General features: G+C 33.7%; 4 protein-coding genes and 1 long non-coding RNA gene across 8 annotated transcripts; 1 reads left to right on the top strand and 4 right to left on the bottom strand.

Moving 5' to 3' along the window:
- Positions 1–13,544: 13,544 nt before the first annotated feature.
- On the bottom strand, positions 13,545–20,398 carry LOC150033010 (uncharacterized). 4 transcript variants are annotated; one of them, XR_016524745.1, is made up of 3 exons: positions 20,008–20,398; positions 19,155–19,253; positions 13,545–13,679 (listed from the first exon to the last, which is right to left on the bottom strand). It is a non-coding gene; the product is annotated as an uncharacterized LOC150033010 (long non-coding RNA). The 4 variants fall into 4 exon arrangements; XR_016524744.1 differs by lacking the exon at positions 13,545–13,679 and adding an exon at positions 16,291–17,472; XR_016524743.1 differs by lacking the exon at positions 13,545–13,679 and adding an exon at positions 18,846–19,028.
- Positions 20,399–23,374: 2,976 nt separating this feature from the next.
- Positions 23,375–25,815, bottom strand: LOC120089759 (Tetratricopeptide repeat (TPR)-like superfamily protein). Its single transcript, XM_039047146.2, has one exon. The coding sequence runs from the start codon at positions 25,590–25,592 to the stop codon at positions 23,553–23,555; it is 2,040 nt and encodes a 679-aa protein (XP_038903074.2). The 5' UTR covers positions 25,593–25,815; the 3' UTR covers positions 23,375–23,552.
- A 17,904-nt stretch (positions 25,816–43,719) lies between these two features.
- On the top strand, positions 43,720–50,445 carry LOC120090077 (uncharacterized). Its single transcript, XM_039047569.2, has 4 exons — positions 43,720–44,801; positions 48,705–49,277; positions 49,419–49,707; positions 50,054–50,445. The coding sequence occupies exons 1-4, from the start codon at positions 44,190–44,192 to the stop codon at positions 50,077–50,079; spliced, it is 1,500 nt and encodes a 499-aa protein (XP_038903497.2). The 5' UTR covers positions 43,720–44,189; the 3' UTR covers positions 50,080–50,445.
- A 4,320-nt stretch (positions 50,446–54,765) lies between these two features.
- Positions 54,766–56,245, bottom strand: TRX2 (thioredoxin 2). Its single transcript, XM_039047707.2, has 3 exons — positions 55,948–56,245; positions 55,689–55,811; positions 54,766–55,095 (listed from the first exon to the last, which is right to left on the bottom strand). The coding sequence occupies exons 1-3, from the start codon at positions 56,212–56,214 to the stop codon at positions 54,955–54,957; spliced, it is 531 nt and encodes a 176-aa protein (XP_038903635.2). The 5' UTR covers positions 56,215–56,245; the 3' UTR covers positions 54,766–54,954.
- Positions 56,246–67,939: 11,694 nt separating this feature from the next.
- On the bottom strand, positions 67,940–71,388 carry LOC120091240 (mitochondrial outer membrane protein porin of 34 kDa). Its single transcript, XM_039049180.2, has 6 exons — positions 71,149–71,388; positions 70,971–71,038; positions 70,138–70,248; positions 69,005–69,091; positions 68,620–68,828; positions 67,940–68,528 (listed from the first exon to the last, which is right to left on the bottom strand). Exons 1-6 carry the CDS (start codon positions 71,195–71,197, stop codon positions 68,222–68,224), a joined length of 831 nt encoding a protein of 276 aa, XP_038905108.1. The 5' UTR covers positions 71,198–71,388; the 3' UTR covers positions 67,940–68,221.
- Positions 71,389–72,089: the final 701 nt, after the last annotated feature.

Genomic DNA, 72,089 nt, shown 5'->3' with positions numbered 1-72,089 from the left:
GTGCGGATCCTCGCCACACCTTCCTTCGAATTGACCTACAGCCTGGATCATCTGTAGCATCACCGGTTTCATTTCAAATCTATTTCCGTCGAGGGCAGGCCTCATGATTCCCGGAGAGAAATCATATAGGTTTGGCGATGCATAGTCTCTAATGGGCCTATTGCGATCGTTTGCCAACAGAATCGGATTTGCCATGACATTATTGTTGTTTGGTGCTCCATTTCCAGGCTGCTCAGCCATCTCTTCTTTGTCGGATTGTGATTGTTTTTGGCGGTCTCTTAGTCTCCTTCGAAACGTTCTCAATCTCTAGGTCATAGTTCGCCAGAGATTGAGAGTTCTGCAAAGAAATCACAAAAATTACCATTAACAACTATTTTGTCGAAGTCCCCAGAAACGGCGCCAAAAACTTGATGCGTTATTTTATTAAGTGGAAATGCGGATGAGATGTGTTGATGGATTGCATTGTGCACTCAAGTTTCCCCAGCAGAGTTCAACTGTAAATTCCTCTGAGTTTCCCGGTAAGTCCAGGGTCGAACACAAGGACTTGTGAAAATAGTTGCGTTGGTAATGTCTATGCAAACTTTGTGGTAATCAAGTAAATAAATAAAGTGTGGGTGTGTTGTTGCGTTGATGAAAAAGAAGTAAATAAAGGTGGCGGATTTAAGAGAGATAGTTGCGTTGATAGATGCAATGAGTATGCGATGAACGGGTTGAGAAGGTCTTTAGCTAGTGTTACTCGGGAATGCGTCAAACCTTGCAATCATGTTACAACCATGCACAGAAAGTTATTTCCTAATGTAAATGCGATGCTCCTAAGTCTAGAACGCATGTGTTGAATACAAAATGTCCATAGAGCTTCCCTAAGTCAGTGCTCTTGTCCTATGTGTTGATGCAAAATACATGAAAGCAAGGTGACCACATATAATCATACCTTATTGCTAAAATGCATGTGATGCGTCAATAACAAATAGTACTCATTCCTAAGCGTGTATCTCTCGTTTATGCGTTCTAATCTGGTTCTTCCAAACCTAGATTCTGACCTGACCTTCCCAAGTCTAGATCCTGTCTTTAGACTATCCTCCCGAGTATCTCTAATAGACGAATGAAGCATACATAAACAAGATAATCGCAAAGATGAAGATTCCCTCGTTATGCTAGCTAACTACTTCTCAACCCATTCAACTAATTTAGCTACTCATGCATAAATAACAGAGAGTGAACAGATATAGAGAAAGACATTCCATTCTTATAACTGAAAATGACAATGGAAAGTAAAGGTTGAGAGTCTAGTAGCAATTCCTTGCTGACCGAGGCTTTTTACACTGAATCTCTATTCTAATCTACAAATGTTCCCGCTTTCGCAGGCGTCGGCCCTCTCTCTGTCTTGGAGCTTCTGGAGCTTTTCCAAGCTTACCGGAACGATCTACCGGCACACTTTCTTCCTCGCGTCTGTTTTAAGGTAAAAGAGAACTATGGACAGAGCTGTGAACTTGTAAAGTGGTGAATTAATCGACTGCTTAACCCCTTTTCTGAAGAATGCACTCGGTATTTATAGAGCATCCATGGTGAAAGACGGCTTCTCTCTCCTAGTTGTACAGATGGGACATCATTAATTCCTAATTGATGCGCCGGATAATTGTCACCGATAAAGCTGAATGTACTTCGTAACCGTTATCGGCTGTCAACTTAATTAGGATCCGACTGTTATCAGCTTTCTGTCCCATCGCTCTTAATTATCCTTTCACCCGGATGCGCCCACCATGTTGCGCTGACCAAGTTGCGGCGATTCTTCTTGGGCAAATGTTTGCGATCAATATCAACGAAAGCCTTACGGTGAAGTTGAGCTCGACTAATGTACTCCTATGATCGCAATCTCTGCATTGTGTTAACGCATATTCTACACAAAAATATAAAGATCAACTGCTCTAATGCATTGGACGCATGCGACCGCAATATTATAGAATTTATGCTTACTGGACGCAATTTAACATATTTCATCAACGCAATCCAACATTGTTTAATATCTTAGCACTATGATAACGTGTATTTCTACCCGTTATCTGTTACCCCAAGGAAACAAGAGGTGGATACTTCTATGATCCAAGTGGAAATAAAGTGTTTGTGTCGACAGACGCTACCTTCTTGGAAGAAGACCACACGAGGGATCATAAATCACGAAGTAAACTTGTTGTAAGTGAGATTGCTAATGAGACTACTGAGACTTCAACAAGAGTTGTTGAACAAGCTGATAGATCGATAAAGGTTGTTGATGTCAGTTCATCTAGTCAACCATCTCAAGAGTTGAGATTGCCTCGACATAGTGGGAAGGTTATGAACCCATCTGTATGCTACATGGATTTAACAAAAGCCCAAAACATCATAACTGATGATGGTGTTGAGGATGCATTGTCTTATAAGTAAGTAATGGAAGATGTTGACGAGGATGAATGGATTAAAGCTATGAATCAAGAAATAGAGTCCATGTCTTCAATTCTATCTGTGAGCTTGTTGATCAACCTGATGGTGTAAAACCTATAGGTTATAAATGGATCTACAAGAGGAAAATAGGTGTAGATGGAAAGGTACAGACTTTTAAAGCTAGACTGTGGCAAAGGGTTATATCCAGGTTGAGGGAGTGGACTGTGAAGAAACTTTCACACCTATTGTCATGTTAAAGTCTATCAGGATTTTCTTGTCCATAGCCACATATTATGACTATGAGATATGGAAAATGAACGTCAAGGCTGCCTTTTTGAATGGTAATCTTGAAGAGACATCTACATGAATCAACCAGAAGGATTCATTGAACAAGACCAAAAGAAAAAGGTTTGCAAGCTTAATTGATCCATTTATGGACTGAAACAAGCATCTCGAACTTAGAAATAAGATTTGATACTACGATTAAATATTATGGCTTTGATTAGAATGTTGATGAGCTTTGTGTTTACAAGAAAATCATCAACAGTTCAATAGCTTTCCTCATGCTGTATGTGGTGAAGGAACTCTTAATGAAGAGCATCCATGAGTGCATTCGGATCTTTCCAATTTCATCGTGACCGAAATACAACAAATACATTCTAACATACAGTTATGCAAAATTACACTAATTAAAGGCATGCTTTGAACAATAAAAATACGAAGGGAAAGAGTTCTCATACCAGTTGAAGACCCTCTTCAAGTGATGAACTCTGATACAGCAGAAGACCTCTACACGATCTCTATCGCCCAGTAAACAAGTCGTCTGCAGCAGCACGAACTATCACGAACAAGTGAACAGAAGCGGAGATGACACCACCAAAATGAAGCCCTTGTATTCTTGGATTGAGAACCCAAAGTGTGGTCTTTGGTGAGTTTGGTAGAGGTAGGAGAAAGAACTAATCGTGTAGACGATAAGCAAGTGGGAGAGATAAAGAAGCTATCGTATAGCTAAATGCTTATCGTTTAGAAGAAGCTACACAATCGTGTAGGTTTTACTAAGCGATCATTTAGTAAATGGTAGACGATCGTTTAGAAAACATGGCGCACTATGCGATCGTTTAGGAAAGCTAAGCAATCGTTTAGGAACTAGCGTGCGATCGTTTAGGCGCTGAGCAACTATCGTATAGGCTCTCGACTATACGATCGTTTATGTTTCCACACCGATGCAATTTTTTCGAACTTTTGCAAAATGAAACAAATTTTCATTTTATTCATCGGTTACCATAACCGAATGAGGTTGCTCCCATTAACGCACGTCCGAGAGAAATTTTAGGCCAATTATCATATAATTAACCAATTTAATAATTAAGGAATATAATTATATTATATTCATACCCTATAGTTTGATATCACATATCTACTATAGTAATTTCTGCTCCACATGATATAAATCATATTTATATCTAGTTTCCTCCAAAATAATGTATCTCATACATTTAGTCTATCATATATAATTAACCAATCCAATTATATCATATATAATCGAACTTCCTCTTGTCAATTTGAACATTTCAAACTGACCCAAACACTGATTCTTGACTTTATCCAAGCTACCTAGGGGACCTAATGATTGAGCAAGTGGGAGATAGATGAAACCTATCGTATAGGTCGATGCCCAATTGTTTAGCAAAAGATAAGCGATCGTCTAGCAAAAGCTAAGCGATCATTTAGCTCATCGCTTAGTTCTGTGTTTGTCGCTTACAAAATACTACATGATCATCTAGCTCACTCAAGTTGTCGTTTAATAAATCGTATTTACTTGACAACTTCTGTGAGATTCTTTTTCCGAAAGAGAAATCTCAAAATCAATTTTGACAAAAAAATTTCTCAAATTAGGAAAACAATTTTCCTTCTATCTCACGGTTATCATGAAACCACCAGTAACCTCCCGCTCAATTGGTTATTAGAGAAAAAGATTTAATTATCCATTAATTAATATTATTATAAATATAAATGATAACCAACTTATCATACTATATTTGTAACCTATAGATTTAATATTTCATCTCATGAAACATATAAACCATAGTTCTTTTTCTATTCCATGGCACTTAATGTAAATCTCATTTATATTAATCCTCCACTAGATGTATCTCATACATCATACCGATCATATCATATATAATCGAATTACCACTTGTCAATTCGAACATTTCAAATCAACACCAAGAACTGATCATCAACTGAATCCATTGAGCTACCAAGGGGACCTTATGGACCTGTAGCTCGAAGCTCCAACGGTACGTGAATAACTTACTAAACTCTTTAGTCATGGGATCCACCATCCGTTAACTGTCATGCACTCCACTAAAGACTGAAAGTTGAACTCTCCTTACAACAGATATATTATGTGTCCATCTTAACCAATCAGAAATGCGACAACCCTTCACAGAAGCTCGTAAGTACAGCTGGGCCAATAACCGTTATGCTCCTGTAGTTACATCTAACTCCTTAAGTACCACTGATTCTTCTAATGAAAATAAGTCATGGTTCTACTATGACTGAGTCCTCTCTTCCAAAGAAAAGTTGTGGCCACTATGTTCAAGCCCCGGAATTAGACCTTAAGAGAGAAACCTCTCTACTTATCCCTGCTTCGGGAAAGGAGTGAATTTCATCTTGTGGATTGACTTCCCAGCTCCTAGATCAGACAAGTCCCCAAAAAGGTAGGCATGTTGAGTTGGCAATTTGGCCACTCTCACCCATACTAATCAAAGGACCGCCCTTAAAGGCAGGAGTTCCAGAAACACTCAGGATTAAGGTCGTGTCACCTATGGTCGTTTAGGTGAGATGTAAGTCTCTAGTATCAACGACTTTATATACAGAGTTTAGTCATTTCGTGGTCCTGGTCTTATACAAACTCTTTATATAGGACACCCCCGCTCGCATATTTCCATATGAATGATCAGGATCTACTATTTGTAGTAGTTTACAACACTTTTAAACATCTACAAAGTGAGTTGTATCCATAGTGTCACCAGGATCAGGTATCCCACGTTAATCCTTATACTACAGACCTATTTAGGTTATCACTTAAGGCATGATCCACTTGTATATCACATATACATGTTTAACTTCACATAAGATAACCAAGGAGTTTTGTTTATTGGATATGAGTAAATGCTAGAATTAAATAATAATTATTTTATTCATTAAACAATGTGTATCTTTACAAACAACGAGACTCCAGGAGAATTAGGACACCAATCCCAACAATCTCCCACTTGTCCTAATGACTCGGGAGACTAATGTATAATACAATATAAAAATGTATAATATAAAATAAACTAGGACATACCCCAGTATCATCTCCCACTTGCCCTAGACAAGATGCCGCATGTCCCACAGACCCAGACTCTCCAGGTAACCCTCGAACACTTTAGCCGTGAGGGTCTTTGTAAAGGGATCAATAACGTTGAGCTCCGATGCGATCTTCGTGACTATCACATCACCATAATGCACAATCTCCCTGATCAGGTGATATTTCCGTTCGATGTGCTTACCCCGACGATGACTCTGAGGCTTCTTTGAATTTTTCACAGCCCTATTGTTATCACAATAAAGAGTGATATGCAAATCCATATTTGGAACAACTTCCAAATTTGAAAGGAACTTCCTCAGCCAAACAGCCTCTTTAGCTGGTTTATAAGCGGCTACGTATTCGGCTGCCATAGTGGAGTCTGCGATGCATCCTTGCTTGATGCTTCGTCAGACTACAACCCTTCTATTTAGAGTGAACACTAACCCCGATGTCGATTTGCGAGAATCTCTATCAGTCTGAAAGTCAGAGTCCGTGTATCCTGTAAGGATCAGATCCTTATCTCCATACACGAGCATGTAGTCCCTCGTTCTCCAAAGATACTTGGGATCATTTTGACCACCGTCCAATGATCAAATCCTGGATTGAACTGATACCGACTGACAATCTCTACTGCATAGCAGATATCGGGTCTAGTACACAACATTGCATACATCAAGCTTCCAACAGCAGAAGCATAGGGAATCCGTCTCATCTCCTCAACCTCTTGAGGTGTCTTAGGACGTTGATTCTTACACAAAATGATTCCATGCCTGAAGGGTAATAAATCCCTCTTGGAATCCTACATCCTATACCTGTTCAACATTTGATCAATGATGCCTGAGACAAGCTAACCATTTGTTCTTACGATCCCGAATGATCTGGATCCCTAGAACATACTGTGCCTCACCCATATCTTTCATTTGGAACTGGGCAGCTAGTCAATTCTTAATGTCATTCAGATACCCTACATTATTCCCAATGAGTAGGATATCATCCACATCAGTACCAGGAAAGCTACTGAGTTGTTGATGATCTTCTTGTATACACAAGGCTCATTAATGTTCTGATCAAAGCCAAATGACTTGATAGTAGTGTCAAATATGACGTTCCAAGATCTAGATACTTGTTTCAGTTCATAAATGGATCTATTAAGCTTGCAAACTCTTTGCTCTTGATCTCGAACTGTGAACCCCTCTGATTGAGTCATATAGATGGTCTCCTCAAGATTACCATTAAGAAAGATAGTCTTGACATCCATTTTCCATATTTCATAATCATAAAATGTGGCCATGGACAGGAGAATCCGGATAGACTTGAGCATGACAACAGGTGAGAAAGTTTCCTCATAGTCAACTCCCTCAACCTGGGTATAACCCTTTGCCATGAGTCTAGCCTTAAAGGTTTTCATATTTCCATCTACACCCCTCTTTCGCTTAAAGATCCACTTACACCCAATAGGTCTAACACCATCAGATGGATCAATAAGCTCCCAGATGTTATTGAAGTACATAGATTCCATTTCCTGGTTCATGGCTTTAACCCATTCATCTTTGTCAACATCCTTCATTGCTTTCTTAAAAGACAACAGATCCTCGACCTTATCATTCGTAATGATGTTTTGGACTTCATTCAAACCCATATAGCGATTCGGTGGTTTCATAACTCTCCCACTACGTTGAGGCAGTCTCAACTTTTGAGCTGGTTGACTAGACGTTCCGACCTCAACAACTCTTGTTGATCTGTCGGCTTGTTCAACAACTCTTGTTGAACCCTCAGCAGTCTCAGTCTCACTAGAGATCTCACGTAAAACGAGCTTACTTCATGGCTTATAATTTCTCATGTGGTCTTCTTCCAAGAAGATAGCATTTGTGGAAACAAACACTTTGTTCTCACTTGGATCATAGAAGTATTCACCTCTTGTTTCCTTGGGGTAGCCTACAAAGAGGCAAACCTTCGAATGTGGTTCCAACTTCTTTAGGTTAGTCACGAGCACATGTGCTGGACAACCTCAAATCCTAAAGTGGCGTAAACTACCTTCACGGCCTCTCCATAACTCAAAAGGTGTTTTAGAAACACTTTTCGAGGGAACGTTGTTTAGGATATAACATGCAGTCTACACTGCATAACCCCAAACGAGTTTGGAAGATGAGCATAACTCATCATAGACTAAACCATGTCCAACAAGATTTTGTTTCTCCTTTCTGATACACCATTTTGCTGAGGTGTACCAGGGGCCGAGAGTTAGGACGCAATCCCATGTTTTATTATATAGTTCTGGAATTGGAGGTCCATATACTCTCCACCACAATCACATCGTAGTGTTTTTATCTTCTTACCTAACAAGTTTTCAACTTCAGCCTTATATTCCTTGAACTTGTCAAGGGCTTCAGACTTACGTTGCATTAGGTAGAGATACCCGAACCTTGAATAATCATTTATGAAAGAGATGAAATATTCATACCTACCCCGAGCTCTAACATTCACGCACCACAGAGGTCTAAATGTACAAGCTCCAAGGCTTCCTTGGCTCTGTAACCTTTTCTAGTAAAAGATCGTTTGGTCATCTTTCCTTCAAGGCATGATTCACATACCGGCAAGGGGTTTTCTTCTAAACTCTTTAAAAGTCCACTTTTCACCAACTTCTCAATCCTATTGAGGTTGATGTGACCTAACCTTAGATGCCAAAGATGGCCGTTTTCCTTAGGAGAAACCTTTGGTCTTTTAGTTGTTGTTGTTGTACTGAACATTGCAATGTTAAACAAGGCTTTTATGACTAACGGCCTTGGTACATATAAGTTACTTTCCATTGAACCATTACCAATCTCCACTCCATTCTTGGAAACAAATACTTTATTCTCAGAAAAGGAGACGGTATAGCCATGTTCAATGAAACAAGAAACCGAGATTAAGTTCTTCTTAATATGAGAAACTACAAAAATATAATCCAATAACAGATAATATTTCTTGTCAACAAATAACTTCAGCCTGCCTACAGCAACAGTTGAAACAACCTCACCAGTACCGACTTGAAGAGTCATCTCTCCATGTGGCAACGTTTGCCAGGAACTAAATCCTTGGTAAGAGGAACTGACATGATTGGTAGCACTTGAATCAAGGATCCAGGCAGAATCATCATTCTCTACAAACACGTCTCCAAGACCAATAAATCAAATTTACTGTCTTGTCTCCTCTTTTGGAGAGTAGTGGGATCGAGGTCGTTTGCCACGAAATTCATTTCACACAATTCTTTCCACTATAAGTATTCGGTCATATTAAAAGCACTAAATGGAAATACTAATGAGTTGTTGAAAAGAAAAACACATTGACCTACGTTAGGTTTTAAGCAAATACCAAAACAAAACAACATCCAATAAGGGAGCAATATCTCTATTTATCCCTACTTCAGGAAACAAGTGAATTCCATCTTGTGGATTGAGTTTCCAACTCCCAGATCAGACAAGTCCCCAAAAAGGTAGAATGTTGAATTGGCAATCTGGCCACTCTCACTCATACTAATCAAAGAACCGCTCTCAAAGGTAGGAGTTCCCAACACACTCAGAATTAAGGTCGTGTCACCTATGATCGTTTAGGTGAGATGTAAGTCTTTAGTATCAACAGCGTTATATACAAAGTCTAGTCATCTCGTGGTCCTGGTCTTATACAAACTCTTTGTATAGGACACCTCCGCTCGCACGTCTCCATATGAATGGTCAGGATCTACCATCTGTAGTAGTTTACAACACTTGCAAACCTCTATAAAGCGGGTCGTATCCGTAGTGTCACCAGGACTAGGTATCCCATTTTAATCCTTATACTACATACCTATTTAGGTTATCACTTAAGGCATGATCTACTTGTATATCACATATACATGCTTAAGTTCACATAAGATAACCAAGGAGCTTTGTTTATTAGATATGGGTAAATGTCAGAATTAAATAACAATTATTTTATTCATCAAACAATGTGTATCTTTACAAACAATGAGACTCCGAGAGAATTAGGACATTAATCCCAACAGATGCCACATTATTCAAGCCCCAAAATTAGTTCTTAAGAGAGCAATCTATCTACTTACTCTAACGTTGGGGAAAAAGTGAATTCCTTCTTGTGTAGCTATGTTCTCAGCTCCCCAATCAGACAAATCCCTAAATGGTATGCTTATTGAGTCGGAAATTTGGCAATTCTCACCCATACAAATCAAAGGACTACCTTCATAGGAGTTCACAACTCACTCAGAATTCAGGTCATGTTGCCTATGGTCATCCTAGTGAAAAGTAGGTCTCTATTATGAACAACGTTATATAACGAGACTAGTCACTTCATGGTCCAATCTTATACAAACCCCATTTTATAAAATATCTTGGCTCATATGTCTCTACATGAATGATCAAGATCGAATCATTTGTAGCACTTTACAATAATTGTAGTATCGACAAAGCAGGTCGTATTCATAGTGTCACTAGGATAAGGTACCTAGCCTTATCCATCTACTACAGACTATTTGGGTTATCACTTAAACATGATCCACCTGTATGTATCTACATACATGTTTAAGCCATAGAAGATAACCTAGGATGTTAGTTTATTGGTTTATGGGTTAATGCTACTAAATGTCAAATAAAACATCATATATTTTATAAAATAAATAAATGTTTGTACAATACAATTACAAACCATAGAACCCTATGAGATTTAAGGCATCAACCCCAACAATCGCCCACTTGACCTAAAGCTAGTGACGTGTACAATATAAAAGTCAAACTAATATACAAGTACACAAAGAAATAAACTAAGGCATAACACGTGCCCAATACAAATCTCCTACTTGCCCTAGTCTAAACATGGCCTATCCTATAGACCCATACTCTGCAAGTGACCTCAAACACCTTAGCCATAAGAGCCTTTGTAAATGAATCAGCAACGTTGTGCTCCAATGCTATCTACGTGACGATCATGTTCCCTCGATGCACAATCTCTTGGATGATATGATACTTCCACTCTATGTGCTTCCCGTGCTTGTGACTCCTAGACTCTCGGGAATTAGCCACAACACCACTATTATCACAATAAAGTGTGATGGATTTTGATATGTCTAGAACGACCTTCAGATCAGTCAAGAATTTTCTGAGCCAAACAGCTTTCTTAGCAGCTTCACAAGCTGCTACATATTCAACCTCCACTATGATGTTAGCAATGCGCTCTTTCTTGGTACTCTTTTAGACTACTGCCCCTCCATTAAGAGTGAGTATAGATCCTGATGTGGATTTCCTAGAATCCTTATCAGCTTGGAAATTAGAGTTCGTGTATTCTATAAGGATCAAATCCTTAGAACCATACACGAGCATGTAGTCCCTCGTTCTTCTTATATACTTGAGGATATTCTTAACAGCGGTCTAATGATCAAATCCTGGATTAGACTGATATCTACTGACAATCCCCACCACATAGCAGATGCCACATCTAGTACATAACATTACATACAACAGGTTGCCAACAGCCGATGCATAGGGGATCCATCTCATTTCCTCAACCTCTTGAGGTGTCTTGGGACATTGTTCCTTAGACAATATAACTCCATACCTAAAAGGGAGTAAACCTATCTTAAAGTTCTGCATTGAAAATTTGACAAGCTTGTTGAGCATCTTGTCAATGTATGATGCCTGAGACAGAGCTAGCGTTTTGTTTTTTCGATCTCTAAATATCTGAATTTCTAGAACAAATGAACCTCTACCGAATATTTCATTTGGAATTAGGTCGCTAGACAATTATTAATTTCAGTCAATAGACATAAATCATTCCTAATTAGTAGGATATTGTCTACATACAACACTAAAAAAGCTATTGAACTGTTAATGATCTTCTTGTATAGACAAGGCTCATCAACATTCTAATCAAAGCCATATCAAATTTTATGTTTCAAGATCGAGAAGCTTACTTCAATCCATAAATGGACCGATTAAGCTTGAAAACCTTTTGTTCTTGACCTTGAGTTATGAATCCCTCAGGTTGCTCCATATAAATGGTCTTCTCAAGATTTCCATTCAAAAAAGCAGACTTGACGTTCATTTTCCAAATCTCATAGTCATAATATGAGGCAATGAATAGGAGGATCTGGATAGACTTTAGCATGGCAACAGGTGAGAAAGTCTTCTCATAGTCGACTCTCTCAACTTAGGTATAACTCTTTGCCACTAGTCTAGCCTTGAAGGGTTTTCACCTTCCCATCAGCACCCCGTTTTCTCTTGTAGATCCATTTACAACCTATAGGTTTAACCCCATCGGTTGATCTACAAGATCCCAAACTGAATTGAAGTATATCAACTTCATTTCAAGATCCATAGCTTTGATCCATTCATCTTTGTCAACATCTTCCATTGCCTTCTTGTAAGACAATGGATCCTCAACTTCTTCGTCAGCTACCACAACTAGGATTTCTGTCAAACCCATATAACGAACAGGGGGGTTTGCAACCCTCCCACTGCATCGAGGTTCCCTCAACACTTGAGGTGGATGTGACCTACTAGATGAACCAACTTCAACAACTCTTGTGAGGTGTTGGGTTCTTCAACAACTCTTGTTTGTTGAAGGTTCAGTAGTTTCATTGGAAAGTTCATTCAACACAATTTTACTGCAGAGCTCGTGCTCCTTTATGTGGTCCTCTTCTAGAAAAGTAGTGTTTTTCGACACAAATCAATACAAGAAAAGTAGCGTTTTTCAACACAAACAAGCTTGTGTTCCCTATTTTCCTTATGATCATAGAAGTAACCACCTCTTGTTCCTTTAGGGTAGGTTATAAATCAGCACAATTTTGAACAAGGCTCCAATTTTTTATTCTCTCAAGCACATGTGTTGGGCAACCCTAGATCCTGAAATGGTGTAAACTATCTTTATGACCATTCCACAATTTCAAAGATGTTATAGTAACACTCTTGAACGGAACATAGTTCAAAATATACGTTGCAGTCTGTACTGCAAAACCCCAAAACAAATCAGGTAAGGAAGCATAAGTCATCATAGACCGAACCATGTTCAACAGGGTTTGATTTCTCCTTTCTGATACACAATTCTACTAAGGTGTACCTGGTGCTAAGAGTTGGGATACTATTCCATGTTCCATCAAATAGTTCTGGAAGATCCAAAAACTCTCTACTTCGATCAGATCAAAATAGCTTAACTGTTATATTTAATACATTTTCAACTTCTGTCTTAAACTCTTTGAACTTTTCAAAGGATTTAGACTTATGTTGCATTAAGTAACATATCCATACCTTGAATGATCATCAGTAACGGTGATGAAATATTCAAATCCTCCTCTTGCTTTTACATTCATCAGATCATATAGGTCTGAATGTACAAGCTCTAAGGGTTCATTGGCTCTATGATCTTTTCCAGTAAAAGATAATTTAGTCATTTTGCCTTCAAGGCATGACTCACACATCGGTAAAGAGTTTTCTTCTAACTCCCTTAGAAGTCCATAATTGAGATTGATGTACTCTAATCTTAGGTGCCAAAGTTGGGTATTTTTTTTAGGATAAATTTGAAGTCTTTTTTACTTTGAGTTAGCGAAGTTTTAAATATTTCAGTGTTAAGGAGGGCTTTAATTGCTAACCGTCTTAGCATATACAAATTTACTTCAACATCAGCATAACAAATCAATACTTCATTCTTGTAAACAAACACTTTATTTACTTGAAAATTAAGAGAATATTGTTGTTCAAGAAGACATTTTACAGAAATTAGGCTCCTTTTCAAGCCATAAACTACATGTACATTATCTAATAAAATATAAGATTTCTATAAGCAGAGTCTGAGTCCTCCCACTGCCATAGTTAAGACGACTTACCCAGTTCTTACACGCACCTTATCTCCCTAGCTTCCAGTTGCTGCTAGGAACTAATCCCTGAAATGAAGAACAAACATGGTTAGTGGCACCTGAATCTATTATTCAAGTTGAATCATCATTCTCCACTAAATAAGTTTCTAAAACAAGAAAATCATATTTGCCTTGCTTGGCCTTCTTCTTCTTTGTCAAGTATTTAATACAATTCCTCTTCTAGTGTCTCTCCTGGTTGCAATGGAAACAGATTCTCTTTGCAATCTTGGCCTTCTTGCCCTTTTGTGCAACAGCTAGTGGGTTAGCTTTCCCTTTTCCACCGTTATTTTTCTTCCACTTTTTGGCATCGAAGGAAGAAGGCTTATACTTAGTTTCAATGGTCGAACCTCTGTAGAACTTCTTAGAGGATGAAGCAACATTTTTCTCATCCTTCTATTCCTTGGTTTTCATCAAGGACTGGAAGGTTTGTACTCGTTGAGCAAGGTAGTCAGGTTATAGTCAATCAATCTTGTTCATAACAGCATTGCTATGGAACTACAGGAAACTTTTAGGTAAAGTTTTCAGGATAAAGCTAACCTGACTGACTTCATCGATGACGAGCCATTCATCTCCACCATGTTGAAATGGACCATTATGTTGAGAACATGTTCTCTAACAGATGCCCCTTCTTGCGTACAGGCATTAAAGATGAATTTTAGAGCATCATGCCTGAGCTGCGCAGATGGTTCTTCGAATATTCCCCTTAAGGACTCCATCATCTCACGGGCCGTGAGCATGGGCTCATGTTTCTTGGCTAAGACTTCAGAAAGGCTTGCCAAGATATACGTGCGGGCCTTCTCGTTTTCCCATGTTCATCTCTCATATGCCTCTCGAACGTTTCGAGCAAAATTTTGAGCCGGAATAGGAGGACAGTCCTCCATAAGAACAAACCGGAGGTCGTCGATGATCAAAATAGTGTTGATTGTGTTTTTCTAGGTTGTATAATTATCGCTCGTATGTTTGTCAACAACAAGTAAATTTAGAGTGCAGAAGTCATAATTAATAAATTATTGATTCCATACAAATTATTTATATTAGTATATGTACATGAAACCATTTAGAAAACAAATCAAGATTTAGCAAAAACTAATGTTCCCTAAGTGAAATTTATTTTTCAATGATGTTTCAGTGAGGCAAGAAAAAGGCCATCATAGAGTGCTCAGATGCCCCTTCATTGAAATGAGACAATCTCAACCGATAGATAGAACAACTCCTTGTTACTATAACTATTAGTCACCATTGTTCAGTCCAAAAATTATTAAAATCGCTTAATAGTTTCTCATAAGTATAACCCCTCCTTTTAGATTCTAGAGTTCCGCCCCAATGAGCCAACAATAGGGAAAAACAGATTGGGGCAAAAACTAAAGTAACCTTATCCATCTTTGGAGTTTGAATAAAGAGTCATGCAAATGCCATCCATAGGGGGACACTCAAAGGTGCCTCGAGGTTGAGCATGAAACTTTACTTCAGACTAATGAGAGAGACCGAGGGATGGTTGACACGTCCCACTCCCACTTACTATAAACACTCTCTCTATTTACTTTGATATTGATCTATACAAACACCATCCGTAAGGGACACTTAAAGGTGCCTCGAGGCCGAGTATAGATATCAATGTGTGAACTTTTTGGGAGAAACGTGAAGAGGAAAAATGAAGTATCATATACCCCATTTTCCTCTCACTGAGCGTTTTATGGGTTATTTAACTTAGAAAAATCTGGCTACTGATTTTACTAAGTGATTGTTTAAATTTGCCAAAAAACAGCACTTGCTTTGGATAGTTAAACAACTTTGATATAGGTTTATTAAACACTTTAATAAACGTTAATTAATAATTGCATGCATATAGCAAATCTATCTAATGCACCTTTTAAGGTCAGTTCCCAGATATGGGTGTTACGTTTTCGTCAACTTATATACCCCAGCCTAGACAGAACTAGCCTTAGACAAATGGTCCCTTATAGATACATTTACTACATTTTTAATCTTTTAATTAGAACCAATTTAATCCTATTAAACTGATTAAAAGATTAAATTTAATTTCCTATCTCATTAGAAAAGAAATCTTAGGTCTATATGAATCATGTTTTAAAACTATTTAAAAAAATGAATTTAATCTAGGTTTGCATGAAATTCTAAAATATTGATTTTAATTTCTAATTTCATTTAATTATAATGTTTATTAAAAAAATGAAATAAATTGAAACCATTCATTGCAAGTAAAACATGCTTAGGTAAAATTATAAAAATTATAAATTACCCTAGAAAAGTGACATGCTTCATGCAATTCCATTTCATTACTAACATACATAACAATTATATACTAAAGTAATTAAATAATTAATAACATACTTCCAAACATACATCCATATGCTATATTATAACTCTTATAATATAAATGATGTATGTATATGTTATTAATGCATGCATGCATATATTATAACATTTTTACTATATGATGCATGAGCATGTTATAAATAATAAATCATGCAACTTTATATTATAACAATTACAATAGTAATGCATGAAATATGCATAACCTATGGTGGAAATTTTTACTACTTTGCATATTTTATGACATATAATAATAAATCAGAATCATACATCAAATGCATAATAATAATTATTGGATCGGGATTGGACACACTAACATTTAATTAAATTAATATAACATTTATATTAATCTAATTAATTAGAAAACACCTAACTATTACATATTAATAGTCAACCGGTTCGAAACAAGTGAACCGGGCTTTGAACTGCTCAAATCGAACCGTCCAATACCCGAATCACTTGAACCAAATCGAACCGTACACGAACTAGCCAACCTACAAACGAAATCAGACGAGAATTGGTTGTTTTTCCATCTTGGAGCATTGCAACACTGTGCCCAGCATTGCAATGCTACAAAAAAAAAAAAACAACATCGCATTCTTCATTGCAGCGTTGCAACGCTAGGGCACAACGTTGCAATGTTGCGATACAATCTGCACTATACAACCATGTTCTTCTTCGTTTCTCCTCTAAATTTGGCCTCGTTTTCTCCGAATCGTCATCGGAAAACTCATGAATGACTCAAGAACTCAAATATACAGACTCAATCGCAATTAAATGCCTCAAAACATAGGGCCTTACAAATTAAATTGTAAAAAGAAAGCAATAAATCTATGTGCCAATCCCGAAAACATTCAATAATCACATTCATTCATCAAAACATATCCATCACATGAATAATTGTCAAGATGAAAAAATCCACCATTGTTCTATAAAAAAAATGGAAAATAAAAAAGAATTGGAATTAAAAAAAAAAAAAAACCTCCACTCTGGTACCAATTGAAGAAACCTGCGAAGGTCCTGAGCGAAAATGTGGAGATCGTCCCAATTTTTTGTTTTCACGGGAACACAAATTACAAAAAAAAATTATGCAATTCAATTAAAATTTATAGCATGCCAATTAAAAAAGAAAAGAGAAAAAGATATCAAGGTTTCAAGAAACCCTTACCTTTGAAGAATAACTTTCTTCATAAATCCTCTTCTCCGAAATGATCACAAACAGTAAAACCAAGGGGCACCATTACAAGAATAATCTTTGTATTCTCCGTAGGGGATGAGAATTTGCAAGAGGTGTGGGCTTTGCAAAATTTTTGTGTTGAGGGAGAGAGTCTGTGAGAGACGAAGAGAGATTTCTTCTGTGTGTTTCTCTTAGGGCAAAACACAGACAGAGCATCCGATGTGTTCATATCTTCTATGAAGAAGATGAATATGTTAAAACATCCCCTTTACCACATCTTCCACAAGAGAGAAAGGGGGTAACTCCCTCCTAAAATAATTTTCAAAAAATTAAATTAAATTAAATTAAATTCTTTTAATATATATTTATATGATAACTATCTTATCATATAATATATATTAAACTATATATTATATCAAGTATAACACATAATCTATAATTTTTATATTAAAACAATATAGCTTAGAGTTTTAATTTTCTCATTAATTACATTTCATATAAATCCTGTTTATATTAAATTTAATTATATGAATCTAATTCATATGATTAATATTTAAATCATATTCAAATATTTATTTCCTTTCAAATAAATTTTATATTATAATGTATAAATACATTATAGTAATTATATCATATATAGTTAAATTAAATTAACTATATCACATATAATCAATTCCCTCATTTAATTTGAAAATTTTAAATTAATTCAAAATTGATTCTCATTTAATCTCTATTGAGCTACAGAGGGTACCTCATGGACGAGTAGATTGAGGCTTCAATGGTATTTGAATAATTAATTAAATTCTTTAATTAAATTATTCAACATCCATTAACTATTGAGCAGTCCACAAAAGACCGACAGCTGCATTCTTTGTACTACAAATATATTTCCGTGTCCATTGGATATAATCAGTCAATAGTACAATGACTCTTTACAAATTGCTTGTACGTATAGTTGGACCAAAATTACCATTTTACCCCTGTAATTACATCTAACTCCTTAAGTACCATTGATCCCTCTAATGAATAATAAGTCATAGTCAACCTATGATCAAACCACTCTCGAGCCAGGCGAGGGTGTGGCGTCACATTATTCAAGCCTCGGAATCAGTTCTTAAGGGAGAAATCTATGTACTTACCCCAACGGTTGGGAAAGAGTGAATTCCTTCTTGTGTAGTTGTGTTCCCAACTCCCCAATCAGACGAATTCCCAAAATGGTAGACTTATTGAGTCGGCGATCTGGCCACTCTCACCCATACAAATCAAAGGACCGCCTTCATAGGCAGGAGTTCACAACCCACTAAGGATTAGGTCATGTTACCTATGGTCATCCTAGTGAAAAGTAAGTCTCTATTATGAATGATGTTAATATAATGAAACTAGTCATTTCATGGTCTGATCTTATATAAACCTCTTTGTATAGAATACCCCCGCTCAGATGTCTCTACATGAATGATCAAGATCGGATCATTTGTAGCACTTTACAACAATTTTAACATCTACAAAGCGGGTCGTATTCGTAGTGTCACCAGAATAAGGTACCCACCCTTATCTATCTACTACAGACCATTTATGTTATCACTTAAACATGATCCACATGTATATCTCTACATACATGTTTAAGCTACAAAAGATAACTTAGGATGTTAGTTTATTTGTTTGTGGGTTAATACTACTAAATATCAAATAAAACATCATATATTTTATCAAATAAATAAAACGTTTGTACAATACAATTACAAACTATAAGAACCTATGAGATTTATGGCATCAACTCCAACACTGTGTACATGATTTTATTCTTATGTTCTTGAGTATTTCCTTATTAGTGGTATCCTAACAAAGTGGTATCAGAGTTGTTCATCCTGGAACATCAATTTTAGAAATGAATCGTCAATGATTGATTGAGGATTGTTAGACATACAAAGAGAAATGAAGGAAATACAACAAAGGAACAAAGAGTCTCAATAGAGAAAGAGAAGAGAGAATACCAGCAACCACTAAAGCAGAGAGAGAAAACTTTATTCGAAAATTATCCGATCGAGTTCGAAATGTAGCTGGAAGACGAAGATCTTACCAAAAGGCACCACCTGAGAGGAGGAGTAGAGTCCATCGATCAGGCAAGAAGGAAGGAAAAAAAGGGAGTCATCAGCAAAGTCCGGCACAGAAAAGCAAAAAAAAAAGGGGAGAAACAAAGATGCAGAGAACAAGGTAAAATATACTTGAATTATCAGAAGATAAATAAAATAGAGAATGAAAATTCTTTGAAAATAAAATAGTAAATCAAAGTGTTGATATTGTATGGAAGCGAACATGAAAGCGCAAAGAAGATATAGAAGGGATCAGAATGAATTATCGTTGGAATTGGAAGGATTGAGGAGGTAGATTTGTGACGAGGTGGAGTTCAACAGTGGTAATTGAAGAGGCTAAGTTTGCATCTGGCATGGCGAAGGTTGGTCGTCCAATGGGAGGTCGCTGGCTCTGGTGGAGGAAACAATGGTTCAATAGCGGCAAGTTTTAAAAGAAACGAAGAGAAAAGGATGAGAAAGACTGTTGCCGACATCACTTGCAAGGGTGGCCAAAGGAAAATCTTTAAAGAAGACGCCACCTCAAGGGACGTGCAGAGATGGTAGAGGAATCGGAAACCGATAATCAAATAAGAAAGGAAACTTAAGGAAGATGGAGATCGATTAGAGTCCCTTGTCGATGGCAAGAGAAGGTGTGAATGGAGATGAAAAAAATGTTGCAATCAACAGTAGCAAAGGAAGAATGGTTGTAATCGAGAGAAAAGAAAATGGATTATGGCAATGCATGAGAGAATAAACGACCGAGTAAAGAAAGTACGTTGGCATCCATGTGGTCAAAAGTCGTGGTAGAGGTCAGGAGAAGTCGCAGTGGAGGAATGACAAAGAGGCGGTCACTAGCGGCTGGAGGAAGAAGAAGAGGTGGTATGTCCTAAAAATTTCAGTCGAAGATTGCTGGAGATGGAAGAAGATGAAGGCTGGTAAGTGCTGTATCTTTCGTGAAGTGATGGGAAATGTCAAAAGGTAGGACCGATTGTTGGGAAAGATGCAAATCTAATTTTCGTGGGAATTATAATCGGTTGGAAGGGCATGAAGAGGTCTGTTTTAGTAGAAATTACCAGCTTTAATTTTGTCTCAAGAGGTTAGTCGATTTTCATGTTGTTCAAATGAAAAATGGGTCGTGTAAAAAGCTAAAGAAGAAGGAAAGTAGAAAGTGGGCCCATTATATTATTTATCTAATAAATGGGAAATGGGTACTAACTAATTAAAAGTGAGTTATTGCCTGATTTTGGACGGTAAGCTGATTGTGGGCCTAGCTCATTAGAGAAGAAGAACCTCAGTTTTAAACACCTTTCCGAATGGCGTTGAGATGGGCCCGGTCATGTGCCTGTTGAGAAAAATATAGGGCTAGTTGCATAAATAGAATTCAAGCCCAAAATAATAGAATATGTAGTACAAATAAAATAATTGTATATATAGATCAAAAAATAATAAAAGATTAAAAAACTCATGTCTAGCCATCATTTTGTTCGCTTCTCCCCGGTTTTCTCAAATTAAAAGTTATCACTGATCTATCAGCTGCTATCGCTGATAGCTTCCATCAATTGTTATTGATGATAGTTGCTATAAGTGATAGCTTTCAATTTGAGAAAGATTAATACAATTTTGAAATATTAGCTTTTAATTTGCTAACAATTATCAATAACTATCATTGATTCACTTTCATCAATTAGAATCAACATTGAAATATTACTACTTAAGGCTATCAGTGGCTATCAATGATAGATTTATAAATAGTGATCAACTTTGAAAGAAGACCAACAACTTTGATTACCATAGTAATTATCACTAATAATCTTTTATCATGGCTATCACTGATAGCAGCTATCAGTCGTTATCACTGATAGACTTTCGTCAGTTAGAATCAACCTTGAAATATTAACATTTAAGACTATCAATGATAGACTTCTATAACTGGTTATCACCTTTGAAAGAAATTCGATATATAGATATCAACTAAGTTTTATCACCAATATCACTAACATCACTCATATTGTGGTTATCAGTGATAGCTTCTTTCACTGATAAGATGTTATCAATGATCTCACTGATAAGATGTTATCAATGATCTCATTGATATCATGCTATCAGTGATAGTTCTCTATCACCGATAACATGCTATCAATGGTAGCTTCTATCACCGATAACGTGCTATCGGGTAGCTTCTATCATCGATAACATGCTATTAGTATTAGCTTCTATCACTGGTAACATGCTATTAGTAGTAGCTTCTATCAATCATAGCCACTGAACACCTTTTTGCCCCTTTCTTGTCCTTCCCAAACATTTATAAGTCCCTTTTCTTTTCAATAATAGCTTCTATCACTAATAAACATGCTATTAATGATAACTTCTAGGCATTCCACTTACATTTTAGTTCGAGATTCAACTTTATTAATTAAATTCACTAAGTTAGCTATCAATGATAGATTTCTATAAATGGCTATTAACTATAAAAATATAATCAAAGATTAAGCTATCAATGATAGAAAATATTAGTGGCTATCACTAATAGACTTTCATTTGCTATTTATATTTATTATTTGTTATAATAATCAAACTTGATGATTGACTTGTTGGTGTTAAGTCACTTAAGTCCTGGATACGGAACTCAGCCTCATAATTCTTGTGAAAAAAAAAAGAAGAAGAAAAAATTCAAATAAAGGAAAAAAAATTAAAAATAAGGGAAAAAGAAGAAGCAAAAACTGAAAAAAGGAAAGAAAATTAAATAGAAAAAAAGGAAGCAAAAACCAAAAAATGAAAGAAAAACTAAAAAAAAAAAAGAAAGAAAGAAAGAAAGGGAAGAAGCAAAAAATTGGAGAAAGAAAATAAAATAAAATAATAAAAAAGATAAGGGAAGAAGCAAAAATGGAAGAAACAGAAGAAAATAAAAATTTTAAAAAAAAGCAAGAATCGAAGAAAGAAAATAAAAATTAAAAAAAAAAGGAATAAGCAAAAACCGAAGAAAGAAAATTAAAAAAAAAAAAAAGAATAAACAAAAACTGAAGAAAGAGAAGAAACTTAAAAAAGAAAATAAAAGGAAATAAAAAAAAAACAAGAAAAAATTTTTTAAAAAAAAAGAAAAGAAAAAGAAAAATTGTGAAAGAAAAGAAAATGAAAAAAGAGAGGGAAGAAGCAATAATCGAAGAAGAGAAAGAAAATTAAAAAAAAAAAACTAAAAATGGATATATAACAAGATAAGACAATGAAGGGCGAAATTGAAAATTAAAAAAATCAAAGATTAACTAGTCAACTCATTCATATTGGTAAATATTTTTAAAATGTAATATATTTTAGATTTTTTAACCTATTTTATTATGTATTACAAATATCCAAAAATATAATTCTAGAAGATTTTGTGTTCGTAGGCTACTATATGGTTAAAGCCATGGGAATCATTTAGAGCCCAATTACTTTTCAAAGCTGAAGGGAAGGAATCATTTTCCAAGATTGGAGAGCAAGCTGTTGGGTTCTATTTCGTAAAAAATAATAATATAAAAAAAAAAAAAAAAAAAAAAAAAAAAAAAAAAAACTCTTTTCGTGATCAAAATTTTGTTATCACACTTTGAGGATAAGGTATCTTAAAAGGGTGGGGTAATATAAGGTACCTATGAGTATAGGTATTAGTAGTAGTAATAATAATAATAGTAATAAAAGAGAGAGAAGAGAAAGAGCCCACTTTTTTTGTGATCGTATTTTGTAAAGCACGCCTTGAGGAATAGCTTAAGACCCCTAAATAGTGGGAGCAGGTTGAGAGGACGGGTGTGAAATATTTTGTAAGGACTTTCCTTTGGGGAATTAAGGGAGAGACTAGCCCTCTCGAAAGGCTAAATTATCTTATTACCTGTTATATGATATTATAGTATATTTTAAAAATATTTTCATATATTTCCATATCTCTGTATACGTGAGTTTATTCTTGTGTTCTTGAGTATTTCCTTATTAGGTGGTATCCTAACACAAACACAATAGTTAATGGACCCAAATTGTATTTTAACTAAGAAACATTTCTATTGCTCAAACCCACTTAATAAACATTAATATTATACTCTTCTTTTTCTTCTTCCCTCACACGCCCATATCCAGTAGGTTAAAATCTTTAACAATGAAACTCTAGGAGTTTTCAATTTTCGTGACAAAAGATGAAATATCATTCACAAAAGTGTGGTTCAGCAATAGCAACTTTGCCTCATTGACCAAGTTTGTGTGGCAATATACATATTTTACAAATGATATTCAATACGTAAAGAATAATTGACTAATTTGTTAGTAGAACTTTACTGTACACGAAGGAAGAATTCAGGGTCATGTTCTTGAAATCGCCATTTCGTTCATCCTGTTCATAATCCGAGACGCATCGTTAAATCTATTAGTTCTTTCATAAGTACTAGCAACGACTAGATGCAATTCCTTCTTATTGATATTGGGATCGGAGTCGAGCCTTTCGAACAATGATTCTAATCTCTTGTAATCCTTTCTTGCGCCGTAGAGACTGAGCATTTGGAAGTGCACTTCATCTGGAAAAACACAGCCCTCTTCTTGCATCTCCATATATACAGCATCAGCCTTATCAAAATCCCTTAGCTTCCCATAAGCGTTTAGGACAAGAGCAATAACATTAGGGTTGGGGAAATGCCCCACACTTCTCATCTTCTCAAATACCTCCACAACATTTTTGTGCTTCCTGTTCCTCGAAAACAGATCAATCATACACCCAAAGACAGATATATCCTTCAACTCTCCAGCATCAAACGCCTGACGAAAAACCCAAGTGGCTTCTTCGATACGACCAGCTTTAGCGAGGATGGTAATCGCTGTCTTCCTTGGAATATTGTCTGGTTGCTTTAGCTCATGAAGCAAACGCTTGGCATGAGCAACCAAGCCTGCCTTCTCATAGGCCACAATCATAGTCTGGTAAAGGACCTGATCAATCTCAGTGCCAGAGCTTCTCAGCTTCTGAAATAGCATTGCAGCTCTCTCCAACTTTCCTGCTTTTCCCCATATCGAAATGATTGTCGAGTATGTAATAGCATTTGGTTCAATCCTTCTATTTTGCATCTCTTGTACGAGATTTGTTGCTTTTTCATGCTCCAAAGACAACCCATATATCTTGATCATGGTGTTATATGTCACAACGTTTTGCTCGATCTCCTTCCTCTGCATCAACCGGAAAAGATGTATCGCTTCTCCGAAGAGCTCGGCCTCTCCATAAACCCTCAAAATGGTGTTGTAACTCACAACATTGGGTTCAATTCCCATCTTCCTCATGCTCCAAAACAGCCGGTCAGCTTCTTTCACCATATCCAACTGACCATAAACATCAATCATAATATTACAAGTTGTAAGATCAAGCGGGCAGTTGACCTCTGTCATCTCAGAAAACACAGAGAGTGCCTCCAAAAACTTTTCATTCTCAACAAACATACTCAGCAAAGTCGAGTAGCTAACAGTATCAGGCACAACACCCATAGCCCTCATCTCTTTCAACAAAAAGCGAGCCTCTCTAAAAAGCTTAGCTTTTCCAAACACGTTTATCATAGAGTTATAGGCTACAATATCTGGGGTAATCCCAGATCTCTTCAATCTCGAAAAAATTGAAATAGCCTTCGAATAATCACAGAGTTTACGAGAAAGCTCAATCAAATTACTATACAAAACAAGGTCCCCAGACACACGATCTTGCTCCATTTTTTGTAGCCATGAAAGGGCAGCATCAAACAAACCCTCTTTGCCAAAATAAGTGATAAGGGTCGAATAAGTATACCTATCAGCTGCAAGAGCTCTTTGGCGCATTTCGTCGAACAGCCCATGTGCAAGCTCCCACTGTTTAGCGCGCAACACATTTCGTAGAACAACATTGTAAGCGAACACCGAAGGAGTGTAAAGAGCTTCTTCGTTGATCCAATCAAGAATCGCAAGCGACCTTTGCCAATCTGATTCTCGCGACAGAATCGACACCATGAACCGCATTGAAAGCTGCCGCCCCTTGTATGGTGACAGAACCGAGTACAGCTCTTGCTCGTTCTTCGTTTCCCCAATTGACGCTAGAAGCTCGTCCATGTCGACGCTGTGGTCTAAATGTGAGGACTCTCTTTGCCTTCTCACACTGCGTTGGTACTTTAGGGGAAATGGGGTTGTGGTTGATTTTTCAGATGGGATTTTTCTTCTCCATATATCTTTGAATGTTGAAGAAGATGAGGCTCTGAGGATTGGAATCCGAGTTCTGGGCTTTGGTTTGATATTGTTGAAGCGAATTTTGGGGTAATTTCCGGTTTCGATTAGGAACGAGAGGATGGGGGAAGAGAAGGATGAAGTTGATTGTAATTGAATTGAAGAGAAGCCCATTTTGATAAAACGGCATTAGTTCATAATTTTGAAAATTGGAGGGAAGAGGAAGAAGAATCGCCGGCGATGGAGATGTTTAATCCAGTAGAAATTCCGGTTGCTGGCTTCTACCTCATATTTTGAGCCCGGGGAACGTAGGGGAAAAGACCGCTCTAGCAAGCCAATACCCTGCAGAATTACTAAAACCAGAGGAAAAATGGTCCAAAATAGCCCGCTTTACTTTTTACATTTAAAAAATACCACGCTTCTAAAATCTAGTTGAATTAATTTTTTTTGGCGAGATCAGACTACAAATTTTATTAATTATTTTAACTTTTGAATATCAAATTCGATTTATAAAAAATAAATTTTATAAATATGCCCTCAGTAATATAAAAATAACATAATTATTATAATACCCCATTTTTAGAAAAAATTGACTTGCTCAACAAGTTTCGTAAATATTATCCAAATTTTTCCCTAGTGTTTAAAAGCCTTTAAAACCCTCTAGTCTCATCTTTTTGTATACATGCAAAAATAAATAAATAAGGTAAATATAGTGGTATTGTATTTTGTAAATGTGTTGTATTTGATGTATTTGTTATTTGCATGATGTTGAGGCCAATAATTTATGTTTTCATGGTTATTTACGTATTCTCAATGGAAATTCAATAATCTTAGTCACGATTGAGTATAATTCCCCCAAGATTTAGTATAGGGTTTGAAAACTTGGGCGAGATATTTATATAGTTGCACCAAGTTTATGCAATATCCCCAAGATTTTGAGTAAATTTATTACGTTTTCTAAACTTGTATATGAAATTTTTGAGGGATGTCTCGTATATTTGTTTGTTTTGGGGGTGAATTGAAGGAAGATGGAAAAGATTAAGGGGGTCAGCTGAAAGGGTTGATTTTCAACATCAAAATAAAGTATGAGGAGTTTTTACGGGAAATATATAGAACCAGTGGGATAAATTCTGTTGAGTTTAAATTTGTTATAAGGTGTTTGTACAATGTTACACCAAATGTATCTGCCTTTATAATCAGTATTCAAGAAGATCCCATTTTTTCTTAACTGGTGATGATGTGTCTCAAGTGGCCCTTTTAGTGTCAAAATTACTAGTAATAGTCCATAAACCCAGGAGTACAGTACCATCATATCCAATTCAAATGGCCCAAAATGCTCCAAAATTTGCATCTAAACTTGAGTTTATTTCTGGATACAACACGGGTTTCAATGAGGTGCAATCATTAAGTTCATTGAATAATAATGTATGTTCGTTAGATTTAGGAAACAATACGGATGGGTTGTTGAATAGGAAATATGTGGACCTATCTGAAGTTGCTGTTAACAATGAGTCTGTGTTTGAAGTAGACATGTCAGTGGATTATGATGTCGACATTAATGTAGTGATTATAGATATGTTCAAAGCAGTTAATGTTGATCATGTGGTAGAGTCAATGATGAATGTAGAATCAAGGGTTGATAGAGGACCTTTTGTTAATGATGATCAGCGTTGAATTTCTCTGATTTTGCTTTGATTTGGGCCTTGTTTTCTCCAGAACGTTACCAAAAAATTCACGAACGTGACACGGACAATAAAATTACAAACTCAATTACAAATTATTGCCCAAAACAATAGGCCCTTACAAACCAAAATTGTAAATTAAAGCAGAAAATTCTAAAGACCAATCCCGAAAACATCCATAATTTCAAAATACATTCATTCATCAACATGAACAACAATACATAATACAAAACTCATCATAAACTAAATTTTAATTCCGAAAAAATAAAATTGGAACCAAAACCCACCGCTCTTATATCAATTGAAGGACTGTGAGGTCCATTGCGAAAGCATGGATCGTGTCCCCAATTTTAAAATTTCACATAATTAAAATACATAGAACTCATTATGCATTATACAGAGGATTTACAACATGCTTTAAAAAATAAACAGAGAAGAAATAGGGTTTGGAATTACACTAACCCTTGAAGCCACTTATCTTCACGAATTCCTCTTAAACAGCCACGAAATCTCCTCTTCATTATGAACAAAAATAGTAACCCAAAATGGCCACCACCAAGATGGCCACCACCAAGAGGTAATCCTCAATATTCTCCTTAGGGGTTGAGAATTAGCAAGAGGTGTGGGTTTTGCTAATTTTTGGGAGAGGAAAAGAAGATTTTCTGAGAGGAGAATTCTTGTCTCTTTTTCTTTCTATATGTTCTTGGGAGAAAAGCTAGAGAGAGCTATCCTGCATAAGAAGCAAGAGGAAGAAAATGATCTGGTAACTCCCATAACCACATCTGTCATTAGAGAGAAGTTAGGGGAAGGATTTATTAAAGTGATTGAAATTCCCTGTAGTAGAAGAAATTGTGTCCCAATTTTAATTTTACAAAATGATAATTAGAGGATAGAAACGCAGGATAAACAAAACTAATTAAACATGCTTTCTACTATACAAGAAGAAGAAGAAGGGTTGAATTAATTAAACATGCTTTCTTTACGTAAAAAATTGAGAGATGTGAGGGTTGAACTCCCTCCCCTTTTTTATTAATTCAAACTTCAAATTCAAAATTTGAATTTTAATATATATATATATATATATATATATCACTTAATATGTATACAAATATTAAACTATATGTTATATCACATATAACATATAACCTATAGTTTTTATATAAATCACGTTCATATAATTTAGTATTTGAATTACATTCAAATAAAAATACCTCTCAATAAAATAAATAAATTTAATATGAATCATATTCATATTAATTTTAACATATAATTCCTAAATAAATCATATTCATATAATTAATATTTGAATCATATTCATATATTCATTTCTCTCATAGAACTATATATAAATTTAATATGAATTGCATTCACATTGAATTATAACATATAGTTTTTATATGAATTATATTCATATAATTGATATTTGAATCATATTCATATATTCATTTCTCTCATAGAACTATATATAAATTTAATATGAATCGTATTCACATTGAATTATAACATATAGTTTTTATATGAATTATATTCATATAATTGATATTTGAATCATATTCAATTATTCATTTCTCTCATAAAACTATATATAAATTTAATATGAATTGCATTCACATTGAATTATAATATATAGTTTTTATATGAATTATATTCATATAATTGATATTTGAATCGCATTCAAATATTTATTTCTCTCAAAATTTTAATATGAATCATATTCACATTAAATTTTAACATATAGCTTTTATGTAAACCATATTCATATAATTAATATTTGAGTCATATTCAAATATTTATTTCTCTCATAAAAATGTATCAACATACATTATATATAATGTATCAATATACATTATTTAATTACATCTTATACAATTAATTTTCTTTAATAAATTTGAACAATTCAAATCACACCAAAATTAATTTGATTCCCATCAGTCCTCATTGAGCTAATAACGAGACCTTATGGACCTGTAGATTGAAGTTTCAATGATACAAGATTAATTGATTAAACTTTAATCAATTAATCAACATTCATTAACTGTCAATTACTCCACTAAAGACCGACAATTGAGCTCTTCACACTATAGATATATTTATGTGTCTATTGGATATAACCAATCAACGGTACGTTGACCCTTCATAAATTGCTCGTAAGTACAGTTGGGTCTAATTACTGTTTTACCCTTGTAGTTACATCTAACTCCTTAAGTACTATAGATACTTCTAATGAACAATTAGTCATAGTCCAACTATGACCGAAACCCTCTTGAACCAGGAGAGGGTGAGGTACCTCATTGTTCAAGTCCTAGAATCAGCCTTTAAAAGAGCAATTTATCTTCTTACCCTAACTAAAAGGGAAGGAATGGATTCCTTCTTGTGTAGTTGTGTTCCCAGCTCCTCAATCAGATGAATCCCCAAAATGATAAGACTTATTGAGTTGGTGAATCTAGCTATTTTAACTCATACAAATCAAATGATCGCTCTCATAGGCCAGAGTTCACTACTCACTCAGGATTAAGGGCAAGTCACCTATGGTCATCCTGGTGAAATGTAAGTCTCTATTAGTAACAGTGTTATAAAGAGGCTCTTAACATTTCGTGGTTCAATCTTTATACAAACTCTTTTATATGAGATACCCTCGCTCACATGTCTCCACAAGAATAATCAGGATCAGATCATTTATAGAACTTTACAACAATTGTAACAACTATAAAGCGGGTCGTATTAATAGTGTTACCAAGATAAGGCACCCAACCTTATCCATATACTACAGACCATTTAAGTTATCATTTAAACATGATCCACCTGTATGTCTCCACATACATGTTTAAGTTATATCAGATAACCTTGGATCTTAAGTTAATGGATTATTCCACAAGTAATATAAAATCAATCAACCATTTATTCAACAAATATAAAACTACGAGGCTTTAGAGCATACACCCCAACAATCTCCTACTCGCACTAAAGTTAGGGAAATATGAGCCAGTGAGACATGTATTCTAGGGCATACACTATACCTTACATGTTTTCCCACTTACCTAGCACACTAGAGACGTGTCTCGTAGTCCTAGACAATCTAGAAGATCCTCTCACACTTTAGCCTAGAGAATCCTTTTATATAATACAAACAATTATGTCAAAAAGAACCATTTGTTCACCAACGAGATGTACCCGCATTCCATGTTATTCCTTTCACTAGGTGTTTACATATGGTCTCCATCCTAATCCTTGTATCACATTATTGCATAAAGTGAATAGATTAAGTTATATCTGAAACATTTTTCAAATATCTCAAGACACCTTGAACATAGGCAAATTATTGCTTCACAAGCAAAATACTATCTCTCAGTCCAATAGAGACCATCTAGGATAAAACATGGATTTCTCTAAATCTAATATGAAATAGTGTAACTCGCAAAGAAAACAAATATGAAACTATATACACTCAATTTTCATTATTCATAAGTTTTAGTTTTCAACATTTAGTGGTCATACCATCGAATTCCTCGATTAAACCAATTATATATTAAATGTTAATGAAGTCTCACGTAAAATTGATATCCCCTCAACGTTTGAGGTTCTTAGGAAACATTTTCCTTAGACATATCAATTTCATTCTAGATTGGTACATTCCCATTCGATCTCTAGCAATTACATTGTACATTAAACAACTACTTTGTAAACGTAAGATACATGTGACAAATTAAACAACATGTCCTAACCATCTGTATGTGGACTTTTAATATACAAAATCACTTTAAATCAACTATTTAAAATTGGTTATACAGTCAAAACTTGTATATTGATTTTCACTTCATTCATAATGAGAAAATGTCAATAAAGAACAGATAAATATTCATGTTTCATTTTCTTGTCTGTACAAGATTACTGTCATCGTTTAAAGTCATTGAATATGATACTATATCAAAATTTTACTTGAAACTATACAAATGCTTTGAACTCCTTTTCATAAAAGAAAGTATTCATTTTTACACATATCATATGCAATAATGAATGCACTAAGACTATGCTATAAAATTAGGTATAAAATTGACTCAAGTCTATTTTCATCCAACAGCTCTAGCGTGGGTTTTCACCTGACGCCAAGAGTCTTATTTTGAAGATCTATATCTCCAAATACTATATTTTCAAACTTTCTTTTCGTAAAACCCTACATATCCTATGAGGTAACCCCATCAATGAAAGTCTACAAAAAGCTAATTGAAATTAATTACAGTACTTTATCTCATAACTATGACCGTAATAAAATTTATCAACTTCTTTCAATACTTGTCATCTAGTATGACAGCTATGACTTCCAATAAGTTGAGTCATCGCATGGCTCTCCCACTATGGAAAGATTCATAAGTGCTCTCCCACTACTGAAAGATTCATAAGTTAACATTTTGTCATCTTATATGACAATAAAGACTTCAAGTAAGCCTTGGCGTAAAGGTTAAGTTATCTCATTACTCTCCTACTACCATGAAAACTTATCTGTTTGACAATTAGAAATTGACGTTCAAATGAAACAAATGGTCAACAACACTTGTCAACATTACGTTGTTGTACTTGAAATAAATTCATCAACATAGTCTACACCCTTCAACTTTCCAAATAAACTAGTATTTGTCACGCAAACACATCATTTTACTTTGTAATGTCCAAAGGACTACTTAGGTATCTTTTGAACATACTTTCAATAAAGGTTTTTTTTTATAACACAAGTGTCTCAACTTACCCACAATCCGAAATGTTATAAACAAGTTTTATAATACTTCTATGATACAACAATATTTCGCAAACATGTTGGCATAAATAATATTCAAAATAATGCAATCTATATCGCATTACCTTAGGAGTCAGACATCAGTATAATTTGAAAACATTAGGACTCAGTTCAATAGATAACTTAAAATGTACTAAGTTGAACAAGGTCATATTTCTCCTGCAGCAAAATGTCACACAAATTATATTGAATGCTCCAAGTGAGATTTCATCTCATTTTTGTCAATTAGGCTTAGTACATCAAATATATGGTACTAATTATGATTAGATCATAATGTCATAATACATTTGCCTACATGATTTAAAATTTAGTCTAATTTCTTTTGAACATTTCAAAAAAATAAGATACAAGTAGAATTGGAACAAGATACATTTACTCAAATACTCATCAATCATATTAATAGATTATCTATGAAATCGGACTTGTGCTTTCTAACATAGGACCATTTGGGTCAAAGAAAGAAAATCGAACATTAGCTAGATAGATAAGCTTATCTAATAAGGTTTAATGATACACATGCATGAGAAGCAAAGTTTTTTTTACATGTAAAAATAATTTAAATCTAACTCTTAGAGGATTGCCCATAACTGTCATTTCTAAAAACCAAAGTCATGTATCCTTCAGGAGAATAAAATTTGTCTTTATTTTTTAATTCATTAATCCTTACACTCTTACAGTTGAGTAGTAAATGTGCTAACCTTCAACGCCAAAAATGTGTATATTTAATGTTGAACATAATTTCGAAACAACTTTTGAAAACATGTCTAACTACTAAAACCATCCATACGTTATGAAATATTTTAGTAATTTTCTTTGGAGAAATGAAATGTCTCTCATGGTGATAAAAATACCATACTCAGCATAAATAAACATCATTACATCTTAAAGCACAAAAATGCATTTAATTAAAGTTGAACATGTTTCCAAAAATGACTTTTGAAAAAATGTCTTTTCACTAACTATTCATACACTATGAAATTTTTAGTAATAAAGCTTGGAGAAATGGAAATTCTCTTATGGTAATAAAAGCACCATACTCAACAAAATTAAATAACATTTAATGCTCCCACTAGTTTAATTGAGTTGAGCATCTCGCTGCTAATTAATGGAACTATTTCACTTAAATAAGTATTGGTCAAGATTTACATTCTAATTATAATGAAAAAAGTTTTTGATAGTGAATCATTATTCAGCTATCAAGGTGTGAATCTATATTCTCCACCATGAACTTAGTAAATTAGATTTACTTGTTCTCATTTTTCTTCTTTTTGAGACATTTCCAAAATTCCTCAACAACTGACATCCCAAACTAATTAGGAAACTTTTTTCTCATTAGCTCTAGTCATTATTATTTTCTTGGAACCCCGATGATACTTAACTTTATAGATCATTTAGCTTGTCATGACTCCAACATACAATATGTTTTGTCATGTTTTTAACTAGACACATCATATGTAATGTAGACAATTACAGTAAGTTATCGTTGCAAAGTTTATTCATGAACACTTCATGAAATGGAAACAATTCTTGAGAACATTTTCCAAATTAAAAGACTAAATTACACTGCTATTATGTATTGATGAAATTTTCAATATAATATATTCATCAAAACTTTTGACTTATATCGGTAATTAAAACTTTTAGAGCAATAGACATAACTTTGAATCATATAAAATATGTTAATCGATTACATGCAATCTATTATACATTCTAATTCAACAAATAAATTTAAAGATGAACTCATGAAATTGAATATGCATCCCATTCATATAAAGGCAAAATTTCTATTGCTATGATAATCCAGTGAGTCAGAACAAAAACCACCGTAGGGCAGTCAATCATTTCTTCACTAAATTGAAACATTCTCAACCAAATGTTACACTAGAATAACTCTTTATACCTATAACGTCTAGTTACCATATTTTGGTTAAGAAACCATCAACTTACTTAATAATTTCTTGTAAGTGTAATCCTTCATTTTAAATTCTAGAGTTATGCCCCAATAAGTCAATCGTAGGGAATAACCGATTAGGGCAAAACCTAAAGCAATCCTATCCATTCCTGGAGTTTGGGTAAAATTTCATGCAAACACCATCCGTAGGGGGACACAAGCAAAGGTATCTTGAGGTCGAGCATAAAAGTTTACTGCAAACCAATGAAGGAGACCGTAGGATATGTTGATGCACTTCCCTCTCCCACTTACTATAAACACTCTCTTCATTTACCTGGACATTGACCTATGGAAACACCATCTGTAAGGGGATACAAGCAAAGGTGTCTCGAGGCCGAGCATAGATCTCATAGTGTGAACTATTTAAGGAGAAATGTGAAAAGGAAATTGAAGTATCATGTACATCATTTTTCCTCCCACTGAGTGTTTTACAAAAGAAGGTTCATAATTTAGGTAAATTAGGCTAATAAATATATCTAAGTGATTTGTTAACTTGGCCCAATATAATAATTTTATTGGATAGATTAACAATGTTGATTCTTGTTTATTATACACTTTAATAAACGCAGATCATTCATTGCATGCTTATAACATTATTGTCTAATTCACCTTCCAGGTCGTTTCCTAAGTAGAAGTGTTTCGTTTCCGTTAGCTTAAATACCTCAGTCTTAGACAGAACTTTCCTTAGACAAAGGTCCTTTATAGACAATTATGTTATAAATTTAATCTTTTATTTACTCCAATTTAATCCTATTAAAAGGAAATTAAAAGATTAATCTTATTTCTAATCATATTAAAAATATATTAACATAGGTCTAAGTGAAACTAACTTTAAAACATTTAAAATAATATTAACCTATGTTTACATGCAACTCTTGATTATAGATTTTAATTTTAGTTTCATTTAACTTATAAATATTATAAAATTTAATGGAAAAATTAAAACCTAAGCCATGCATCTAATGACATACATAAAAATATAACAATTATATTTCTAAGATATGTCATGCTTCATGCATTTCCATTTTCATTAAATGAGCAAAATATAACTCTTATATTAAGACATTAATAAAAATCATATAGTAAACATACATTAATTTAAGATAACTCTTATATTAAAATTAATGCATCCATACTATATTATCATGCCATCATATATTATAACTATTATAAACATGATGCATGAACATGCTTTTCATTAATAAAATATAACTCTTACATTAATTAATGAAACTATATTAAACCTACATTCAAATATAACCCTTATATTAAAATTCATGAGCATGCTTAACTTAATCATGCAACTAAATAGTAGAACTTTTATATTAAAATGATGCATGCTTTATGTTTATCCTATGGTGGGAGTTATACTATATGACATACAATATGACATAAATAATGAAAATCATACAACATTACCTATAATTAAATAAAACAACAATATTAAACCGAAATTGGCATCTTAAACATTAATTAAATTAATATAACATTTATACTAATTTAATTAATGAATATAATAATAATTAATTATTACAAATTAATAATTAAAAAAATGGAAAAACTGCAAAGAAACCGTTGAGGAGGCTCAAACCCACAATCTGGAGGTTTCCTAATGCACGTGTTGACCATCCAAAGCATTGCAACACTTCAACGCTAGCTCTTATGTTGTACAACATTGCGACAGGAGTGTCATTTTGAGATCGTCTCCTCCTATCTGCTCTTGCGTCGTAAGTGTCATCTACCCATTCCATATTATGCTTGGCTATGCGGTCCGGTATTTCCTTAGCTTCATTTTAAGATTTGTCCATGATACCGCCAGCTGCAGCTACGTCGGCTGCCATGCTCTATTTAATCTGCCATAAAAGGTCTCCATCTGGATGGTTAACGGTAATCCGTGATTGGGGCAATTCTTGACTAGTCCTTTAAAGCGCTCCCATGCGGCACTCAAGGTTTCGAATTCTTCTTGCTCGAAGTTCATATTTCTCTCTGCCTCCTTGCGTTCGTGGTAAGTGGAAAATATTTCTGCATGAATTTATCCACCAACTTTTCCCAGGTTGTGATCTCCCAGGCTCCAAAGAACTTACCCATTGCTTTGCGTCATCACGCAAAGAATATGGGAATAAAGATGGCCTGATAGCTTCTGGAGTGATCTCAGGAATCACAAACAAGTTGCACGTTTCCAGGAAACGTTTCATGTAGGCGTGAGGTCTTCTCCCTGACCACCCCCTAAATTGTCCAGCTGTTTGAAGCATTTGTAACATCACAGATTTTATCTCAAATCTTGTACCATCTGGCATTGGATATATGATCCCTGGTGAGAAATCATACAACACAGGACGCATATTCCCGCATGGGACGCATACTACTGTTTGCCATTATGATAGGATTTTGCAAAGTGTGGGCTAGCTGTTGACCTAAGTTATGATTCGCTTGCTCGTCCGCCATTTGTTGTTGCCTGGTTTGCTATCTGAGTAGTTGTTGCCTTAACCTACAGCGACGATTAGATCAATTTCTTTGTCAGAAGGTCCTTTCAACTTCAGGGTCGTATACGAGTTCAGGATTGTTTTCCCTTCTCATAAATGTTTACAAGCTTCGACTTAGCTTGTAATACTCCCTCAGCTGAAGTTTTCCTACAAAAGATACAAGCAAAATTTCTGGTTAGTTTTGTTGATGAATCCCCGGCAACGGCACCAAAAACTTGTTCGATGAATTCGTGATGCAAGCTTAGGAGTGTATTGTATAAGGTAATTGGAAAAATAAGTGCAAATTTGAATGATGCGTTGATGCGTTGGTGATGCGTTAGTGACGTGTGAAGGGATGCATGACACTCTACTATATGCGTTCAAGTTTTCCTGAATCAGATCCAAGTATAAATCCAACTCAGGCTCCTGGTAAGTCCAGGGTCGAACTCAGAGATTCAGATTAAAGCTAATGTAGAGCTTGCATTGCAGCTAATGTAGAAGTATCCTAAGTGATTGTGAAATGAGTTATTTACACTAAGTTTGTTGTGTGCGTGCAAAAAGATACAAAAGGGTCAAGTAGAAAACAGGGGATCATGTGAAAATGGAGTTTGGTGCAGGGGATATGCGTCGATCTAAGTGAAATGTACATGTACAAGAATGCGGATGAAATGACTTGCTTATCTTCATTTATGCGTTAGATTTTTGCTTACTTTTTATTCAGCACTTCTCAATGCGAATGTCATACAATTCCCTCTCTAGGATCTATGCGTTAGCCACAGAATGCAATAAAACACTAATGTGTCTATCTCTAGATATACCAAGGGTTTCTAACTTAATACTTGCTTGTTTATTCTCTCGAATAATTCAAGTTAAAGTGGCTTTTACCAAGTGATTCAGTTTGCTTAAGCATTTAGAAATGGATTTTTCACGAAGTTATAGATGTATCTAGCGTAAAGCAAGAAATAAACAGTGGCGAAGTGAAGTAGATCAAATATGTGAATTTATAAAGAAATTGATTGTCTTTACAAGATCAATACTCAATCAAATGAGATGAAGAGAATTATAATTCAGTTGAAAAGAAAGGAGTCAAGCTGTAGAGTACAATCTCTTGTCCTCTTAGGCTCAATTCAAATTCGTGTACAACCAACTTGTAAAAGAAATGGAAGAAAATTCTCTCTCGAGCAAAGCTTTCTCCACTTCTTAATCGACGATGGGGGTGGTTCTCTTCCCTCTTGTGTTCTTCTTGTCACAGCAGCACAGCTCCAAGTTTCTAAATTTCAAATTATACAATTTGAGCTAAGATCTCTTCATCTAGTGGGATTTTTTCTATTTATAGGCGTCGTTCTTCACCAACTTGATGATGGAACAACATTAAATTCCATACCCTGGTCAGCCGCCTGACACTCAGGTACTTTTTAGATGCCGCCAACTGCAAATGCCCATGCTTGCAAGTGGTGATTTGACACAAACAGCCTGAATCAATGAATCTTTCTTGCGTTGAAATCCCTCCGACGCATGTCAATGCATTGACGTTGCCTGCGGTACTTGGAATCTTTGTTGAAATCCGGAAATATTATGCGTTAGTGCCGCAGTATTTTAGTAATAAACACTCTTTTGCATGAGTTTGATAGTGTTTGAGTAATTCCATCCGTTTCCTCTAAGAATGATGAGATTTTATCATTAAAGACCCTAATTGTTCCAACTTTTGAGTCACAATAACTTGTATTTCTACAAGTTATCAGCAACACACTGGGAACATTCCAAAGGTGCATGATGGCTATTTTCTCTGACTTCCTAGAACAATCTTTTAGGTTTCTATAGACGATTTTTCAGTTTTTGGAGACTTCTATAAATATTCTGCCTAAGCAACTTAGAGGTTGTTCTAGCTAGATGCAAGGAAACAAACTTAATGCTGACTTGGGGAAAATGTCACTTCATGGTGACAAAAGGTATTGTTCTAGAATAAAAGGTGTCCAAGGCTAGATTGGAAGTAGACAAAGCAAAAATTAATGTCATAGCAAAATTTCCCCTGTCTGCTAATGTTAAGGCCTTAAGGAGCTTTCTAAACTATGAAGGTTTCTATAGAAGGTTTGTGAAAGGATTTTCCCAAATTGCACGACCACTGAGTGTGTTGCTAAAGTTGAAAAGACCTTACATATTTGATGAAGACTGCCTCAACACATTTGAAACCTTGAGGTATTCGTTAACCACAACTCTGGTATTAATTGCGTTGGACTGGACACAACCTTTCATTCTGATGTGCAATGTGAGTGATGTAGCAGTCGCATCCATGTTGGGTTAGAAGAAGGAAAACCTAATACAGCCAATTTCTTACGTGTCAAAAATACTAAACGAAGCCCATAAATAGTATAAAACCACTGAAAAATATATGCCAGCAGTAGTGTTTGCCATCGAAAAATTCAGAGCTTATTTGGTTGGTGCATTAGCAACAATCTATACGGATCACTCTGCTATAAAATTCCTAATGGACAAAAAGGATGGGAAGCACAGACTGATTTGTTGGGTGCTGCTACTACAAGAATTTGATGTGAAAATGAAGGATAGAAAAGGTACTAAGAACCAAGTGGTTGACCACCTATCAAGACTGGAGAACAAGAAGATGCAGCTGGGACAAGCTGAGATAGGAGATACGTTCCCTGATGAATGCCTACTTAAAGTTGAAGACAATGAACCATGGTATGCCAATATAGTCAATTATTTGACCATAAAATAATTCCTTGAAGACTTCAACACCTAGCAAAAGAAACAGCTCGTACATGATGGAAAATTCTACTTTTGAGACGAACCGTTTCTATACAAGCAAGACCCAGATTCCATCATGCATCACAGTGCCCCCGAGGTTGATGTGTAACACATCCTATCAAAATGTCATGACTCTCCCTACGGAGGGCACTTCAAAGGACAAAGAACTACTACTAAAGTCCTTCCATGTGGGTATTTCTGGCCCACTCTTTTCAAAGGTGCAAGGGACTCTGTTCTGAAAAGCGACCCCTACCAACCCATGGGTAATATCTCATAAGGGACGCAATGCCACTAGACAATATACTTGAAGTTGAATTGTTTGATGTTTGGGGTATTGATTTTGTGGGGCCTTTCCCTTCTTCTTGCGGCCAACAGTACGTATTAGTAGCAGTGGATTACATATCCAAATGGGTTGAAGAAAAAATTTGCTAAGAATGACATAGCGATCGTTTCAAAATTTTTTACCAGAAACATTTTCACGCGCTTTGGAATACCAAGGGCGTTGATAAGTGATAAAGGTATGCATTTTATAAACCGCATCATTTCTAAGTTACTTGCCAAAAAACAATGTTATGCACAAAATAGTTATCGCATATCACCCACAAAACAATGGGCAAGCAAAAATATCCAGCAAAGAGATTAAATTGATCACAAACGCTCAATGAAGCTCTTTGGGCGTACAGGATTACCTAAAATGCCTATAGGTGCGTCTTCTTACTATTTGGTATTTAGAAAAGCCTACTATTTACCTTTAGAGTTGAAGCACGGGGCGTTCTGGGCAATAAAGAAGTTGAACCTAAATTTGGAAGTCATGGGAGAAAACCGTAACTTATAGCTCAACGAACTTGATGAGTGGTGGCTCAACGCCTATGAAAACACAAAAATCTACAAGGAAAATATCGAGTATTGGCATGACTAATGCATCAGTAAGAAAGAATTCTTTATTGGTCCAAAGTTTTACTGTTTAGCTCGTGTTTGTGACCTTTCCCAGAAAAGCTCAAGTCCAGATGGTCAGAACCATTCATCATTAAGACAATCTTTCCTCATAGAACCGTGGAGCTCGCTCAGGAGGATAGCACAAACACATTCAAGGTAAATGGGCAGCAAGTAAAGCCTTACTTTGAAAGAAACTTGGAACGCCAGAAAACATTCCTCGAGTTACGTAAAGCTACCTAGGGCTCACATTGAAGTGTCCCTGTGTGTAACTCAGACATATACCCCAGGGACGCTTTCTCTTTACTGCTTTACTGTTTTCCTTTATGTATATCATGTGTTTGTTTTCTCTATTTCTTGCTTTGATCTTTGTTTGGCTTTGAGTTCTTCAAGTGTGTTATTTATTATTAGCTCTCAAAAAGAGCTAAGTTTATGATCTTAACTTTATTATTTTTAGGTAATCCTTGAGTCTATTTGTCTTATTTTGTAGGAGAATTGATCCCATAGAGCAAGTATGTTGTAAAGATGAAGAATCAAGCAAAAAGGACAAAAAATAAGGAGTCGAGTGCACCCAAACGGAGTTAAGATGAAAAAAAAGACCAAATTGCCCTAGTTCAACGTCGCAACGCTCATCAATAGCCTAAGTCCAATGCTCGACCGACGCTTGAAGGCAATAGCCTCAGGTGTAGGGCAGCGTCCCAACGCAACTTCGAGCGTTGCAACGCTTTGAAGATTGACAATGCCACTGTCACAACGCCAGCCCAATGCCCCTACTCAACACTATAAGGCAGAATAGGTAGTGTTGCAATGCTCCCCCAAAGCGTCACGACGCCACGGACTTTGGCCGACTTCTCCCTCCAAAGTTGCTTGTTTGGTTTAAAATAGGTGTCGTTAGTTCTATCTTACCTAAAAAAAATGAAATTTATAATATTCTAACTACAACTAGAACTAGAACGTAGCAATAGTGGAGTAAGAGGTCGATCCCAAGAGAACCTCTATTAATTGATCTAAAATAGACTAATTGAATTTTAGAATGCAAAAAATTAAATGGAGGGAGGTTGTTTGTTTCAAAGAACTAGAAACTAACTAAGTGAAAAAGCAAGAATTGATTAGGAAATTTAGTAATGAAAGAAGTAAGAGAGATTATGAGATAAGATTTAATTAAAAATGAAATCTAGGAGATTTTATGTAAACTAGGCAATTCTAACATTGACTTAACAAAGAATCATGCAATTAGATTATTCAATAGTTCATTAAGAATAAATTCATAATGTCCTAATTAGCTAATTTGACAATTAACCCTGGTCTTAATTGCTTCCTAAAGACATTTCACAATTAATCTCTAAATTGCATTAAACTCATGGGTTTTCTTAACTACTCCAAATCTTGAAATCAAAAGACTAAAAATTCAAGATTGATTGCATTAATGTTCTAAATTAATAGGTTCTTTAAAGGAGAGGAAAAGAAGTTCACATGTTCTATCAAGGCTACTAATTCTTGCGACCCCAATTGATTAATCTTGAGTTGTCAATTCATTCTTAATCAATTTTATTATAAATCTCAGCAAAAACATTCAAAAGAAAGTAATTACATGAAAGAAATTTAAAGAAAAAGTCTCAAGAAAGTGTCAATCTACATAATTCCCGAAGAAAAAGGATTATCTATTCATGGATGATGAAATTATTCAAGAAATCCATTGATAGTTATATAATTGGTACAATGATTGAATACAAATTGATTGAATCTCTCCAAAATTTACAAGAATAACTCTGTAAATTCGAAGACTCTCTCTAAAAGTTTTCGTTTTTTCTTTCCTTTTTCGTTGAAAATGAAACAACGAAATTTATATCAGCAGGCGTAGCATTGGAACGTCAAGGCCAGCGTTGCAATGCTAAATCGTAGAAAAGCCAAGAAGCGTTGGGCTAACGTTGCAATGTTGCGCTGACGCTTGGTTGCGCAAGGCGCCGTGCGCGCAGACTATTCCATGAATATTCAGAGCGTTGCGACCCTGAATCAAGCGTCGCGACGCTGCCCTGTTTGGCAGCAAATTGATGCATTCTGTCTTCAAGCATCGAGCTAGCGTCAGGCTCAATGTTTAAGGAGTGTCGCAATGCTACAAGCATTATTGAAGAGTTTGAATTGTTCTTCTTGAGGGACAAAGTAGTAGTTCATCATGGATCTTCTTGTTAAGTGATCTTTTGGTGTCATTTGGCTCGAATTAGCTCCAAATTTTTCAAAATAGCTTTGTTGAGTCCAGATTGGAGTTTACCTACAAAAAAAACATTTTAAGCAAACAATTATGATAGAATTTAGGCTTTTATCATAGAAAAGATAGTTTTCAACAAGACCTATCATTGCTTCAAGAATTAACAAAGGAAGAAGAGAACTCATTTTTAAACAAGGTGATTGGGTTTGGATACATTTTTGCAAAGAGAGGTTTCTATCTCAAAGAAAGACAAAGTTGCATCCAAGAGGGGATGGTCCTTTTCAAGTTCTTGAAAGAATTAACAACAATGCATACAAGATTGACCTACCAGGAGAATTTTCAGTAAGTTCTACACTTAATGTTGCTTACTTGAGTCCTTTTGATGCAGGTGATGAATTTCCTTATCCGAAGACGAATCATTTTAAAGAGGGGGGAGATGATAAGAATCAAGGTATTTTGCACGTTTAAGTTAGACCAATTTCAAGCTCCAAGACAGTAAAGATTCAACAATCATTTATTCTTCATGTACAAGATTGGATAGGGTCGGTTCATCCTCTATTTCATGTGGATAATGTTGATCCAATAGACGAAAGATCATTTGGAGTATTGAAGGTCAATGTTTGTTGGGTTGAAGTGAAACATGGAGTAGACATTGAGTTTCCATAAGTTCAAGCACTTTGAAGAATTTTTATATTAAGTTCACAAATATTTTATTGTAATTTCAGCTTTAATTTTATTTCTATGACTAGTAAAAAATTGAGGGTGCCATTAATGATGGTAGTTGGAAGATGGAGAACTGTCTTAATGTTTTATTTTGACTTTTTTTACTTTACATTGAATAGGTTTAGAATCTCTACAAGGCTATATAAATGAAATTTGAAAAATTTGAGATCTCATATTTGAGACTTTTCCCTTAGAATTTTGTAATTCTTGAGATAAAATGCATATAAGTCATTCAATCTAACTTTGATCAAGTTGATTGTGCAATGACTCGATCTAGAACAAGATTTTCCAATCTTGCTTCTAGATCTTCAATCAAGAGGTAATCTAATTCTAGAATTTTCTCCGTGTTGAACTAAATAGTATAGGAGGTGTTAATTTCTTAGATTCAAAAGATTTTGCTACATAATATAGCTTGGGTTTTTAGGTTGAGGTTAGGATTGCCTCAACTATACCTCAAGTTTATATGTAGTTGAAGAATCTTACTTAAAATTAGCAATTAAATTTAACTGTTAAAACTTAAAAGGAGTCGCTGAAGATTGAAAAAAAAATGTAATAACAGACAAAGTCATCATCAAATTGAATCCAAGTTGACTTAAATCAAGTATATTGTGTGTGTACGTAACTATTCTAATACATGATGTAAACCTAGTTTTGAGTATGACGACAACTCAACAAGACAAAAGCATAATCCACATTAATTATCCAACTAGAAATTGAAACTTTCAACATTTCCCATTTGACATTGGACATAAATCCAACACAAACTACATGTTTATTTTTCCTTTTTTAATTAGAGATGCCGTATTTTGAAAAGTCCAAATGAAATATGAATTAGATTTTTAAAATGGTATTTACATCATATAAGTGAGCAATTATCAGCATGAATTTAGGTTCTTTTTCTCATGCTCTCGTTATTTTTACTTTATGGCCCCAATATTGAGATTAGTAGTACAATGATCTCTAAAATCTTATATGGTTCAGTAGTTGTCAACTTTTATAATTGAATTAATTTAAATGACTCATTAGTGATTTATTACTATAATGCTAAAGTGTCTAGAAAAATAATTTTTACTTTATTCCATTTTCTTATTATTATAATTCCATAAATCTCATGTTTTAAAACTTTCAAATATTTTTGTTTAAATCTAAAAACACAAAAAGACGACGACTTTTTGGTCAACCCTTTCATTGCCTACAATTGAAGCCCTTCTCGCTTCTCTTTTCATAATTAAAATTCATCAAGCTCCGTTTCTCCATCATCCATGGAGTTTTTCATCAGCGCCAAAGTTGTTCGCCTCCAAAGCCATCTGGGCAAGTACCTCCAAGCCGCCGACGACCAAGATTCCGTCCGTCAGACCCGCAACGGCGCCACCCCTCACGTCCGCTGGACGGTGGACCTCGTCGCCGGGAAACCCCATGTCATCCGCCTCAAGAGCTGCTTCGGCAAGTACCTCACCGCCTCCGACGACCCATTCATTCTCGGAACCGCCGGGAAAAAGGTCGTCCAGACGGATCTAGCCTCCGCCACGCACGACGGCTCAGTCGAGTGGGAACCGAGGAAAGATGGGTTTTTCGTGAAGTTGAAGACGAGGGCCGGGATGTTCCTCCGAGCAAACGGCGGAGCGCCGCCGTGGAGAAACTCCGTCACCCACGATATCCCCCGCCGGAAGTCGACCCAGGAGTGGGTGCTTTGGAGTGTGGACGTTGTTGATATCACAACGGTTGATGATTCGGCGGCCGGCTGTATCTCGCCGGCGGCAAGCTTTTCTAGCGTTTCGTCATTATCGAGTGTTGGCGATTACGAGTTGGAAACAAGGTCGCCATCAATGTCCATCTCCGGTTCCGGCTCCGGCTACTTCACCGGTAGAGATCTGGTACGTTCGTCTTCCTACCACTGTTTAATCCATTTTGTCATATTAGGCTTTTTTTTAAATAATAATAATAATAATAATTTTGTGTTTATTGTGTTTATGCTCCCTTTTATTCTGCCTATATTTTAATATTTTTATCTCTAATGTAAATAATGCAAATGTTACATATTTATTGATATTTTGTAGTATAGTTGAGAAATTTAAATTCGATTTATAGACGTTTTCGTCTTTAACAATATCATTTGCTAATTGAGTTGCTTTTAAAACATATTGAATGATAACTAATTAATATAATATAATAGTTACGTTTTATTTAATAATATTTCTTTTTCCGTTTTGAAAAGTTATATTCTGTCATTTTTAATAATAAGTATTTGAATTATAATCCAATTTCAAAAATTAAAACATTTTTTTCCAAGAGAGAATGCAATAAACACAACCTAACATGATTAAAAAAAATAGAGTGGTCCTCATTTATGGCAAAGGACAATCATTCTGAAAAGTGAGACCTAAAATTTATGTCAACTTCTAAGGAGTTATTAGTTTTGAAATTTTGGCTATCAAAAAAACCATAGGCAAATTAGGTTAATTTTTAGAAATTAAATAAATTAAATGTTATTAAATAGGTATAAACTAAATTTAGTATATGTACAAATTTAACCTTTAAACTTTTTGGTCTATTTCTATTATTGATTCCTTACTTTTATTTTTTATTTTTTTGAGATCAATTAATTCCTTATTTTTAAAATATCGTACAACTTTTAAATTTTTAGGTCTCGCTTGGTAAGTATTTAACTTTAAAAAAAATAAATAAATAAGTCAATTTACCTAATTGAATTCTTAGTCAAATTCTAAAATCAAAAACAATTTTTTTAAAATACATTTTTTTAGTTTTGAAAATTGGTTTAGTTTTTTAAAATATTGATAAAAGGTAGATAATAAAGAAAAAAATTTGAAGATAGAAATAATGTTCATAAATTAAAAATAGAAGGGTTAACAAGTATGAACTTAATTTTTTTAAATAAATTTTTGTATCTGATTTCTTGCTTCAAATCTGTCAACTTTGACCAACTCCAAGACGTTGACCCCTTGTTTTTTTTTTTTTTATTAGTATTATTATTTTTATTTTTTTTCCTTTTCAATGTCGCTCTCACTTATTTAAGGACAGACAGAGGACACACATCCAATGTGTACTGACCAACAAATTTCAATTATATAAAATAGATATTTAATTGGGGTCTTTTGAAATATAAAAATTATTTAAAAATATTTAGATTTTATAACAAAAAAAAAAAATTCAAAAGTATAAAGCACTTTTAGAATTTTTTTGCTATAAAGTGTAAATATTTTTTGAATTTTTCTATTTATAAGAATGTATCTATTTATAATATGTTTCTTTGTTTTTCTTTTTTCGTTATTTTTAAAATCAACCTTACTTTAAAAATACAACTATTATTATATATCTTATTCTTATCACACATGTAAAACGAGTTAACATATTCTTAATTTTCATTGAATAATTCAAAAAGATGCACAAAAATAGGTGTATATATTAGATATATTTAAATAAGAATATGTTTAATTAAAGTATAGGCTATGTATGTGGGTTAATAATTTATCACATTGGGTTATTTTATTAGATTGAGTCATATTATATAATCTAATTAATTAAAGTCCTAGATTCTTAATTGAGTATCAACTTAATGGGAAGAAGTCCACTCCTAGTTAATTATGGTTTAGTGGAAACCCTAATTGAACTGATATAGAGAGAGACCTTAAGTCACCAATATATCAAAACAATAAATACTCGGTCTTTCTTGAATTCAATATCCCATTAAGGATATTATGAATTTTGGTTGAGAAAAATAATAGTCACTTTAGAGTCATCATCAATCTTTCAATAGAATTTGATACGTATATATTCTTAACAATTTGAGTTGAATAATCTTAGGTTAATCTATTTGATATAGATTTAAAGTATTTTTGTTAACAGTATATTGCATCAAAGTATTTTTATTTCAAAATAGATATTTAATAAGGTTAGCTGGTCTACTTTTGTTCTTATTCAATCCAATATTTCTAAATTTTCTTTTATATTTTTATTTTTCTAGAAACATTTCTAAATTTCTTTTTTAATTCTCTCTTTTTTTTTTTAATACATTTTTTAAATCATGTTTGAGAGTCGTATATGGCTCAATTATGTATGAACGTGGACACTTGCTCATTAAATAAACAAAGAAATATACATGCCTGCCTGCCTTTAAAAAACACACGAAATACACATCTCAATATCAAGTTTCAATTTAAAAAATCTAGTCAATTAAAGAAACTAAAAAAATTATTATTGGCGAAATGTCTAAATAATTTTAAAGGGAAAGTGACCTTTTCGAGATTAAAATAAGATTTAAATCTATAAACCTAAAGATTAAAAATTTCTTGAAATGTAAAAGAAAATTCTATTTTTATCCCTAGAAAAAATAACTTTAATATAATAAACTAATTTAATTCTTTTAAATCAAAAGTAAAAGTGTAAATCTTCTGACTTAAAAGACCAACTTGAAACAAAACTCAATATTCAAATTCAAAAATGTAACTTTTTTAAACATATAGACCAAATTAAAATTAAGAGCAAATTGTAAAAACTACCCCTAAAATATGGTGATAGTAGCAACTATACCCTCAAACTTTCAATTATAAAAAATGGACCCTCAAACTTAAAATAGTGGTAAAAATGGACCCCCAAATGATAAAAATTAAACCCTAAAACTTAAACAAATTAAAATGTCTATAATTATGAGAGTTTGAGGGTTTAATTATTTTAACACTTTTATAAGTTTGAGAGCTCAATTTTTACCATTCGAAGTTTGAGAGTATAATTATAATTACCATTATACTTTAATGGTAATTTTTGCAATTTGTCATAAAAATAAATTCAAAATTTATGAGATGATAGTGGAACATTTTCAAATTAACAACAAAGAAAAACTATACTCAAAATCTAGGGAAGAATTCGTTTGTCTCTTCATTTTTTTAAAATTAAAAATGTATATAAAGAAAAGAATAATGCATTAAGGAAAAAAAAACTAGAAATTATTAAGAAAAGTGTATGAACCACAAATAATTAGAAAATAATTAGTACTAGAATTAGCAGAATCCGAGGCAAAGCCGTGGGGTCCTCCTTTTTCGGGTTTACATTTGTTTTATTTTTGTTGTTTTGGTTGTCATTTTCCCCTTCATTCATTTACTTCTGTTTTTTCTTGTTTCTTTCACCTAAAAAAGCTTCTCCATATATATTTTCTTTTTGTTCTAATTCCTTTTTCTAAGCCTCCAATAATAATGGAGCTCCAAGACAATCGCCATTATCCATATTCTTGCCTCTGAAAAATTAATCCCAACCATTGTTCCTTTCAATTGTGTTGTTCTTGCCTTTCTTCCTCCTTTTCTCTATTTTTCTTCTGGTAATTTTCTTTCTTTAATTCTCTCTCTAATTTCCTTCATTTTTTACTGCAATCAAGCTCATGCCTTTCAAATCATTTGGGTTACCTTTTTATTATTATTAACTTGTTGGGTTGTTTGTTTCGACCCCACGATGTCAATGATTTGTTTGTTGCTTTGGTTGTTTGTTATATTACATGAAAATGGTTGATCTCAAGATTAATTGACTGTTCTTGTAGTAGATTATGAGGTCTATTGATTTTTTAAAATATGGGGTTCTTCAATGGACAACGTCTCATCAAGATGGCGTCCTTTGTTAGTGGAGGATTGACTCAGAAATAGTGAACTCATGAAAAGATTATGTCGATGATTTCCATTAAAAAAAAAAAAAGATTTCTTAATCTTTCTTAAGATACATGAACCTCGTACTTATCTAATATGAAATGGGATCTAAATTATGAAATTTGACAGAGTGCAATGGAGCTATTCCATAAGGCAAAAGTAGTTCGTTTAAGGAGCCATCATGACAAGTACCTTCTAGCAGAAGAAGACGAAGAAAGCGTATGTCAAGACCGCAATGGCTCAGTCAAAAACGCAAAATGGACGGTGGAGTTCGTCGAACACTCCGAAGGCCTCCGCTTCAAGAGCTGCTTTGGCAAATACCTTACCGCCTCCAACGTCCCTTTTCTTTTGGGCATGACCGGCAAAAAGGTCCTACAAACACTCCCCCAAAGGCTTGATTCCTCTGTCGAGTGGGAGCCCGTTCGAGAGGGCTTTCAAGTCAGGCTCAGAACTCGCTACGGTCAGTTCCTAAGGGCCAATGGCGGCTTGCCTCCCTGGCGCAACTCCATTACTCACGATATTCCTCATAGAACTGCCACCCAGGATTGGGTTCTTTGGGATGTCGATGTCGTCGAGATTCGAACTTTTACCTCTATTGAATCTCGATCAGAGGATCCTATTCTTCCGCCGCCACCGCCACCGTGGGAGGTCAAAAAATCCCACCACGTCCATTTCGCTGAGGATCATCATTCTAGACACAAGGTTTGCTCTAAAATCCTACAACTAAATTTTGTTGGTTTTGAGGTTAGAGGTCTGTATATATATATATATATATATATATCTAATGGCTAATATAATAGAAATGTAAAGTAATCCCTTGTTTGGATGTCGAATCTAATGCAGCCAAGCGAGTCATTAGATCACGAGTCGCCGATGAAAGCGGAGGGGAGGGTGATTCATTACCATGTCGCAAATGAGAAAGGGGACGTGAAGAAGGGACAAGAAGAGGTGAGATTTACATTCAAAGGGAGTCAAGTAGAAGAGTTGAAGGAGAAATTGAGAGAAGAGACTGGCCTCCATGACATCGTCGTTTGCTCTCGCAACCCTCTCAATGGAAAACTCTTTCCCCTTCGCCTTCATCTTCCTCCCAACAACACCGACTTGCATGTCGTTGTCGTCCCTTCCTCCGAAGGTCAGTATCTCTCATTTACCAATCTCATGGAATATGTAATGTTTTTCTATTTACTAGATAATGAGTTAGTATTAAAAAAAAAAAGTTCTTCTAAACTTTCAAATTCGTGTTTGTTTAGTCTATCCAAAAATCGACTAGATTCTAATCGTCAATCATGCATGGATTTTTGTTGCTCACCATTTAATAAGCCTACATCAACCAAGTTTGAGGTTGCATAATTTGTTTAAGTACTTGTATATGAATTGTGAAAAAGCCTTAATTTCGAATTACATACATAAATACTTTGTATCAATTTGAGTTATGCTTGTTTATATGATCTTATAACACAATCTTTTGTCGTTACTAGATACCGAGACGCCGGTGAGTCCCTAGAGCACAGAAACCAAATGACAATATGTTCTAGGAATGTCTATGGAGCTCCAAAATTGACCAAAATTCAGATATATTGATGTGTTAAACATTTGAAACAGAAGAGATAAAGAAAGGGAGGAAGCTATCTTGGAGGCTGAAAAGTAAAGTTCATCTCTTTCTGGAAGCCCAGCTCCAAAATTATTTGGCTGATACTCTACCCATATGTTCCCGTTAATTCCAAATTGAATATTTTCATGTTGAAATTTTTGTATCAATTGTAACATATAAAAATGCCCCTTTGTTCGTATCAGTTTGTCTTCTTTTTATTATGTATTCTATTTAACCTAACTAATATGACAAAAATGGGAATAGTTTGTTTATTTTTAATATGTGACACTTGAATCGTCTTCATAGATTTAAAATTACTATTCACAAACTCTAATTTAATAAGAAATTACTCAAATTTCCTTGTGAAAAGGAAATAACTACATATCAAATTCTTTATATAGATTCAAACATATCAATTATCTTTGACATTAAACAACTTGAAATTTAAATATAATTATCATATGATAATAATAATAACATTACTCAAATTTACTAGTAAAAAGAATCTGTGATCATGTCATTAAGAGCAGATTCTGTTTTAAATTCCAATCTTGATGTTTGAATTTAAAGATCCATTGTTTGAAATTTTTATTCCAAGGGACCCAACCAAATATTTTCCGTTATTTAGATTTTCCAAAAACTATTTATTTTATAAAATTATTTTGATTTTAGTTAAAATTTATGAGAGTCATTTTGAGATTTATGCATGCATGTATAACAACTTAGTATAAGCCCTAGAAAGTCGGGGAGTCCTCATTTAGCTTATGGAAAATTATTTCTCCCATTCCTTTCCCTATTCCTCCAAAACGGGAATCCCCACGAAGTAAATGAATATCTCTAAATAAAGGAGGAAAAGAAAAGACGATGTCAAAGCTGGCATCAAGAAAGGGAGAGGGAAAATTGGAAAGACGTTCCTATACTACAATAGCATGGACAATTTGTTCGTACACCACATCAACACAATTTAAAAAATATGATAGACCCACTAACATTAATGTGAGGACCAAAATATTTTAATGGGCAAAATTATAATGTGAAGATGAAGAGTGGTACTCCTGTATTAATACAAAAATTTCTGGAAAACACAAGGGACAGTGGCTAAGGGAGACAAAAGGAGGAAAGGCAAACCTGTGAAGTTTTTTCCTTTTTTTTTTATTATTATAATAAAAATTATTACCTTATTTTTAAAAGGGCGTCATCAATTTGAAACAAATTTTAAGGCTCAAGAACTTAAAAAATATAGTTTTTCTATTAAATAATTACCGCCATTTTTTATTCGTGGTGTTTCGCACGAAGCATCTCTACATACTAATAATATTTTTAGTTATTTTAGTATAACAATCTTCACATTTTTTTTTTTTTTTTTGTTAAAGTAACAAAAGTGCATATTATTTTAACACTTCGTAAAATCAATAGTATATTAAAAATATATTTACTTCCTTATTTTCAATTGGTTACAAATAATTAAAAAAAAAATAGTTGTATTTTCCTCTTCCATTTGGCGAGTCAAACCCCGTGAAGAAAATAATCAAACATAATTAGTTTACATAAGTATTGGACCTCTACCTTTACCTATAACATAATCAACTGAATAACAGATTACATACTTTTACTTGTTTAGTTAATAAAATAAAATCTTAAAATCAAAATTGAGGTAAACAAATAATCCTTTCAGGACCGTTTGGATTTAGGTTTTCTCGATGGTGGAAAGGGTTTATGCCCAAAGTGTATAATATCATATCATTGTGGAGATAGTTTGAAGGTCTTGTCCCTCTATGTAGTTATTTACGATTATGACCTTGTCGATCTTCTCTATCTCTACGTTTTCTTTTTTTTTGTGTTCTTTAATTGTCGATTTCGTAACAATTCGATCACTTAAATTATCTACACAATCGTTGAGCTCCGCTACACGATCGTTTACAAAATACTATACGATCGCTTAAATTATTTACACGATCGCTGAGTAACAAAACGCTATACGATCGCCTATCCAATGTTATACGATCGCCTATCAAATATTATACGATCGCTTACCAAATGCTATACGATCGTTAAGCTCGGCTACACGATCGCTTAGCTCTGCTAGGCAAGAATAACAAAATGTTATACGCTCGCCTACCCAATGCTATACAATCGCCTACCCAATGCTATACGATCGCTTACCAAATGCTACACGATCGCTTAACTCTGCTACACGATCGCTGAGTAACAAAATGTTATTCGATCGTCTACCCAATGTTATACGATCGCTTACCAAATGCTACACGATCGCTAAGTAACAAAATGTTATACGATCGCATACCCAATGCTATCTGATCGCCTACCAAATGCAACATGATCGCTTACCAAATGTTATACGATTGCCTACCAAATGCTACTCGTTAAGCTTGGCTACACGATCGCTTAGCTCTGCTACATGATCGTTGAGCTCTGCTAGACGATCACTGAGTATCAAAATGCTATTTGATCGCCTATCCAATGCTATACGATCGCTTATGAAATGCTACACGATCGCTGAGTAACAAAATGCTATATGATCGCATACCCAATGCTATATGATCGTCTACCAAATGCTATATGATCGCTTACCAAATACTACACGATCGCTTACCAAATACTACACGATCGCTGAGTAACAAAATGTTATGCGATCGTCTACCAAATGCTATACGATCGCCTACCAAATGCTAAGCGATCACTTACCAAATGCTAAACGATCGTTAAGTAACAAAATGCTATACGATTTCACAATTGGAAGGAAGGAAAATCTTGGTAAGAAGCGGAAGAAGAAATGAAAACCCACACTTCTCAATGGGTATGCAATTCCTCATTTGTGTGGATAAAAAATACCTAGAAATTATCTTTTCCAAGATATATAAACAAATCCCACCAACCAAACATGGGCTTTGTAAACCCATTTCATTTCCCATTTCCACCCTCTTATCCCTCTTTTAGAAAAATAATTAAATGTGGGTTAAACTTGGGCTACAAACTTACTAAACTAAAATTAATAAAATAAACAATAATTAATTTTTTAAAAATTATTAAATTTACAAAGCAGTCATAATCAAAGCATAAAAATATGTACGATATTCATTTTCTTTAGCACGTGTACGATATTCCATTTAAACATAGTCAAAAAAAAATTGAGTAAACATTCTTTTTTGACGTAGTCATTTTAAAAAAGCTACCTAACGTCCTTTATTTTTAAAATAGTCATTTTAAGATTAAAAAAAATATGAAAAACACAATTTTATATTAAATTTATAATGTATTTGTACAATAAAAAAAATATTTCATATTTGGAGTAACTATATTAGAATAATTAAAATAATTAAAATGACTTTTAAAATAATTAAATAAATAAAAATAACTAATTAAAAACGAATCTAATGTTGAACCGAACAAAGAAAATAAATTTCACAGAAGAAAATAAAAATAACTAATTTAACAGAAGAACAAAATAAATTTAAGACAATACCAAAGAAAAACAAGCAAACCAAAACAAAAACAAATCAAATGTTGAACCGAACACGATTCAACGGAAACTGTCTGTTTTTTAAGATTAGATCACTCTATCTTGAAATCATTGTTTTTTTCCGGAGGATACAAAAAAGGGGGAGATGAAGTATCCCACGTAACAGACAACTTAAAGAAGAAGAAAAGAATAAAGGAAAAAGAAAAAAGCGTCCCACTAGTATAAATTTGGATTAGGCTATGATTACAAAAGAATTTCGAAGTAACCTCGAAAAGAATAACCAAACTAAAAATGAAAAAAAAAAAAAAAACATCCCCAAAAACAATGTGATCAGGCAGTGCTTTTGGAAATCAGTAACTCTCTTGTTCTCAAAGAAACAGAGAAGAAAAAAAATTGCTATCAAGGAATCAATAATCAACTTGAAAGGTGAAGGTTAACAGAAAAATTAAGTTCAGAAACTATTGAACTAATACATTTTCACTTAACTTTTCGTTATTTAAAAACAAAAAAACAAAACAAAAACAAAAAACAACTTTTGGTCAACCCCTCTAGAGGAAAGGAGATTTAACCTTGTCCTCTCACTAGTAAAGAATTTTTCTTCCCATAAAGGATAACCACAACAAATACTATTATTAACAAAGAGGCTGAAAAAGAAGAAATAAGAGAACAAATTTTTCCAGATCATAGAAATTTTCTTGACAAAGCATAATTTTTTGTTCGACTTCAAAACTTAAGGCTCTGTTTGCTAACCTTTTGATTTTCTACAAGTTTTTAAATTTTGTGCTTGTTTTTTCACAATATGTTCCACCTTTCTTAAGAAAAGATTTGGAATTTTAACCAAACTTGATAAAACAAAAACTGCCTTTCTTTAGTTTTCAAGACTTAACTTGGATTTGGAAATATTTGTAAAAAGTAGATAACAAAGCAAATAAACTTATTAGTGGAATGAGTAATAATAAGCTTAGTTTTCAAAAACCAAAAACTAATTATCAAACTGAGTCTAGCTATTGGCAAGAAAACATTCCAAAACTGTTGTATTTTCAAGCATCTCTGCAGATGGGCAATAGGAGAAAACAAATGAAAAAAATTATTTCACCAATTAAGGCAAACAGTGGGTATGCTTTACAGAACAGAGAAGATAGATTGATCGAACTCAAACAAGAACAAGGATGAAGTTTATATAGCATATTTAAATTCAAATCGGTGACCAAGTTAGAATATAGATAATTTTCATATGTTTACATAAAAGGAGGAAGAAGAGTAAAAGTGAGAGTGAGAGAACTTATTATTGGGGGTTTTTGGATCTAAGTTCAACCAGATGCCGATCGGTGCTTCTGAATCTTCTTCTCCAGCTCTTCCTTGCGGGCTCCAACCACTGTATCCACCACTTTCCCTTTCCTCAGCAACACAAATGTCGGCATTGCTTGTACTCCAAAATGCTGAGCCACATCCTGATTCCACAAACAATCGTGTCAATCTTCCAATTAAATTCCAGTTAAATATACGTTTTAGTCTCTGATATTCGTGTGTTTTTCTCAATTTACTCCATATTGTTCAAAAAGTCTCTATTTAATTCCCACATGTTAACATTTTTTGTTTGTTAAGTGCAACAACATGTGGGACTAAAGATAACTTTTGGTGAGAATAGCTATGACCATATTTGAACGTTTTAAAAATTTTCAATTATATCATTTCCGTAAATCAATATTAATATTAGTTAATGATAAACTTAAATGATATTTTACCTAAGAGGGCAGAAAAGTTTCTTATTTCTCCTCCAAGATTCTAAGAAATTGGCAGAAATTGCATCATTTTGCTGTCTTATATGCTTAATTCCTCTTCTAAACTTATGAAAATTCACTAAAGTATTGTTTATTATCAGCCCATTTGAAGATTGGGCAACAGAAAGATAAAATTAAAACAACAGAGACTAAACTGAAAAACACCCTAACATTAACCACAAAAATGTACAAGTAGCAACAATTGCAGAATCTAACACAGAAATAGAAGGGGATGCAAAATTGGAAGAAGGAGAAAGACGTACAGATAACTCATCAACATCGATTTTGACGAACTCAACATCGGTGTATTTACTAGCCATGGCGTTGAAAGATGGCTCCATGAGCCTACAGGGTCCACACCAAGTTGCGGAGAAATCAATCACCATCTACTCTCCCACAGTCCAACAAATTGAAGGAATAGAGAAAGATTAGATCACAAACAGAATTAAATGCAGTAACCCTAGAAAAAACGCCCTTCGATCAAATCACTGGGAATTGAAAAAAGGTAAAATAGAGGATTACGAGCTTGGAAGATTCCTGAGCGGAATTGTAGTGGAGTTGCCATCTGGCTGAGGAGTGAAAAGATAACACCGACGACGGCTCCGATGAGGCAGCTTCGGCGCTGGCTGTCGGGGGGCCGAACCAATTTGAAAGAAGAACTCCGATCCTGGATAGAAGAACTCCCATCTCTCTCTCTCTCTCTCTCTCTCTCTTCTCTCTCTCTAACGCAAGAAAAAATTGGTGTGAGCGTAGAATTTGAAAGCCAAATGGGCCATGGCTTTTATTCATAGCATTTTGGCCCAACAACCAAATAGGAATAAGAATATCAATTACAAAAATATACTTTAAATAAATCAAATTATTACTCTACGTCGGTCGTATTAATTAAAATCTTAAGACAAATAATTCTATCAAAAACTGTAAATTAGAATCTATTTAGACCTTTAAAATTAAAGTCAGTAATTTGCTCTTTTTTGCATATAATGTTTTTAAATTGAGAATATAACGTTTTTTTTAATGCATGAAACAACCAAAAAAAAACAAAAACAAAAACAAAGTCAAAGTATTGGAATATGGAATATGACGAATGAGACCTTAAGATGATGGTGAGAAAGAAGGATGCAAGATGCGGGTAAGGGAGGAGAGAGTTCACAAAATAAGAGGGGAGAGACAAATTGAGAAAAGAAGAAGAAAAAAAAAAGTAAATAATTAATTGTTTTATTTTAAAATAATTATATTAAATATGTTTTTTTTTTTCAACAACCATTTGAAACATAAAGAGCAATTATTTTAAATGATAAAACTACTTAAATTTTTTTAACAAATGTCACTTAGTAATAGACTTTTATCACTAAGCGATAAATCGCGGTAGAAGTCTATCGCAGTCTATCACTAATAGACAAACATTTTGTTATATTTGCAAATAAATTGGCTTATTTTTCTTTATTTGAAAATAACCCAAAATATGAAATTAATACATTTTAACCATAGACTATAGAAAAAATGTCATTGTCTATTAGTGATAGATCGCATTAGACTTTCATCATTGAGCAATAGACCGCAATAGACTTTTATCACTAATCGATAAAGCGCGATGGAAGTCTATAGCGGTCTATCACTAATAGACAGACATTTTGCTATATTTGCAAATAAATTGGCTCATTTTTCTTTATTTGAAAATAATCAAAAACATGAAATTAATATATTTTAACCATGTCTGTAGGATCGATATGACAACCGTAGAAGGGTGAATAGGGTTTATTTAAATTAATGAAAACTTTTTACTAATGTGGGCCCAATTAAATAAACTAACCGACTTTTTGCTAACAAGTAATTTAAATAATAATTTCATGCAAAATAATTCAACTCAAAATAATCAAGAAGTTAATAATACTACTTTAAAGTACCCAAATTGGTTCTCATAACAAGATTGATAATGGATGTAGAAATTCAAGAACAACCAATCCAAATAATCCAATATGAATAATTAATTTCAAGAATAAAAATTGCAATTAATTTCAAGTAATAAAATATAAAAAAAAAATTAATTGTAAAATTAAAGAGGAGGGTGATAAGGAAATTGACACCAAGAATTTTACAGCGGTTCAGCACAACGACCTACATCCACTTCCCAAGCACTTCTTGGGTATGTCACTACGAACTTGACTTTTTCCACGACTTAGAGTCAAACTTCTACAATGTTCTTTTTACGGGGGCAAGAACGAACCTGATCCTTTCAACATTTGAGGATCAAACCGTTGCAACAGCTCATTTTCCGAGATCAAGAGTAACCCTTACAAAATATTTGTAAAAATAATGGGCACAATTAGAACTCTCCCAATAGAGTGGATTTACAAGTTGTAGCACTCAATGAATCAATCTCTCTCAAAAAGAAAATTGAAGTTTGGAGAGAAAGCAACAATGGTGGCTTAATGAGTTATGGAGGATTGAAAATGATAAAAATTGTGTTAATTTAGAGAAGAATATGTGTTTAAATAGAGAAGAAAAATTGTTAAAAACCACATTTAATTAGGGTAATTGGATCTTGGAAAAGAAAAATCAATGGTGAAAATTTTGAACCCAAGTAGTCGTTAGACACAAACAAAAAATGATATAATAATATATATCTTTTAAAATCCAACAAAAAACACATGGCCACCATGTGTCCAAAACTGGCGGTTAGACACAAACATAAAATAATATTAAATTCATTTTCCTTTTAAATTTATTTTCTTTTTAAAATCATCTAAAAATCAAAAGTCCACCATATGTCACTCATCCATCGCTCCAAGTGGCACCTTTCAATTTGTCCATTATGATGAAAAAACTTATATCACGTCATTAGCGCGGGATTTCGTTAAGTTTGTTTCAATTATATCTTCTTCGTTTGAACTCCGATTTGAGCAATTCAAATTGCGTTGGAACCGTTATTCCGAGTTCTACAACATAGACACTTCAAATACTTAAATTGCTAATGTATAAAAGCAGATTTGTTATCATTAAAATATTAATTAATTAATTAATTTGAGGGTAATGGCCAAAAAGCCAACCATCTCCCTTTTCTATTTTCATTCGAACATGAAATTCATATATTTAAATATGTCAATAAAAACCAAGGAGATAAAATCAATCATGTAAAATTCAAACAATTGAGATATCAAAATATCAAATATTATAACAAATCAATATAAGCATGGAAGCCATACAAATAAATTTGTACCAATTTTGAATAATATGCTACCAGAAATTCAAGGTTGTAGCAATTTTCTGAATACACTCTCTACGGAAAAGAATTTAACATCTCTTCGAAAAAATGCTCAATAATCAAATCTTTTTAACATTGGACAAATATCAACTCAAAATAGTTTATTGATGTGTGCCACTCTTATTCTTGTTGTTTATCTTTTTAGGAGTTATTGTATTTTGAGTAAAAATTTGCCTTGAAAATTTATTTGATATATATACCCTCAAGTTGAATTATGTGATAAATGTATTCTTGTCGCTTATTAAGGGGAGTGTTCAATTGATTTCAAAAAGGAGAGAAATTTGTGAAATTGGTCAAAATAGAATTAGCATAAGTTTGGTTGATTCTTTATGATGCCTCTTGAATTTACATGTTTGTTATGTTTCTTTTTAGAAGGCATGTTGATAGGAGAAGAAATATGCAAAATTGTGTATTCATGTTTTTTTAAAAAAAAAAAAAAAAAAAAAAAAACTCATGTCATTATGTTATTTTCATAATTATCCTTTTTTGATTGATTTCAAAATGGGGAGAGGTAATAAGAAAAATGAATGCATGTTGTTATTGAATATGTTTTTTTGTGTTCAAGTGAATTGAAATTATACATGCGTTAATTATGCATCAAGAACATATTTCATTCATGCTCAAAAGGCATTTAATAAAAACACTAATCAATTTCATTCGTAGGATAATCAACATATATTAATCATCAAAACAAAGATTTATTTTATTTTATTTTATTTTTTTTGCCGAACTCAACATCCGTTTCCTCAATATTTTCAAAAAAAAAAAAAATACAAGGATAAAGCAAACATCTAATTGACCAAAAAGTCCAATAATAAACAATATAGATAGATATTCAATCATTTCTCATGGGCATTGAATTCTATATACAATATAATTAAAGATAGAAAAATTAAACTTTCCAAAACTATTCAAGAGATATAATTACAAAAAGAATAATTATCTCAGAAAAAAATAAAGATTACCAAATAAGCTATTTTCCTTTGTTGGATTCAAACAAGTTTTTTAGTTGCTCCAATTTGAAATAATTTTTACTTTGGAGTCCAAACAACCAATTGCTTCTTGAAATCACACCTAGAAAGAAAGATCAACAAAAAAATTTTGATACCCATTTCTTGGATCCTCCATTGTTAGTGAGCAAAGACTTTGAAATCCATTTTAAATTATTTCCAACATTATTAGTATTCATTTTAGGTAAATATCAAGTTTGATATTTATGATCAACTTTTTCACAATAATAACATACAACATTAGGCAAAAATTTCTTTTGCACAAATTTATTTTGCACCTTATTTTTATTCAACAAATTCTTGTTAAGAGCATTTTTCAATTTAAAACAATTTGGTCTAATATGACCTTTTAACTCCACAAAAATGACAGATACAAATTTTGAATTCACATAAATATCTCTAGCCTTTTCATGTCTAGTAGTTTTAGCATGGGAACAATTTTTATTCATATAGCTTAACCCCTTTTTATTATTAGAAGATTTACCTTTACCTAATTTTTGTACCCCAATAGTTAATTTCTTAAGGGACTCTTTTGCAAGTTCAAGCTCTTTAGTAGCAAGTTATTCTTTTTCTTTAAGCACATACAAAAGATCATTTTCTCATGATTGTCACATTCAAAAAACTTAATTTTATCAACAAGAGAAAATTTATCTTTTTCTAGAAATGTATTGCTCTTTTCTAAAATAAGAATTTTATCTTTCAAGCTAGCAATTTCATCTTTCAACTCTAAGAACGAGATCTAATTTTCTCATTTTCATCTCTAAAATCATTCAATTCAATTTTCAAACCACATGATAAAGATTTGAGTTTATCGTTCTCTTTTTCAAAAAACTTAATTTTATCATTCAATGCATTTTTCTCATTACAACACTCGTCAACTTCATTATGCAACAACATATCATTAGCTCTATTTTTCAAACAAGCACTTTCATCCATCAAACTTTTGTTCTCAATAATCAATATTTTATGCTTCTTAGATAATTTCAAATATTTAGAGTCAACTTATCTAAATTATATTGCATATCTTCAAAAGCATCATATAATTCATCATAAGTTTGGGGTTTTTGAGTTACCTCATCTTTGTTACTTTCACCATTCGGAATGAATGATTAAGCATAAGAGAGCTCCATCACATTTTTTCTCTTTCACTTCACGGATTTTTTTGTTGATTTTGAGAATTATAATTCTCTTTCACAGTAAATAAATCATTAGTAGTACAAAAAGAATTTTGTACATTATACATTTTATCAAGGAAGTTCCAAATGTCATATGTATAATCAAAATACAAAATTGTATCACATATTTTTCTATCCAATACACAATAGCTTTAGCATTAAAAGTAAGCAACTCATTATTCAATGGCAATCTAGACAATCATGCTCACAAACATACAAAATGTTAAAATTCATAGCAAGCATAAATGTTTTCATTTTATTTTTCCACGCATCATAATTTCTATTTCCATCAAAATATGGGGATCTATCAATAGAATCATCATTTAAAGTTGTCATAGCTCTAGCAATTAAGCTTTTCAAAATATTAATAATATTTTAAAAATAATTTATGTCGAATAGCAACTTGGCTCCGATACCAACTGTAGGATCGGTATGGCAACCTTAGAGGGGTGAATAAATTTATTTAACTTAATGAAGACTTTTTACTAATGTGGGCCCAATTAAATAAATTAACGACTTTTTTGCTAACAAGTAATTTAAACAAACAATTTCATGCAAAATAATTCACTCAAAATAATCGAAAAGTTAATAATACTACTTTAAAGTACCCAAATTAGTTCTCATGACAAGATTGATAATGGATGTAAAAATTCAAGAACAACCAATTAAAATAATCCAACATGAACAATTAATTTCAAAACAAAAAATACAATTAATTTCAAACAATAAAATATAATAACAAATTAATTGCAAAATTAAAGAGGAGAGAGATAAAGAAATTGACACTAAGAATTTTATAGTGGTTTGGCACAACCGGCCTACATCCACTTCCCAAGTTCCTCTTTGGTATGTCATCACGAACTTGACTCTTTCCACGGCTTAAAGTCAAACTGCTACAACGTTCTTTTTTCGGGAGCAAGAATGAATCCGATCTTTTCCACCGTTCAGAATCAAACCGTTGCAACAATTCTTTTTTTAGGATCAAAAGCAACCCTTACAAAATGTTTGAAAAATAAATGGCACAATTACAACTCTCTCAATAGAGTGAATTTATAAGTTGTAGCATTTAATGAATCAATCACCACAACATAAAATATCTCTATCAAGAAGAAGATGAAAAGAAGAAAATTGAAGCTTGGAGAGAGAGCAACAATGGTGGCTATGTTAATTTAGAGAAGAAGATGTGTTAAAAAAAATCGTTGAAAACCACATTTAATTAGGGTCATTGGATCTTGGAAAAGAAAAATCAAGATTTTGAACCCAACTAGCCATTAGACACAAACAAAAAATAATATAATAATATATATCATTTTTAAATCATTTCTTTTAAAACCCAACAAAAAGCACATGGTCACTATGTGTCCAAAACTAGCCATTAGACACAAACATTAAATAATATTAAATTCATTTTCCTTTTAAATTCATTTTCTTTTTAAAACAATCCAAAGATCAAAAGTCCACCATGTGTCACTCATCCATTGCTCTAAGTGACACCTTTCATGAGAAAACTTATGTCATGTCATTAGCTCGGGATTTTTTCGTTAAGCTTGTTTTTGTTGGGGTTGATGCCCTGAAGTCTCGTGTCCTGTAGTTTGTAAACAATTTGTACCAATGTTTGTGATGTATAATATATGATATTTACTTCACTTCTTGACTTTGCACATTTGTATGTTTTATTTGCTTTACCACAAACCAATAAACTTAAAATCTTTGGTTGTCATTATGTAACTTAAACATGTATGTAGAGACATACAAGTGGATCATGATAAAGACATACAAGTGGATCATGTCTTAAGTGATAGCCAAAATGATTTGTAGTATATGGATATAGGAGGAAAATCTTATCCCGGTAATGCTACGGATGCGACCTGCGTTGTAGAACAAGTTACAAGTGTTGTGATTTGCTACAGATGTCTGTTCTGATCATTCATGTGGGGATGTGCGAGTGGGGGCGTTCTATACAAAGAGTATGTATAAGACCTAACCACGAAGTGTTAACGTCTCGTCATATAACCTGCTCATGACAGAGACTTCACTTCACTAGGATGATCATAGGTAACAGGGCGGTCCTTTGATTTGCTTGGGTGCGAGTGGCCAGAGCGCCAACTTGAAAATATTGTGTGTTAAGTGTTTGAAATATACTATAATATACAAATCAAAAAATTAACTCAATGTTCATAAATCGTAGTATATATTGTAGATTTCATTTATATCACAGTATATATCATACATTTCATAATTTTTTTTTTCATTTTCATTTTTTTGTTCTTCCGATGGATCCATGGTTATTTTTAAATATATTTTAGAACACTTAGGTGTTTGAAAATATTTTAACCAATATATGAGTATATTAAGATTTGTTTGTATATTTGAAATGTACTATTTGAAATTTTTTATATAAAGAATACAATATACAAATTAAGTTATATATTGTTTAACTAAATTTTTTTATTGGTTATACCATAGTATACTACAAAAAATTTAGTTTTTCCCAACAAATATTTTTTAAAGCAAAAAAAAAAAACATAGGGAAAACCTATATTTCCCCGACCATTTTTCTGGCGTCGAAAAAGAAATAAGATATCCCGATGATAGTTTTAATGGCGTTGGGAAAAAGAGATATTCTCGACGCTGTTTCCTAGACCGTCGACATAAAAGAGGTGGAAAAAAATGTTAGGCCTCTTCAGATACTATGATGTAGGCACCGGGAGAAAAATCCCTATCCCGATGATAGAGGGGAGGCATCGGAATTTTTAAAAAGCTTGGTAAAGGTACGTGGATGGTTCCAATTTGAGCTCAATAATTAGAAACAATTTGATTTGAGAAGCCTTCTCTTCTTTCTTATAGACTAAGTGGTTCTTGTCGATGGTTCAGCTTTCCATTGGGGAAATGTATGTCGCACGGTGAAGTGTTGAGTTGAGGAATAGTACTAATGAAATGCAAGGCATGTTGTATTTTTGGATATGAAGTTCAAGTTGGTTTGTTTTGTATGTTGACTTAATTAATTTATTTTGGATGTCAAGTTAAATTGTTTGTTTTGGATGTTGAGTTAAATTGCTTCAATTTGTTAATGTTCTTTAGGTTGAGTTTTAAGTTCTATATTGAGTTTGAGATTGAAATGTGTAAATATGAGTTAGGTTTGTTTCAATTTATTAATATTCTTAAGTTGAGTTTTAAGTTTAATATTCATTTTGAGATAGGTATATGGTATATTGATCACAAAACTATTTAAATTTGTATTTTATAGGTATTTCAAGATTTATGTTGAAGATGCATCTCCCGACAAGCGAAGCTAGGTTGTAGAATTGTATTTATAAGTATTTTGTGGATATTATGTAATGTTATTTCTGGGTTAAGAATTTATGATTATTATGTAATATTTAAGACGAATCTTATTAGTAATTGTTTATTTCACAAACTTGTAAGATTCAAACATATTTTATGAATATTATTTAATGTTGTAGACATCTAATTAATTTTATCACTTTTTATTTTAGTTTATTTAATATTTGTAAGATTCAAAAAGGTATGATATTTCTAAAAAAAATAAATTTAATATTTAGTAAATAAAGAAAAAAGTTATTCTCAACACCTAAATATATAATCTCGATGGTATAAGCATCAGAAAAACTGTAATGCATGAATTTTTTTACCTTTTCCCAACGCTAAAATAGGTCATAATCGGCAAAAGTAGTTAACTTTTCTCAACACCAAAAATAGTTCGCATTGGGAAAGATAATCTTTCCCAACGGTCAAATCGTCAATTGAGCATTGGAATAAGTAACCATCTCCTGACACTAAAAGGAACCACTGACAGAAGTGTACTTATCTCAACGATGAAAAACAATTTTCACCATCGGGAGAAATATCTTCTGCTAACCGTTCCTTTCAGCGTCGACATAAATCCTTCATCCTTATTTCATTGTGAAATTTTTTTTCTCGACGAAGAGGATTTTTTAGGTCCTAAAAAGTTTTTCTGATAAGACTTTTCCGACGATAATGTCGACGGTCAAAATGCCATCGAAAAAGGTTTTTCGATGGTTTCGTTTGTCAGGAAAAATTAAATTTCTTGTAGTGATATATATCATAGATCGACTCAATGTTCAACATAAATCAAAGTATATATCACAATATACATTTCATAATTTTCAAATAAACAGATATATATACCTATATAAGTCACAAATATACTCAATTTCAACATTATATATATATATATATAAATGTGTATATATCATATATCGTATAAACGAATCAGTATATATAGAGAGAGTCTAAAGAAATAAAAGAGGAAAAGGGATTGTGTGTACATAACCCTCCCCATCTTGATCTCTTCTTCCTCGTGAAGCCATTGCCACCGTTTCTGCTCCTTGGTTTGACCGTTCGCCGGCCAGCCATCCTTGGTTCGACCATTCACCATGCCAGCTGTCATCCTCCTCGCGCATCGTTGTTTGTCGACAATCCGAGTCGTCCGAATTGCGGGCCGCCGTTCGTCGTCCGAGTTGCGCCGCCGCCACGCCAACCATCGTCCGCTTCGTGCAGCCATTCGTCATCAATTCGAGTTGTGTACCGCCCGCCGTCCGTCGTCCTCCTCTCGTGCACCGCCTGTCACTGCTATGGACGTTGGTGGACGGGCAGGTGATTGATTAACGAGGGATAGAGAGAGAGTCTGAGAGTGTGGGATTTGATTTTTGGGTGGGTGGGTTTTGATTTTTGGTTTTAATGGAAAGATCTTAAGAAAAATTGTTTAATTAATATTTGCACGTCAATCAAGTGTTCTTTGAGTTTCTTTTTTTTAAAATTAGACTCTAATATTTGTGTAATTGAGAAATCAATAGAAAAGTTGAACATAATTGAATTTTTTTTTGAAAATTAGACTCTAATATTTGTGTAATTGAGAAATCAATAGAAATAATATACTCTCTCCCATAGTATATATCACACTCATTTCCTCCTCTTCCCTCCCTTTTCTCCTTCCCCCTCCCTCTCTTTTCTCCTCCCGGCGATGTGAGGAGATTCGGTTGACGGCATGGCGGAGCGAGCAAATCCGATCAACGACGATGGAGAGAGAGATCCGTGGCAACCATGGCTGAAGAAGAAAAAGAGAAAGATGGACTTTATTCTTTTCTATTTTTTATATATTCTATGGTATATATGTACTTTTTTAGCTTTTGTAGGAAATTTGATATATACTATGGTATATATATTCGTTTATTTGATATAAATGAGTGGTTTTTTTTATTTAGACTTATTGTATTATGATATATATATTCTGGTGTAAATGAAATTTATGATATATATATATATATAGTAATATATTTCATATATTTGTTAGAATATTTTCAACTACCTAACAAAATGTTCTAAAGTATATTTAAAATAATCATGAATCCATCAAAATATTCTAAGGTATACTTAAATAACCATTAATTAGTAAAAAAAAAACTTCAATAAATTGATATGTCAAATAAACAATGGAATATAATACATGTACAAGTAAACAAACAATGAGATATTTCACGTAATAACAAAAATCAACATGAAAAATAAAATGGAAAATAAAATCATATTAAATGTCATTTTCTTTCTCCAAATAAAAATGGAAAAAAAATATATCATATGCATTTTATCTCTACAATCGAAAAAGGGGGGAAAATCATAATAAATGTATTTTCTCTCTTATCATTAGGAAAGATTTGAAAATAGATAAATATATATATAAATAGGGAAATGAAATAATAAAAAATGGTAAATTTATCCAAAAATAATATTAAAAGTCTTTCTAGAAAAAATTCAAATTTAAACACATTTTTTAAATATAGGGCCTCAAGATAGTTTTTTTAGGTAAAAATCCCTAAGATTTATGTGGTGTTATCCATTTTAGTTTGTAAAGCCCAACATGAATAAGACTTTGAATTAGCACATTTATTAACAAATCAGAAATATATATCTTTATACATATTTTTTTTTTTCAATTCATCCCTTCCATGATAACAATCGGGAAAAAACTTCACATTATCCCGGTGGAAATCATGATTGGGAAAATGAAAATTTGTAATTGTATATCTCTTTTTCCTGATCCATCTCAACCAGGATCAAGACTAGGAACAATCCACCGGTGAAAATCATCCCGGAAGGGATGCTGCGTAAAAATTTAGAGGGTGTTTGGCCCCCTAATTTGAAATTGGTGAAATTGGTGAAGTAGGTTACAATAATGTCTATAATTATTCACAATATTACTATTTTAAAATTTCTCTTCAACACCCCACTTCAACTTGTACTAAAATTAGTCGAAGCTTAAAAGAAAAAATCACAGGAAATAAATAAATAAACAAAAAGGAAAAAAAAAAAAAAAACCATTTTTGGACCTAGCCCTAAACCACAAAAAATTTGGATTTCTCTCAACCAAATAACTTCAGACAAGATCAAAAACCTATATTATCACCAAAAAAAATATAGTAAATCTAGAGCTCTTGTGGTTGTCATTATGCTTAATGCACCATATATCTAGAGCTTTAGAGGCTAGTATCTCCTCTTTGAGATGAAAGAGATTCCAAAATCTCCTGGTTAGGATGACATAGATGACTAGATATGTGAATGAAGTACAAGTATTTCCATGCCCACATATTTTATTGTGTGGCTTGGAGACCATCTCCATGGACGAATTCTGCCATTCACTCTGATTTCCTTTTTATCTTCAATTTTTTTTTTCCTGCTCCTCTGTAGTACTAAAAAAACCATGAAAATCAAGAAAAATGGACCAGAAATTATTCCCAACCCCTATTAAAATATGCGCAAATACTCAGATTGTCTGCCATGGTCTGATCCCAAAAGGAAAAAAAAACAATTAATTTTCCGGAAAAATGGTCTATTTCTGTTGAATTTTTTTCATAAAAATGTAGTTAAAAATATAATCAAATACCACAAGGGGCATGCTGGATGTGAGCTCTCTGACGACGATAACACATAAGGTAGAGTACGAACTGGGGCCAGCAACATAATCCTTTCTCCTTTTTTTTTTTTCCTTTGGAGGATGGGGGGTGGAGAAAAAAGAGGAAAGAAAATAGGAACAATATCTCAATGGACAATGGTATATCTCCTCAACAAGTTTCATCGGCCTCAGTCTGAAAACGGACTGATCAGAGTGCAAAAAGGGGGGGTGGTTAACTACCAAATAGGTTTGTCTAATGACACCATCATCCTAACATTTATTTCGACAACCCAAAACAACTAGCGAAGAGTTGGCATCAACACATCTCATAGTCTGAACAAACAAGTCCGGCTATGTACCAGAAGCCCTGCCCTTAATTCTTCCAGCCATAGCGACTAGCCAGTAAAACTTCCTATCATGGCTTCAGGGCCAAAGCTAGTCCAACTTTTGCACTCTTCTCAATCGCTTTCGTGTCTACCTCTCCAGATACTGTGAAAAATGATTTTGGACGCCACTCGTGCTGGATAAGAGCGCTTGCCTTGCCGAAGTTGTTCACCCGAGCCTTCACCGAGGTCAGTGGATCAAGTGCATGTTGGGTGCCAACCGTGATGGTATTCTCATTCGAGGAAAAGCTATGAGCAACCTCTGCACCAACAGCAGTGCTAGTCAAAGGGTTCACTGTATGGTAGTAGGATGCACTCAACGTATCACCCTTGTCATTCCTGGACATAATTATTCCTCTTAATAGTACCAAAAAGGAGCAAAAAAATCACACATTATAAACGTAAAAGAAGAGTCGACTAAAAGACTTACAAGGTCAGAGAAGCAATTAGGTCTGCGTTGGCAAAGCTCAGTCCAGCATTGACTTTGGTGAAGTTTCCAGTTTTGGTGTCAAATGAAAGATCGGTACCAAGGGCAAGAAGATTCGATCCAACAACACCAGAAAAGTTGACAATAGGATTGGCTGTCAACCCAATACTCGTGCTGATTCCTGCATAATCATGGAGATATTGCAGTTCCACCTACTTGACAAAAACAGAAATCAGTTAGGCTGATTCTATCTACCTGTTTTATAACTATTTTAACATGTTGGTCAGGACAAAAAGTAAAAAGAAAATGCATAGCTCCATAGAAAGTAAAAATAAAAATAAAAGAACACAATATCCTGAGACTGAAAACAGATTATTCCATCACTCACCTTGCCAGACCTTTGATCAGGGACTTTGAAACTAAATATTGCCTTCAATCCAGGAGCAGGTTCATCCACAGTGATAGTTGTGACAAGCTACAAAGTTCAGAACGGAAGTCACAATAATGGCACCAAAAGAAATACGGTATAAAGAATCAGAAGGAACATACAACTTTTTCACCAAATACCAATGATTAAAAATGGCATACACAAACCTTCATTTAGAATTTCAAATTTCATCATTATATGTGCATGTGGGTGGATGGGGGTGGGAGGAATTACAGCAGGGGCCCATAGCTTACAGTCTAAAAAAAAATTGTTACTAAATCCAATTAACTGCCTCAAAACGCAATAGAGAAGCAGCATAGCTTTTCTCAGACTGTCAGTTGATGACGAGATACAATGATAGGCAGTTTGCTGCTTTCCACAACAAAATGGACCAATCAGTGCAGAATGCTTATTCTATTCGATAAAAGCACAAAGGGATTGACTAGCCAATGGAATCTAGTTTTACCATAAGGAAGCATGTTAGCCTGAAAAACACTCGCTTCAAATATTCCATGTTAATATTTTAATCATAAACTCTTTATTGTTCAAAATGCCACCCATACATATTCACATGATCCTTGATTGTGAACAATTCACATTATCTTTCTATAGTGTATTCAGACTTTCTCAAAGGATTTCCTTCAACTGCATAGTGTCCCTGTCCCATAATCAGATGAAAACCCTAGATATTCAAACAAGAGTGAAGAAGGAAGGGGGCAGTTGTCCAATCTTAGTAAATTCAAAATAGTTCAGACTTTATAGTTTCTCTAATTTTCAACTTGAAATGATTAGTTCATAAAAGGTTAGCTTGTAAAACCTTTCCCTCCCCAAGAAAATTTCTGGCTCCACCCCTGTACTCAAATATGAACATGAAACAACAATGATACTACACCAAGTAAATCTTTTAATTTCTTGACTTGCTAATGGAAAAAATCCATGGAATTAAAAGGGATATAAATTTTAGAACTTCCAGGATATAAGTAATGGAGAGAGATGGAGAGCGAGAGAGAGAATGGGGGAGGGCAAGTATGAAACTTAAATTTTAAGCAGAGGGAAACAATAAAACAGAAAGTACAAGCAAAAAAGGTTTTTACATTGGAGCTTGTGTCAACTTTGATATCAGTTGTGATATTTTTGTTCTTCAGCTGAGTATTAACATCAGCAAGAAACAAGTCACCCTTCTTCGTTCCTGAAGATGTAATAACCTGCAGATAGAAAGATATAATTAATGAATAAGCAAAAGCTAATAATAACAGAGGAAAAGCATTGTATATGTTTCTTTCAAAATACCAAGTAGAAATATCCAGTAAGCAACCACAAGTCTGATATTGACCACGAACTGGTTTATGGAAGATTAAACTGATTTTTAAACAAACAAACATTTGGTTTAAAAGAATCGTGAATCACTGTCGATAATAACCCACGCATGCAATATGTTTAGTTCATAAATACAAAATAACCATTCATCTTGCAGGCTCTAACACATCCCAGACACTAAGGCAGGTACAGCTTCTACAGGGAGCTTATTGAGTTGAAAAGAAAACAAATATACTTCATAAACAGAGTGATAATGCGAGTCCATTTGTCAATGACCATTGAAATAAAAGAAAACCCCTATATCCATTGCGCAAAGAATTAAAAAGTCATCCCAAATTATAAACATATGAGATCAGCCTGTAACAAGTTCCGATACTACATTCATAATAATCAATAAATAACAACAAAAATAAAATAATAATTGCAATCCGTTAAAGGATAAAAAGAAAGTCAGTAATTAATAAGTAAGAAGCTTATTTTCATTTCTTTTTTGTCTTTCTTTTGTGTTCTTTACGATTCATTCACCAATGGAAATTATATCAACCAGTGAAGTGAAAGTAGGACCCCAAAACAGATCTAGAAAGTCAAGAGAGTGGCAAGAGGAACTCACAACTCCAGTGGGGGAGTAGGTGGTGATGGTGAACTTGTGGTCGCTCTGGTAGTCTTTGTAGAGAAGATCTGCACAAGGAAAAAAACAAAATACCAGAAGATTTAAGGAAAAATCAACGAAAGTAAAAGATTCAAAGCCATATTAGAAGGGGAAACAAGGGAACGAAGAAATGAAGAACCTCTAGCTCTCTTGCCGATATCAGAGTAGAGACCAGGACCCTTTCCCATGATTTGTAATGGAAAATGAAAAGATTCAAAAGAAGAATGAAATGAAAATTCTGAAAGGGAAACGATAGTCCTCTTCCCCAAGGCAGCTGGAAATGAGTGGACGATTCGGTGGCTCTCATATACACCTTCAAAACCCTAATTTCTCTAATTCCAGCCCCTTTTTTTTCTTTTCTTTTTCTTTCTTTTCTTTCTTTTCTTTTTTTCTTTCTTTTTTTAATACTTTTTTGCCCGTTATTTTCTGACCGTTGGATCCGAGAATAAAAGGCATCCCATAGCATATACGGCCGTTGAGTTTTTTCATTTTGAAAAAAAAAATAATTGTCGAAATTATTAATTCGAATGATATTTATACTTTCGGTGTTATTTTTAAAAAACGTGGTAATATTTACACAAATGTATATTTTCCCGTCTCCATCCCCACCTTCTATTTCAATCCTCATTTTCGTGAAATTCCCGGCATAGAATTCGTGGGTATTATTTTTAAAAAAACGTGCTCAACCTTAAATAAAATTTATTAGTCAAATGAGTCATTTCCAATGTATTCTTTTCAAAGAAAAATTTATAAATTTTTCTAATAAAGACAATAATATTTTATGTGCAAAGATATACATAGAAATTTAATCTCATAATTACTAAATTTTAAATATTACAAGCCTAACCTTCAACTTAAACATTATAACATTCATGGTCATGAAAGATACATATCTTAAAAATGTATTAAAGCATGAAAAGATTGAGATGAAAAGTAAAAAATAAGTAATTGTTGATGTAACATTAATTTTTAGAGGGAGGGTAGAGCTTTTTTTGGTTTTTTCATATTGTCAAAGAGTTAGAACAATGATTTTTTCCTGTTGTCAAAGAGTTGAACAATGAAAATAGATGGCGAGTGCCT

This window comes from Benincasa hispida, chromosome 11 (genome assembly GCF_027475165.1).
Source record: "Benincasa hispida cultivar pf3 chromosome 11, pf3_genome.v1.1, whole genome shotgun sequence".
NCBI lineage: Eukaryota > Viridiplantae > Streptophyta > Magnoliopsida > Cucurbitales > Cucurbitaceae > Benincasa > Benincasa hispida.
Note: the sequence above shows the minus strand (reverse complement) of the source record. Positions and strands in the feature narration are given on the sequence as shown.

Bases quoted from the DNA above. Each gene is read 5' to 3' on its own strand.
- LOC120089759 (XM_039047146.2), bottom strand. From the start codon at position 25,592: ATGGGCTTCTCTTCAATTCAATTACAATCAACTTCATCCTTCTCTTCC.
- TRX2 (XM_039047707.2), bottom strand. From the start codon at position 56,214: ATGAATAAAAGCCATGGCCCATTTGGCTTTCAAATTCTACGCTCACAC. The intron at 55,812-55,947 runs GTAATCCTCTAT...GTGGGAGAGTAG, and splicing joins CTCAGGAATCTTCCAAGCTC to ATGGTGATTGATTTCTCCGC. The intron at 55,096-55,688 runs GTACGTCTTTCT...TTGTGGAATCAG, and splicing joins TCGATGTTGATGAGTTATCT to GATGTGGCTCAGCATTTTGG.
- LOC120091240 (XM_039049180.2), bottom strand. From the start codon at position 71,197: ATGGGAAAGGGTCCTGGTCTCTACTCTGATATCGGCAAGAGAGCTAGA. The intron at 70,249-70,970 runs GTGAGTTCCTCT...TTCTATCTGCAG, and splicing joins CCTACTCCCCCACTGGAGTT to GTTATTACATCTTCAGGAAC. The intron at 68,529-68,619 runs GTAAGTCTTTTA...AATTATGTCCAG, and splicing joins CTAATTGCTTCTCTGACCTT to GAATGACAAGGGTGATACGT.
- LOC120090077 (XM_039047569.2), top strand. From the start codon at position 44,190: ATGGAGTTTTTCATCAGCGCCAAAGTTGTTCGCCTCCAAAGCCATCTG. The intron at 49,278-49,418 runs GTTTGCTCTAAA...AATCTAATGCAG, and splicing joins ATCATCATTCTAGACACAAG to CCAAGCGAGTCATTAGATCA. The intron at 49,708-50,053 runs GTCAGTATCTCT...TGTCGTTACTAG, and splicing joins TGTCGTCCCTTCCTCCGAAG to ATACCGAGACGCCGGTGAGT.